The sequence below is a fragment of the Phoenix dactylifera genome, chromosome 3 (assembly GCF_009389715.1).
Source record: "Phoenix dactylifera cultivar Barhee BC4 chromosome 3, palm_55x_up_171113_PBpolish2nd_filt_p, whole genome shotgun sequence".
NCBI classification, from domain to species: domain Eukaryota; kingdom Viridiplantae; phylum Streptophyta; class Magnoliopsida; order Arecales; family Arecaceae; genus Phoenix; species Phoenix dactylifera.
In genome coordinates this window covers 9,886,259-9,958,347 of record NC_052394.1, presented here as the reverse complement: position 1 = coordinate 9,958,347, position 72,089 = coordinate 9,886,259, and the positions used below count along the sequence as shown (strand labels likewise).

Sequence of the window (72,089 nt, the reverse complement as noted above, 5' to 3'; positions counted from 1 at the left end):
GCTGAACTTTTGCCATCTATCGGTGACAATAGCATACTTCCCTTTCTGCACACCAGAGACGAGCTAAAAACTGACACATGCAACAGCTAAAGGTATTCATTCTGGGAAAAAGGGCTACCATTAAGCCTACTCATAACTAGTTGTTTATAGTGGAAGTATTTCTTCTAAAAGACATGCTATTTAGCCCTCTCATAACAGGTATTAGGAGCGTGACAAGAATATAAAACAATAAATAGACAAAAAAAGATCAATTTCTATGAGCTACTCCTCATGAGTGCTGCAGATCAATTGCAAAGAAAAATGACAATTTTCGAATCATGAACACAATAACCAGACTGTCTTGTCAGTACTGAAAAGACTAATTGATGCATTATCAGAAGGAAATACAAATAGCAACCTAATTCACCAGTCAGATGACACATTTCATACATAATTAGTGTTACGAGTCTCTTTACTATTTTTCCTGATTTACTCTGTGTTTTTTGTTCTTAATTATTTTAGCCAAAGAATCAATTTTGCTTCAGAAAGTGTCCATTTAGTTAAAGCATAAACCATACTCGAAGGGTAACTTCGGTAAATAGATGGAACTTGGTTGAAAAACAATACATCATTTAATTTTGGGGTCTATGTAACAAGAAACCATCAAAGATGATATTTTGATTCTATGAACACCTACAATCAACCTCATTAATAGAAGCTCCAAATGGAGAATGATGCATATGCAATGATAAAGCAAGCAAATGATGGTGCATGGATGTGACTGTTGGAGGCATGGTCAATCAGAGCAGAAGAAATTGACAAGACAAAAAAGAGGATTGACTCCTGATCATGAAATCTCAGAGTTTAGAGGCCCCCATCTGTGCCTTTATACTTGAACATATGGTGCCACATCCAACAAGAAAGATAAGAAACAAAATTACTTAAAAACCTTGCACAAGTCAAGTTCTAGATGCAACTGATAGACCACACAGCTTGCTATTAAATTTATACCACCAAGTTCAAATGATTCAATGCATGCAAAAAAGTGGGCAATAGGTAACAAAGGGTTAAAATCCATTACCAATATCATGCGCCAAATGTAAATCTTGTACATTACCTTGTTTCTACAACTAAGATCCAAGATGAGCCTTTGCTTTCCAATCATATGAACAAGATGTTTAAGCCGTTCAAGGTCCATTTGTCCATCACTGAAAACATACTGCAACATAAGACGATGTCATATTAAGATATTTCAAAAAGACCATCCAGCCTGATGTCAAAACAAATTATTAAATGATACATCAACTCATGATATGTGGATGAACAATGGAAATCACTACAAAAATTAAGGAACATATCCTTCCATTATCAACAGGCTTTATATTCTAATTCATTTGCTAGGAATCAGGGTCTCAAGATTGATTTTTCCGACTTTGTTTAATTTTGATCAGTATATATGTTACACAACAGATAAAGATTCGAACACAAATAAGGTTTTTCTTTTCCTTTAATGTGATTAAACTATATGACAAGAATATAAATTGATGAGGTGTTGTTTCTATTAGCCCTAGGATGACACAATCTTTAAGCAATTAAGCTTGATACTCTCATAAAGACCAAAAAAAAGAGAGAGATACAAAAGATGAGACTAATATCATTGTACATGAAAATGATGACTATGATGTCAAAGTTACATAAACCATATACCGATGTTACAATCACATGACTAGCCCCTTCTTCGAGATAACTCATGGCATTCTCCGAGTTGATCCCACCCCCGACTTGCAAACCACCTGAAGTTACAATACCTCACAGTGAGAACGAAAATGATAGAGTACAATATGTAAGTTCAAAAGTATTACAGACACATACTAAACCCAGCAACAGTATACATTCACGTTTTAATAGAAACTAGAGATAAACATATATACATGAGAAATTGCCATTAATGGCTCCCCTGAGCAATTAGTTCTATTTTCTGGATTCAGTAGCTATAGCTCATCGCAAGAGGACATAAACCATCAATTTTATCTCGAATTCCCTGTTAACTTGAAGATAGGAAAGAACGAATAAAGACCACAATCAGAGAGTGATGACAATCTCTACAACACTTAACAGAAGATCAACATTTAATCGGATTAAGCTGTGTTGCTACAAGGGTCCATGGATCAATTTGACACTATTTAACGAATAAGGTGTATAACCAAACAACAGATATTAATCTTGTAAGAAGTGAGACATTCTACTAACACAAAGCGATCCCTTGCAATCGATGCAAGAAGAAAAAAAAAGAAAGAAGAAGCTGGCTAAACAAATGGAACATGAGGAAGAAAACATCTCAACTTTAAGAGCAAGTTACCGGGATAAGCTCGCAATGCTTGTCTGGCTGCAGATTGGCTTGCAGCATCGGCGCCGAGCATTATGACATGACCGCCCGTCAGCCCGTCCTGCTTGTACAAGCTTGCGAATTCCTCCGGTGACTTGTCGGATTCGAAATTGGTAATCAAAGAGGCATCCTCCGTCGAGTCTCGGAGTGTGGAGCCAACTATCTGCTTCACCTTCCCCTGATGACAAGTCCAGCCTTATAGTTACAATAAGCAGGTCAAAGACGTTCAGTAGGACAAGCAGCGAAAGCAGATGAGAAAAACCTTGTGGATGTCGATGCAGGGGCGGAAGCGGACAGCACAACTGATAGGAGGAAGACGTCCTGCGAGTGCAAAGACTCATAAATATTTCAAATGCCGTCACACATACATACACACACAAAGAGAGAACCGGGGGGGGGGGGGGGGTGTACTTGGAGGCCTTGTTGAGGAGGGGAATGGAGAGATCCTCCACCGATCGTTTCTGAGAGGGGATGGCGCCGGTGGAGGAGGAGAGGGGAGGGGTGATCTGAGGTTGGGAAGCGCGCGGGTTCCCATGAGGAAACTAATCCGGAGCTCTGAATCGCGAAAGAGAAATTTGGAATCCAACCAGAGCACGAGCTCAGCAGGAGATGGATGGGGAGAGGGCCGGGGAGAGGAATCGAGGAGCCTGCCTTCTGAAGGACCGACTCCAAGCGGGTCGGTTTAGGGTGTGGATCCCGAAGTCTCGGTAGGATTCGAACGTCCGACCCGATCGATGGCTAGCATCTTTCAGGTTTGGGTTCGGATGGTGGTGCCGTCGTCGATGGTGGCTTCATGCGATGGGCTACAGGATGCTCCAAACGTACTCTTATTTCAGAATTTGCGGAGGGAGCAGTATCGTAACACTCTAGAGTTCGCATTATAACTTGGAATTATGATTTTAAAGATGACAATAGACCATATCAACCAATTATATAATAACTTTGTAGTTATACAAAGTATACTGATAAGATTGCTAAACTATAATCTAGGTCTGACTTGATCATTCAATTGGATAATTGGGTTTAAAAGATTTATTACCATATCTAGCCTAATTTAGTCAAGTTCAGGTTATGCAACGAAGCACCATAATAAGCCCCAGATCCTCTTTTCTCAAGACAGCAGAAAAGGCCCGCTTTATTTTTACACCTCAAGCATGAACATAAATCTAAAAAAAGGCCGAAGTCTCACCATGAGAAATTAGTCAGTATTATCGTTGATAAAAAGGCATGAACCAATTAATTCTGAAGGCTTCAAAATGGAATATACTTTTTGCTACCAAAACAGAATAGCATGTGAAAATAAAGTGTTACAGTTCTCTTGAAGAAAGTAAATGTGTCTTCTATCCCAAGAGAAATATTCAGTCACTTCTGGAGAGATACACTACAGCTGCCATTGGCTAGACGAATTGATGTGCCTCTGAACATTTAAAAAAAACAAAAAAACAAAAAAGAAAGGATCACTTCTAACAATTTTTCTTTGGAGAACTTATCGTACAATTAGTATGATATGACAGTTTGAATTTGTTATGCCACAATTTTGTCAAACGTGCAACAACACCCATGAAATTGTAAACTTGCATGTCATAGCTGGAATATTTCAAAACCATTTGATGTAATTTATATATCGTCAGATATTTTCTCCATGGTAACTACAAGGCAGCACTCTGCAAGTCCATGGAGCGCCATTTTATCGCTTTTTTCAACTTTGAACTCAATCAAGGATTACCTGGTATTAATTGTTAAGTGCCACAAGCAAAAAAGTGATGCTTATTACCTACAAAAAGATCATGAAATTTAATCACTTCCCAATGAAATGTTTTAGAAAAGGGCTTATTACAAGAAGAAAATATTTTGCAGAACCTCCCAATAGTTTCTAAACTAAAAAGTATGAATAAAGGGAAAAATTAAGAAAAGAAAAGAAAAGTAACTGTCTTATTTGATCTTACAACTACAATGAACATTTTCATGTAATCAAAATTTCATCATTGAGCCTGTCCCAGCACATGCATCTTCTATACCGGCTCTCTTGGTCCTATCACGTCGTTGGCTTGGTCTTCGATGGAATCGGTGTTAGGTGTTAGGCAACTAAACATGGAGGCTCAAACTTGGGTTCAGCTTCAGTGTGTCTGAGAAACAAACTACAGAAACTCCTTGAACTTTAATACATCCTTCTTGTCTAGATCATATTCCTTGCAGATGCTGGAGATTGTGCAACAACTGACACCATCCTCAGGATCTCTCTGAACAAGTCTCTCGAGGTCATCAGAAGGCTTTAAAACCTTTTGCAAAGAAGAACATATTTAATCAAAACAGGGAGACAGATAAGAGCTAACAGACTTACACTCTCATGTCAAAATAAACGAACCAAAGTAAAATCAACAATAAAATTCAATATTGTGTTTTTTCAGAAATCTACATCAAGGAGACAGCACAAATGCCAGGTAACTTTATATGTGTGTTGTTTCCATATTTCATATGTTCTTTCAAAATGAAGTGCATTCAACAAAGCTATAAAGCTTTAGATTCTAAAACACTGGCTATTTTATATGCATGCATGTGTGTTTTAACAGAAATTAGGTGCATTGCAAAATTGCACATAAAGATCAAGATGCTTTGATCCCCAAAAAAAAAAACCTCATAAAATTTTGTTAACTGAGAATTCTTAATAAAGCTAAAGAAATTCTTCGGAATCTTTAAATATTACGGACTCCTTATTTAAATACACGATGTTGCTTGCCCGCTTCAGTCGAATTGGATAGTCCAGCCCCTTCTTTTCTCCCTTTTCCGCTCTGTGGAACTAGTTATGCCAATGCTTTTTCCCAGGTTGTTGATGGAACCTGGCTTTAATCTTTTGATAGCAGGAAGGAGAGGAAGTCCAATCAGTCAAATAGGAAGGAAAACGGAAAGTCGTCGAAAAGCAGGGGTGGGTGGCCAATCAGCCAGGGCCCTAAAAAGAATTAATAAAAGATAACTGAATAACATTTTTAGAAGGGAATCATAAGGAAAAGGTCCAACCTAGTTTTGATTTTGTAGATTTAGCTCACTTCTCTTTAGGACATGTTTGGTTATGTAAGCGAAGCAAAAGTGACTTTTAGGCACTTGCTACTTTCCGAAAGTACACTTTGAAAAAGTGGGCACTTTTGCTGTTTAGTTTGTCGACAAAGTGACGATTACTGAACTGCACTTATCACTTTGGGTATTGGTTATCTGATAAAAAAAATCACTTCTAGCACATATAGAATATTTTTATTTTGTTATGATTTATTTTATAGATATTTAAATAATATTATTTAATATATCACATATGAATGTAATCATGTGCTGATTGAATAAAACAAGGGTTTTTGCGTACATACCCTCCTAAATATTGAAATTTGCGTGAATACCCTCCCAAAATTGATATTTGCATGTATATCTTCATCAAATACTTATTTTGTATGTATACTCTTCTTTTTTTTATGTGTGTATGTACTGATACCATCTAACGCCGTTAAGAAGTTAGCGATTTAAAATTGAGATGACTAAAATACCATTAATAAGTAAACATACAAAAAGAAATATTTATAAGGGTATACATGCAAATGGCAAGTTTGGAGAATATTCATGCAATTTTATATATTTAGGAAAGTATACACACAAAAAAATCTTTAGATTTTTGCATAAATAGCCTTCTAAATATTGAAATTTGTATGAATACCCTCTAAATTGATATTTACGTGCATGCCCTCACAAATACAATCTTTGTATGAATACCTTTGACATAGCGACTCAGCTAACGTAATCAGCCCAAATCATATTTATTTAAATTAAAAATTAATTAAAATTATGAAAGTTTTTTTTTAACTCTGAAGCGGGTAACAGGTTAACAGGTCTCACTGAAAACTAATATCCATGGTCTGCCGTACCGGTCCGTACCGGCCAGTACTGGCCAGTATGTACTGGTCCAGCCTGGGACCGGTACCGGATCAACGTGAAATTCGGTACCGATAGTTTATTGTTGAAGAACCAGTTCGGGACCGGTTCAGACCGGTACGCCACCGGTATGGACCGGTATGGGACCGGTTTCATACCGGTCCGGGCCGCCACCGGTACCGGTACGGCGGACCTTGCTAATATCCCTAACTCCTTTGAGAAATTTTTCAATCTCTCTCGACCCTCTCTTTCACTTCTCTGTCCGGAATCAAACCATTCCCTCGACTCCCTTCTCCACCATAGACAACCCTTCATTGTATCTTTTTTACACAAAGATGGTCATGTCCTACTTTTAGTTTTGTGAATTATTTAAAGAAAAGGGCAAACAATACATGAATCTATTTTATTTTGAAAGTAGAAATAGGAATAGAATTATCTTGGACTAAAATCTTTAATCTTGGAGTTGACGGATGACCTAAACGATTATGCCAAAGACTCAACAGTGTACAATAAGCTGTAGAAGTAGGAAAAACTGAACCCTTGTAGTAGTAAAGATCATCCTTTTCTTTACCCAGACCAATTAGCTTCCTCATTTACAGGTCCTGAAAATCACAAAAGTTAGAAAAAAAAGATGACAACACAATTATGTATTTTTAGTAACCTTACTGACGGATAGTAAATTTAAATTTAAAGTGGGTATGAAAAGAAGATTTTTTAACTCAAGAGAAGGAGACATTTTGATAGTCCCTTTTTGGGTTATTTGAACGGCATCTCCAATAGGTAGTTTAATGAATTAACGAGTTGGCCATTATGTTGCAACGTTGCCATGCATCAAGTGTTGCTGAACTTTTATCAGGCTTCTCAAGCGAGCCATCAATAAAGCCAATTTTATTTTTAGCTAAGAGAGCAATGTTTATGGCACACCTCCATAAAGAATAATTGTCACTAGTGAGAACTTGAGAGACTATGATCATGCCTGGGTTATTTGAGTGGTGGAGAAAGAACAGTGACATTATATCAACACTAGGATTGGAAATAACAGTAGAAGAGGCCATGATTATCAAATAAAGTATAGAGAGCCAAGGAAAACAAACTCCAAGAGAATGATAGGAGAATAAGAAAGAGGGATTGACTGATTAAAAAAAACCCCGCTCTGATACCATGAGAAATTTGTATTGGAAATATGATTTGAATTGCTTGTGTTGTTCATAGCACTGATGTGCTTTATATACAAGTTGAGCCCACATATATGGTAGAATACAACAATAAAATTCCATAATTATGAAAAAGATATTGAGGACGAGATATAGTATAATACAATTGCAAAATTATATAATTTGATATAAATACTAAATGAATATTAAAATTAGATCCAATGATTTTTGGAGATTGATCTGGGCTGATATATCAAGATTGCATATTCAATATATGGCAGCTATGATATCCAATATCGTATATACTATAATAGGTAAGATTGTGCATGATTTTGAGTTGTAGTACCTGTAGTGATGGAGATATGCCTTGAAACAGCTCTAGTAAAATGGTGGTGAAGGATGCAATGAGCGAAGCATTTGAAATTAGTAGGGTAATACCAAACTCTCCGTAGCACAGGGGAGTAAGAATTCTTTTTATGTCCGCTGTAAAGGCTTCTCACATGTTAAATTTAACCCACAAGAGAAGGCACGGGCACCAGACCGGAAATGCGAGGAGCCGAAGAAGGGCCTTTACGTTTCGCTTTCCGGGATAAGGAAATTAGCCTCCACCAGTCTCGTCACCTTTGGGGTCAAAAAAGCCGCCATTGGGAAAACCAAGTCATTGGGAAAACCAAGTCAATATCTTAAGAGGACTAATTGGTTTCTTATTTATGTATAGAATCGCAGTCTCTATCAAGGATTCTTAAACAACGGCGAACTGGTCCGAGTCGTTGCCGCGTAGAAATTGGCCTCTTGAAACTTGGCAAAACAAGTCTATACTTCAACTTTGAACATTGGGAGCAGACAATTGCTTGCTGAGGATCTTTTGCACCCTTCAATTCATTTGCCAGGAAACTGGTTGAAGCTATTCTGAGAGAAACTAAGCCACGTAAGTGTCCAAAAAGCTTTCATCAAGCAAAGTAGATTTGTCTTTCCTTTTCCTGTTTTGAAATTTTTAATAAGTCCAGACTTTTCTTTTTCTTGAAATTCTTGTCTTTTAATACTCTCTGACTATTCGTTTTTAATCCTTATTTTGTCTCACTGTTATCATGTGAGACTATTGAACACAGATGCTACGTACAAGGTCCCATTAAATATAATAGGAGATGAAATGACGTCGTATCTAGTGGAATGCCAAGTTCTATATTTATGAAGATTAACATGTCGATCTCCAGTTTTATTTGAACAACATCAAGAAGTCTTCCAACATGAGATCGCCTGCGGGGTCAGATGAGACCATGCTTGATGATTATGGCTGCGATATATTGCATCATCTTTGCTTTCATGTTAAATGTAAGTGTGAGTAGAGAAACATCAGAAAAGGGGGTATATATATTATTTATATTTGTGTACACACTTGCATTATAGGTATACGAACTTGGACTTTGTCGAATGCCTAGAGAAATTGGATTTTAGTCAAGTAAGGTCAAGGCATGAAAAATCCATCAGCCTTGAAGCATGGCTTGGGTATATTATTAATTGGATAAAACCTTATTTAATAAGAATTTAAAGTGAAAAAAAGGGAGAAATGGTAGAAGAAAGACTTGAGACATACAACAATCGAGGCTATCCTTGAAAAATTGATTGTAGGAATTCAAGTTTCTCATTATGGTTAACATACTCTCCTCGTCATATAAATTTGTCTCAAGCTCTTATTTTTTAGCTATATATACATTAAATCATATCTAACCACCAGCTATATATAAGTTATCTCATCTCCAAATAAGAAGTTTTAGGTGACTTAGGTAGCTTTTTTTCGTTACATAAAAAAAAGGTTTGCGGTCATCAGCTCTCTTGGCTGTATGATAGGTTTTCATTTATGAAGTATGCCATTAAATGAAACAAAGTGATTGGTGGAAAATACCTAAACGACTTTTTCGAGTGATTTTTCTAAGTAGGCATAGAATTACTCTTTGTGTAAATATATTTATTAAATATATTCATGATAACCTCATGCCACATCACTTATAAGAACATGCTAATCACTATTATTGGTGTTGGATCCGATCTTAAAGATACTTGGAGAGGGTAAGCATAATATTTCTATTACTCCAATTTGCATTTTCCAAAGTTTAGGCATTGTGTCTTTCTAAGTTAACCTATGAGGCTATGACCCTACCTCAAACTCGAATCCAATCACTTGGAAGAATGCTTGAACTCTTCATTCCAACACCTACTAGTGGATACGCTTGGGAACTTTGGCTATTCTTCCGCCAGTCATGGCTTGCTTCCGCGCCGGGGTCACAATTGGCGACATTAGAGTTCGAAATCCGAGCACGACAAAAGTGCCGTCGAAAGATGGGATGTTGTGTTTATATAAAAATATTTGGCGCAAGAAAACATGGTCATGTTTGGCGTAAGATGTTACGTGTAACGGAAGTTGGACAACGTTGGACCGAAGAACACGGCGACGGTCGCAAGGTTGTAGAGCCGTGAGATGCGGAGCCAAAGAAGACCCGTCTATGATCGACTCTCCAGGCTTTATTAAAGAATTTGCCTCGTTACCGTTTATTTGGTTATTCGACATGATATGGAAAAGAAATGAAAAAGTAACAAAAAATTGAATTTGGAATTTTTTCTATGTTATTTTGATTTTTTTACTAAACGCATATCTGAAAGAACTCAATTTCTGAAATGCTTTTCCAGACGATCAAAGTTGACCAAGAAAACCGTCAAAGAGATAGTCTAGATCTAATGCTTTGTTATTTACATAAATTTCTATTTACATAAAGTGCTGGCGTTTGGCATCAATTTTCTGACTTAGAGAAGAGAAAGATTCGCCGAGGCAATGGGATCTAAACTGCATGCTCCATCATCCATTTAGTTGTATATTGCAGTCGTAATATGTTGTAACCTACACTGCTTTCCACATTAAGGTGGAGAAAAAGAAAGAAGAGCAAGGTCTTCTTTTTTCGGCGGCAACAATTTTAACCCTGCAAAAAGAGTAATGTTGTGGGTTTCCATTATGCAACTGTTGATTTGGCGGTAGCTCGAACGACCCTGAGGTCTGCTGGAAATGAAGCTGAGCAGGCTGACCGAGGTGTGGAGGGTGATTCTCCTCCGTGTGTGGCCTATAAAAAGTTCGCTTGCCAAAGAGTTTCCGACGAGGGACCCTCCAATGGCTAAGTTGAAATCGAAAGGCAACAATATGGAAGAAAAAGAATTTTAATAGAGTGTAGGCTTTATGAGTAATATTGCATGCATACTCAAGGTCTCCTGAGCTGCCCCTTTATATAGAAGAGCTCATTTTGACGTTAGCTTGACGTGGCATGCAAATGATGGTTAGGTGATGGTCAGGTAATGGTCGATGAGTCAACTAACTTTTTAAGGTCGAAAATGGCCTGAGTAGGAGAACCGGCCGCCGCATCGAAGGCTCAACAAGTCAATCAACTTCTTCAGGTCGAAAATAGCCCGAGCAAGAGAACTTGCCGCTGCACCGAACGCTCGACCTCTTCAGATTGAGAATGGCCCAAGCAGGAGAACCTGCCACCGCGCCGAAGGTTCGATGAGTCAACCGACTTCTTCCGGCCGGGAATGGCACGAGTAGGAAAATAGGTCGCCGTGCCGAAAGCTTGGCATGCCAACCGATCCTTTTAGGTCGAAAATGGCCCAAGCGAAACATCGAACTTACTTGAATTTTCTCTAGTAGGCAATCCTAGAGATGCTTCCGGGAGCATACTCCGGAGATGAATGAAGGTGCCGACCTCCGAAGACCGAGCCCACTTGAATTTCCTTTGGTATGCAACCCTAGAGATGCCTCTGGGAGAATACTTTGGAGATGAATGAATGTGTCGACCTCCTGAAGATTGGGCCTACTCAAATTTTCTCTAGTAGCCAACCCCAAAGATGTCTCTCAGAGCATACTCCAGAGATGAACGGAGGTGTCGACCTCCTCAAAACTCCAAAAAAAATCGATCAAGGAGCCCAAGACAGGTCGAAGTCAGAAACCGAGCCAAAAAGGACTACAACAAAAGGTTGAAGCTCGAGCAACGACCTAAACTTAAGCAAAAGTAAACAAGAAGGATGAAAACTGAAGTCAGGTACTTCCAAAAAATTCTTTATTTTCATTGCCTTTTTGCATATACATTGACCTTGGCAAAAATCAAGTAAAAAAAGCTACAACAAAAGGTCAAAGCTTGGGGCGACGACCTGGACTCAAACAAAAAGCAAACAGTAAGAATAAAAACTGAAGCTAGGTACTTAGAAAATTCTTTATTTTCATTAAGTTGTGAACCTTTACACTGACAACAAAAAGTACACTGAGCCCGATTTACTCGAGCAAAAAGAAAAACAACTTCATCCTTCGTTACCGTCTCCATCGTCTCCTTCGTCACCGATGCATTCAAGGCTCCTTGATAAAAGCTCCGTCCTTGATCGAGATGATGACATGACTTTCGCCGCCCGAATTAGAATATAGTTCGACCTTAGAAGTCGGGGACAAGTAATCTCGACCATGGACTAGATATTCTCTTTGACCTCAGATGTAAGCCAAAGAGAACAACCTCAGCCCCAGCCGAGCAACGGACCAACCGAAGTGAGTTACCTCGGCCCCAGCCGAGGAGCTAATTAGCACGAGTCAACAAGAATTGGCTGCCCTAACAATTGACATCCTTGGTAGCCTGCCGTCGGGGCAACACCACGCTTGCTTCAGATCTGTGCCGCACGTCGCCTACACAGATTGGTGCCCACGCCTCGGTCGTGCGACTGGCTATTTTCTGGCCATCATTGCATTCCACGTCGGCCTAGGTAACATCAAAGTTAACTCCCCTATACAAGAGGAACAACCCGAGGACTTGAGGTAAGCAATACGCACGCAACTTTTGTCATAGAGCCCTTACTCTGCTAAATTTTCTCCCTTCCATATTATGGCTTCTCGATTCTGACTTAGGCATCCAAGGGTCATCCGCCGAAAACTCTCCAACAAGTAGACATTTTGCAGGCCACACAAGAAAGAGATCCACCCCCCACGCCTCATTCCGCCTGCTCAACTTGTCTCTAGTTGATTCCCTAAGTCGTTAGAGCTATGCTCTGTCCTCAGTCCAATTTCAGCGGTAGCAGGTGGCAAGCTGATGACTTCTAATGTTGAAGCAATTGATGGGAGCATGACAGCTTCTCCACCTTCTTTATTTAAAAAGCAAAGATTAACAATGACTAGGACTAACCAGAGGGAGCCAAAAGGGAGATGCTTTCTTATAGGTTTGAATAGAAACAGCATCAGCATCAGCAACATCAACACGAGTTAGGCATTGATCAGGGTAAGAGAAGGTTATCGTAATATATGGAGAAGTGATGCATCATGCATTTATTATATATGCCCCTCACATTGCAGATTTATTAAATGAATCGATTTGGCCAAAGCTAGCTCAGTTTGAATTTTCGTGGTCAAATTTTAACTTTTGTTTATTTGCAGAAGAGTCCTTTTGACTGTGGTTTCCCTTTTTTTATTTCCAAAATAATGATGGGACCACTTATTTTAAAAAAGTTAATAAAACAATTGCTTATATGAAACATCAAAAAGAAAAATACCTCCATCTAATTCAATCATCCAACGTCCACATCATAATTCAAAAATTATGATGTGCCAGGAGTGACAGAAAATGAGGATGGTTTGAGGTATATCATTTTTTGGTTGCCCTTGTTACGGCATGGCCACACACACATCCTTGTTATGGTTCATATTGATAGATCGTTCTTGCTGCAATGTTGCAGGAGGTGCCGGTGATGCAACGTGTTGTGGTTCAAATCTAGCCCGAGGGTGACCACGCTGGTGGAGCCGAGAGAGCTGCCGATACTGAAAAGGGGAAGACGGAAGACACCTCCTGCGCGACGGCCGTGGACCTGCACAAAGCCTCACCGGTGTTTCCGATGAGGACCCTCCGACGATCAAGATAGAGTGGATAAATTTAGTTTAGCCAAAGGTTCTTTAGAAATTACCTGACTGAGCTATTTATAGTCTCGGTGGAGTGGTCTAGGTGGCGGAGGTACTGTCAGCCCTCGTCGTGAAGGGGCGTAACTCTGAGCCGGATGGCGCGCAGCTCAGGCTGGCTGGTAACGTGCGGTACGGCCCATTCTTGAGAACGGTAGGATGTTGACAGTCACGGCAGGGTATGACCGGAGTAATCAAGATACCGTCTGACTGCTGTTGGCTGGTTATGGAGACATGACATGATAGTGTGATGCAGTACGACCACGTAGGTGGGTGTAGGCCCGCACATGGGTGTGGTCGTTGGCGAGGCCAAACTCATTAAGCAGTCGCATCATACGTTTGACGAGGTCGGCTTGGCGGATGCTGGAAGTAGCTTAGCCTCCCGGATTTCGAGATGTGATCGATGAAGCGGCACAAGCTCGAGAGTCGGAGCGTATCGCTGGGATCAGCGCCCCAAGCCTTATCGAGACGGATCAACGATTGTCTGGAGATACCCCGAGCTTTCGGTGGAGTTCGAGAACGAGCTGATTTTGAGCCGAAGTGAAGATTCAGTCGTCCGTCATTGGTATTTACTGGGTCGAAACTGGGCGGCCTTTTAATTGTGGACTGGACGATCCATTTTTTCCTCTATCACAACGTATGCATCATTGAAAGTTACCAATAAGAACTAATGAATTGAAGCAATGAAATGAAGAAAATCTGTATGCACCACCATCTATAGGGAAGCAACGTCCAATGCCTTTAAATCCATCTTCAAAGGCTTGATTACGGAAAAAAGAGGATTAAGTGAATGCATCCCCAATTTTTGCACTTAGCCTGCCCAATGGGTTAAATCCTACAATTACAATGCTTCGACTTGGAGCTCTGCCTCGCCTTTTACCATCCCTAGTTTCCAGTTTCTTTTTTGTACCATATCAATTTGTTATTTTGCATCCTATTGCCTTATAAATAGATTGAAACGAACACATATTTTCGAGAAGATTGCAGGAAATTACTGCAAAGCATGATACAAGAGATAATTAAGAATGGATCTACACATAAATGGATCAATCAAAAATTTAAAATTTGATCCAAAAAAAAAACATTAATTTTCTACAGCATAATACTGAGGAGCTAGTTCTGGTAACCACAGGGGATCTACTCTTGTTAAGTTACGAACATAGTTTTGATTTGTTCGAACCAACTCATTGAAGATGATACACTCTGACTTTGTCCGGAACAGAACTGAAGAAGGATGTATCTGTACAGTTTGACTGCTCCACATAGCCCTGTCAAAGAATAACAAGATTAGAAATGATTTGGTGCGTAAGAGGTCATGTTCTTTGCTCTAGAAACAAAAGGGTTGATATGACACAATGCAGAAGATTTAGCATCATATCTTTTGTCATAAAAATAATTAGTAGCAAATTTGTTTAACAACAGAAATTCCGAGTCTGAAGCTATTTGAATTAGTAGACAACAGGCATAATTACAACTCATTGAATGATTGATCTTCCTAGGACAGCTAGATTGATTGAATAATGGTAGTTCGGGGGACAAGAAGAATAGCATTTATAACAAAGGAACTTGATATCTAAAATAATCAAGTAGCTAATTATTTTTTTCCTGATTAATTTTTGAGTAAGTGTAGATAGATAGATGTTGCCTTCTTGAAGGTACCAATGGGCAAGAATTATAATTCACCAAATGATACTTGGGCAGGCCTGGATTCATTCAAGAGTTCTTAATGTCGCAATTCTGCCCTAGGTGCCCCTTGCCCTCGGTTCTTGGTCATGAAACCGTCAAAAATATCAGAAAAAAAAAAGACAACACATTGTTCCTGGTGTTGCATCCTTTTTTTTTTTCTTTTGGAATCAATTGCAGCGTAGCTAAAGTACAGTATGATTCTAAACCTGTATGATCCATCTGGTTGCTTCAGTGCTGCATTGAGGAAGAATGAGGCTGTAAGGCATCTGCGGAACTGAAGCATGTCATCTCCACATGATGATAGAGATAGACCCATTTGCTGGATATGCCCTTGAATTTGACTGCAAGAATGAAAATTGGTAAATTATGAGAAGGTACATTAGTCCAAATGCTACAATTTTTTTTCCTACCAGGAGTAGAAAATTCTCAAAAATATCGCTTTCACAAACTTGTTGTGATGATATCAAAACGTATATCACTTGCATAAAAATGCAAATTATTTTAAGAAATACAACAGTTCGCACATCTGAACTATTAAACAGTATACATATATTGGCTATCGGAATGAAATTGCAACTTCATAATCTAAGGGGCTATCATTTCAAATTGTAAAGAGGTTGCACATCAGCTTTGTTATGTATCAAAAATAAGAACTCAAAATATTAATATGTGAATGAGGTAAGTACAGCTAACCTGTGAACATCTTGTGCATGTCTTAGAGACCGGTAATTGATGAAGTTCTCCCTGCACCATTTCCTTAGAGCTTTTTCAAATTTTTTTTCTTTACTATTTGCTGTTCTGCTCTTCTCTAAGCATTCTGCAGAAGCCCGATATACATTCACCAGGGATATATGGTCCCCTTCAGGGCTTGAAAATTTCTTCCTTGCAGCTTTTGCCTAAACAGAAAACCAAGACAATGGGCGATACTTAGCATGGTTACCTCAGAGAAGATTGCATGAAATAGCAGTAATTAACCAGTTATTTAGTCTCTTTCCTTCAGTTATCTAACACGATTTGCACTTACCATGTGGAAAGAGAAGTGAAGAGAATAATAATTTATCTGCAGTTTATCAGATATAAGGGTTTTAATATAAAATATAATTTGATCTTTTAATATTAAAATTGAGCATCTTACATTTGCATTAAAGTTTATGAGGATGTATCTGGGTGCCATCAAATATGAAACATTACAAACTATCATCTGTGAGGGTCTGTTATGCAAAAAAGGGTGAGACATGATGTGGTATATGGATACGAGGGGAATATTGTTTTCCATAACAGAATAGATAATGCAATGAAAGTTTATTAGGATGGAGAAGAAAATTGTTGACATAAACATTTTCAATGTACAATACTAATTTACATGTTTTATCAGATTTTCTCTATGCTAGATTTACTTACCGCCAGAGTAGCGCGATACTTCCATAGTTGACATAATATGGATTTTCATTTTTTACAAACATAGGACAATTGAATTACGGACCTATGTAGTCACAGAGAACGGAATAAATAGATATAATCACCTTCACGAACAGGTGCAGTCCAAAAGTAATGGCTAGAAGTATTACGCCTTGGTAATGGCTCCTGTGCTAGTACTTTACCAGTAGGGTACAGCATCGTAACCGCATATGGTAAAGCTACCAAGTTGGCACCCATATCAAGTTGGCATCCATATCAACTCGGTACCCATATCATGTATGGACACAATACTGCATCGAGCTCCTATATTATATTGGTTCCCTACCAGAACAGGAGGGTGCATCCACTATGGGGAGCTACAGTTCGGTACATAAAGCCATATATAATGTGCATGGTGTGAACAAGCTTTCATGAAACAGTAAGCTGATAACTGTAACCAAGCTAAACACGTAGGCTTGGAAAAGTTATAGGTTGGTCAGTTAGCATTTGGGGATTAAAATACATGCAGCAATATAATTGGGTTTTTTCTCTTGTTGAGCCAGGGTGACTTTTGGTTTGTCCATGACATACTCCAGTTGTTAGTATAAAATGCCAAAGTTAATGCATAACAAACCACCAAGCCTAATTGACCACTAGGCACACCCCTTTTCCATATAAATTGTCTACATAAAATCTTGAAATGAAAGATATTTAATAACTAAGAAATTTGAATTCGTATACACCCCCTGAATTATACATATTTTATTTTATATAATTTAAGTTATGATTTCTTACAAGGTTTTATAAAATCAAGACCAGGATCTATTGTACCATCCGTATGTAACATTTTGTGTTTTATGTAACTAAAAAAGGAAAATGGAGAAAAGCAGAACTTTTATACAACAAGAAATTTTAACATCCTGTTTTATATAAAAATTCAAAAAAATGCATGATGTTATACACTATATCAAGCAAATCTTTTGATAAATTGCAAAATGCAAGAAATGCCAAATGCATACCTCTTCCATCTTCTCACGAGGAAAATAAAAAATAGATTCCACTGAAAGCATCGCAACCACTATCAGCATTTCTTCCATGCACTTGAATTGACTAGCCAAGATCAGCGCCTTCGAATACATAGGGTCCAATGGTAGCCGAGCCATCTGATGACCAATTGGATCTGATAGTCTATAATCATCAGTTAAAGCCCCTAGGAGGAGTAATTGCTCCAAAGATTTCACAATAGCCATCCTGTCAACAGTCATGAAAGTCATGTATATATTTTTGTTGAGGGAAAATGAAAGTCATTACTAAAATAAATAAAAGGCCGATTTCAGTCAATCAGACAATGAAATCTTGATAGTTAAAACACGATGCTAATAATTTTGAAGAAAGCAGTACATATAAAATTATCTACACATTAAATGATTTCCAGTGTAACGGAGAAATGAAACAAACCAAAATTCTGATATCCAATTGAGACTCAAAAAACAGTCTAAATAAGTAAAAACTTTGAAACTAATTCCACTACCATGTGTCCTCAAAAATTACTTGACTTTTATAAGTCCATCAATTTAGTTGCAAGCAATGGTTGAATAGACTATTGGTAATTGTTAGGATTTGAGTTCCATACCAATAAAGAAACAAATGTAATGAAAGATACAAAGACAAGCTTTTTTCTGAACGGACCAAGGATTTAAGTATCATATGCAGGCGGCATGCTGGACTGGCATTGGTCTGGTGCATACTGTTCGATGCCAATGCTTGGCATGCACGAGTACAAACAGCATGGCAAGCCCCAGCAGGCAGCCCGTACTGTGCTAGTGCTGCATGCCAGTGAGGCACTGGCTCGCTGTGAACCATGCATGTAAAGCTATGCCATGCCATGTGGACCAACACTCAAGTCCATGGAACAAATACCGTATCTCCACATTCGGAAGAAAGGCCAAAATCCTTTTAAAGTCTGGAATTGTTCGTCAATTATTATTAGCAAACTGAATGTGCTCTCACCGGGTGAAGGCACATGTCCTGTTTGCATAGAGATTACTAGGCAAGCTTACTAGAATCTAGTTATATTTTCTATATTTCAAAACCATGCCTTAAGAAACATGTAATATCAAAGAAGAATATCAGATTTTACCTTGAAGGCTTTTCCATGAAATCAAACCCTATAATATCATCAACACCTAGGGCTTTCAGTTGTAGCACAACATTTGAGAGGTTGCACCTCTTTATCTCTGGAACAGTCGAATCCATAAGTTTACCAAATTCACTTTCTGGGTACAATCGGAAGCATTTCCCTGGGCCCTCTCGTCCAGCGCGACCACTGCGTTTGACATGGATAAAGTCTTGTTATAACAAATCAGGAAAAATTATAATTTACACCAAAACTACATTGAACTGCAGTTAGAAACGATGTACAACATAGGCATACAAACATGCGATTCAATGGGATACTAACTTTCATCAAAGGCAAAGAATTATTCAAGTTGCTATACTTGTCATTCAAATCATATGGTATGTATCATAAATAAAAAAAGATGTACTAAAGAAATCAGATTAATAAAGAAAAATATAGCTTTTTGTTGTTTTCAGCACCAAAAGGTACTATAAAAAAACTGCATGTTCTTTCTTTACAGTTTTCTTTATAAAATGTCCAAATACATAAGACTGGTCATATCTTCACGAAGAAAAGAAAACTACTATGGATGCAATGTTGATACGTACCAACATCAAGTTTTAAGTCAATGGAAATTTGTTAGAAAAATGGTACAATCGCAGGCCACTTAAGTAATCTGTGATATCAAGTCGTAAGCCAAGTGGGATTCATAATGATTCATCAACTAGCAGAGTCAAGATTCAAATTAAGATAGAGATATTTGATAGTTATGGAAGGGAGAAAAAAAAAGATTCAAGTACTTGAACAACAAAATAGGCCAAAATACAGCAACACTCCTTTAACTTCGAGCGAGAAACATTTTGATCCCAAAAGTTTAAAAACTTTCAATTAACCCCCAAGAGTTTTTATTTTTGTGTCAATGTGATCCAACCGTTCATTCTGGCCCCTAACATCGTTAATGGACTAGTTCAAAAGATGAAAATCCTCTTATTGTTAATCACTATAATGCCAGAATTTATTCAACTTATTCCCATCACCGAGAATTCTGCCAGCCTGACCCTCTCCTCCCATGCCTTGACCTCGATTATTTTTTCGTGGAGCTGCAATGGCTGACCATTAGCTCTTAAAGGGAAATGAGGTGTTCCAGGCCCTGAGGCAATCTCATCAGCTTGGGCAGCATGAGATCACTAATGTTTCCAATGATGTAAGGTCTCCCAGCCATTCTAGCAGGTTGGCCAAATTGGTGCAGGCTACTCTCTTCAATGATCAAAGTGAAGTTAGGTGTTTGCATGCTCTCTGGTACATTAATCAGCTCATCACAAGATTCAATTAACAAGTCCTCAAGTTTGGTATGGTATTGCAGCTCCTTCCATCAGATGATACGCCATAGTACTTACCACAGTCTCCTAAGAAGCAAAGATTATGACACCAAGGATGATGGGCACATTTGCCATCTCAATGACAACATCTCACTGCTATCGCACACCCACATGTCCACAATGGATATCGGCATACATGGCTTTTAGTTTCAGCTTGGGACATCCAGATCTGTCAAAGTATTAAGAGAAGTTAGCATGATTACTTCATGTCTTTCCCCACCATTATCCACCATAACTATAGTTGGCTACTCCTCTAAATCGGGAATATTCTCAAAACGGAGTTCCTTCAATGAAGGGTATGTTGTCAATCTGTTGCAACTAACATTACATTTGGTATCCATGTACATGACTCTGCTCATGTATCTTAGCTCAAGAGACTGAACAGCTACTAGCCGTCTGACTGGTGGAAGATAATCACATACATGAATATTGCTTAATATTAAGTGAACCAGATATGGGAGCCATGATTCTATCTTGTTCGTCATCCAGTTAGAAATCTTGGTGCCCATGTAACCATCTATGTCCAAGACCTCCAAATTCTGAGGGGTTACAAGACCCTCCAGTAAGCTTCCACCACCTCTAAATGATAACTCTTCCATGACAAGGTTAGAGACCATAGGTTTTTCTTCTCCTTTAACTTTGCTTTGTGGGCATCTGTTACTAGATTCTTTTCCTTCATGGGACACCAGATTCCGATGTTAGTTTAGGTGTCCTAGCTCTGCAATGCCGCTAAATCTGCTATTGCCTTGCTCATCCATGATGGATAAGGGCAATGTCTGAAACTTACAAGCTATTAGGTATAGAACCTGCAAGTTATGAAGCCTCCCTAGGAATTCGCGAAGCATCTGAAGATAAAAACACTTAGGTATAAACACAGCAAGTTATGAAGGTTGCTCATTGACTCAGGCAGTGTTTCAATCCAGGTTGATGAAATGTCGAGATACCTTAGAAGTTTCATTTTTTTAATCGAATTGGGTAGCTTGTTCATCTGGTTGCCATGTAAATCTCATCCTCATCCTCGACCTTCGCCCTCCTGATTCTCCTCTACATGTTCCTCCTGTCCATTTCCACCTTAGAAGTTTCATTTTCTTAATCGAATTGGGCAGCTCTTCCATCTGGTTGCCATGTAAATCTTGTCCTCATTCTTCACCCTTCTTGATTATTCTCTCCACATTCCTCCCCATCCTCTTCCCTTTTAATTCTCATCTCTCTCTCTCATCCCTCTTCTTCTATTCTCGACGATCGATGATAACCCCCTCAGATCCATGCAATCATGCAATAGACGAATTTGAGCTTAAAGGAGAGGGGGCAGTGTTGGGGCTTCTGGACCCTCTAGAGAGGAGCGGGGAGGGATTCATGGGGGAGCATGCTGGGGTCGGAGATGGTTAGCCCCGATCCAAAAGATATTGTAGGTGATGGAGGCAGTGGGCACGATCCTATTGGCTACAGGGGATGGGTGAAAAGGCCAAGGAAGCGGTCTGAGCCAAGGGACCACTGGTGGCACAAGCTGTCCATGGAAAGGGCGGTGGCGGCCACATGCATCACTAGCATAGTGGGCACCGGATGATCGCAGCAACAATCATGGCATTCCACAGAGAGAGGAGTGAATGGAAAGGGGTGGAGGAAGAGAGGAAGGGGAGGAGGATTTTTTCGAAAATAGCGTATTTTAAAATTATCACATGATGACCATGTGTGATAACTAATACATGACACTTCTTAATGGAGATGGACGGCAAGACCACATTGACACAAAAAATAACTTTTAGGGGTTAATTAAAAAATTTTAAACTTTTGGTGTCGAAGTGTTTCTCACCCAAAGTTGAAGGGTGTCACTATATTTTTTCCCTAATTAATATGTTCTTTTTGTCTTTAAGAATATAGCAACTATTCTCTATGCTTATCCTAGTTCAGAGCATTTGTCAAGTCACAGGTTGTGATCTTGATCAAATTTATCCTATATAGAGTTATCAGCTAAAAGACATGGATATCGACATTTATGAGGTAACAGTCACCATAATTATTACAAAAACATGTGTCATCATGCTCATTTAATAAATAAATGACTTCCAAGAAATAACTTATCGAATGAAACAAACAGTAGGCATAACAGTCTGGAACCAAAGGCATAAAGATTAGTCAAAGTTATCTAATAAAAATTCTGACAACCAACACAGATCAGTAAGCATACCAATATTCTTACCTCCTTTGAAGAGCCTGTGCTTTTGAGGTTGGAATGATGATCAATGACTCCATCCCTGTTACTGGGTTGTATGAACGAGCTTTCACCAGTCCTGGGTCTATAACATACTTGATGCCGGGTATTGTAACAGAAGTCTCCGCAATATTTGTTGCTAGTATGACCTACATAATCCATTGAGAAAAAGACCTATCAGCACCAGGATAGGTGCATGATAATTCAATATACGTAGATACCATTTTAAGTTAGAAAGTAATCAAGTTAAAGGTCCACTGGAAAAATCACAACTTCAAACAAGATATAGTAAATTAATTTTGACTCAAGTTACTGAAACAGGCTAAATTTACAATTCTTTGCCTCTTCCAAAATCACATAACGCATGTAATGCATTCTCACTGGATGCAGAAGTAACATATAACATTATTAACTGCTGCCATCAATGCACAACCAATAGACTTGTGGCATGTTTAGTGATGAGGAATGATTCACAGTATGAAAACAAGACACTAAACCTACTACTTATATACACAGTCACTATACTACAATAAACTGACAATGAATCATTCAATCCTGCCTCTTGCACCAGAGAGTTGATTCACAGAAGCTACCATGCATGGTTTTTGCAATAAGTTAGATTAAATGCATCGAGTTGTTAGGAGCCAAGCAAGAACAAGTGTGGGAAAAAGATAATGCTGTAAGGTTAACAATAAAATTTTATAATTTTGAGTAGTCAATAATCAATTTGTCATCATTTTACAGAGTGATAAATAAGTAAACAGATTGATGAACACCATACATTTTTTTGGATCAATAAGGATGAAAAATATCAGGTTTACCTTGCGACAACCATAAGGGGCTGGCTTGAAGGCATTCATTTGCAGATCTGAAGGAAGAGATGAGTACATAAGTACAGTTATGAGTTTTTTGACTGCCTTTAGGTAGCTGGTGAAATGCGCTCATGAACAAGCCTCTCTACTGCTTCAATCTCCTCTTGCCCAGTCAAAAACGCAAGAATATCTCCAGGACCCTCCTCTAGATGGATCTGCAAATAAAAAAGATATTATCCTGGACTCAATAAGGATGCAAAGCCAAACTGAGTGAATGAAGCGGCTCAGTTTTTACATATAATCAAAGTATAGCATGAAGTATTAAAACATGTCATCTCCCAATTAGAGAAACCTTTTCCGTGGTTTTTTTTTGTTGTCCTCTTGGGAGGCAAGATCTAAAAAAGAATTTAATCACTGATAAAGCTATAAATAAACCAACATCCGAAAACCCTACAAAACCCAACCAATATTGGAGACACCTCAACCAATTTCATATTCCTTGTAACAATTCAAAGTCCTAGATATTGATTATATGTAGGACGCCAATGATGGTCTAATTCGAGAAAGAAACATGATGATATGGCTAAATGTAAATTAATTACCCTGAAAAATAGTAATTAGGGTGGCATCTATATAATCTGGCTCAGGTTGATATGTATACAGTATATCCACAGGGTACTGCCTTCCTTGAATGTGTACAGCTTTTGCACCGCCAAAGTATTCAGAAAAACCCCTTGCGTCCAAACTAGCAGACATTATTATCAACTTTAGGGAGGTGAATTTTGCACCCTGACATGCTCTTAAAGTACTGAAGCATTGAGTCTTATCTTCTTTATTAGACACCTCAGATTTGTTGTCAAAATTATGCTGCTTGATAGTAGAACGTGATCTTACAAACTGCACATTTTTTAACAACCCCAATAACACATCAGTATGGACTGTTCTTTCATGAGCTTCGTCGACAATGATGACACTATATCTAGATAGATATGGATCCAGCAGTGCTTCCCTGTTGATAAATGACCCAAATATTAGCTGACAGAATCATTATATATATATATATATATATATATATATAAATTAGAAAAAGGGGAACTATCATGTTAATAAATTGATGTACGCATCCAAGAAAAACGTAAAAAATTGATGCACACAGGAAATGAAATATAATCCTTAGATAAAAATGGAAAACATGTCATGAGCAACCAAGTCAAATAAGTCAAATTTGCCAGCTGTTTTGGCAAAAAAAAAGTAAGAAAAAGTTCAAAATATTAACATGAAAACCTGGAACTTGTCCAAATCACCATATAAAAAAATGACTCAAAATATGTCAAACCAGATCCAAATATTCTTTATAGAAGACAAATTAATTAACTCATAGGAATAATCTAGCAGATCAATTAGTGAAATGGGCCAGTTTTAACACCCACAAAAGAAAGATGGCTAAATCGTTAAATAAGTTGATGTACTTACTGCATCCAAAATGAAAACAAATTAGATCATGCTTGATGGAGCCACAGTTATCTTGTTTCAGGTTAAGCAGAAAGCTAAAAATATGAGCACCTAGCAGTGAGCTGTGTGCCAGTTCAGCACAGAAGGGCTTTTGAACATCTGTTTTGGTACCCTTGCAGAGGCAGTTGTTAGGTAGTTAAGTTTGTAAATATGATGACTACCTTCTGGAACAGCTTGTGATGCACCATCTGGTAGTCTATTGGGCACATCACTAGACAGCTGATTGTAAAAACTATCATTAGAATTGTTACATATATTCACTCACTAACATGAAATGGAGACTTACTGTTAGATTAGACAACAAATATTATGTGTTTGCTGATTATGGCGGCACTATAACAACTGATAAAATTTAGAGCTAGATTAGACAAGTTCAGGTTTGATGTTCAAATATTTCACGAATTCACATTTCACCAGTATCTTCTCACGATAATTTATCTAATATCTTTCCATTCTGAACTGCTGAAAAAATTTAATTCGACAAAAAATTCAAAATCAAAATAATGGCGTCTCTTTCCCTTTTAAAGAAATAATATCTTTAACATTGTCAAATTGAAATGATTGCAATGAGGCTTGCCCATCACCAACATACAGATTTTGTTAAATCCCATAGAATACATTTCCTTGTCCTTCAATTATCTTAAAAGTCTTTCCAATAGGATAGGATGGGGTATTTGCAAAGCAAGTTTCCCCAGAAAATGAATTTATTAGATCATTGTATGTTGAAATGTTATTGCTGGGACTTAGTCGCCAGAATTGGGAGCAAGGTCAGGAGCATAAATGAGTGTGGGTGCTGGGTATGCTAAAAACACTTGGAGAAAGAAATTGCTTAGGAAGTGCTGCAGGTTTGAAATTCTGAGAAAATTATGAAGAATGAAATTTTGTTCTAGGTAGAAGATTCCTGCTATAATCAATTACAATTAAGCTAAACTATCTCGAACTTTCTGAGAGTAAGTTGTCAAATATGCATAGTTTATCTGTGAATATGAATTATCTATAAAAGAGAAAGGATCATGCCTCAAAAAATTAAAGAAAAAAGAGCTAGACATTCCAACATTGCTCAACTGAAGGTACTTAATATCAACAAAACAATACCCCAATTTCTGCACTTTCTAAGTATAGGTTGTACGTTGACACGTGAAAAACCAATCTGCCCATGAAAGAAAAGCTCAAATCCCAGGGGAGGATCAGATGACTAATCCTAAACTAGTTTTTTATCAACCAAGAAAACAAAGTATTATTAGGAAGGAACAATTCTTTTCCATCTTTATTCATTTTATTATATCTTGTTTCATCCGGAATGCAGGTTTTCTGTGGCAACTGAAGTGATTGGACCGACATCATAAACCCAGGTTGCAAAACGTATCATCCTAAAATGGGATTAAACAATTTCGTTACATTCCTCATCAAAGAAACTTCCCACCATCTACCCAGAATTAGAAGCCACACTAGCTAAGGAATGACTTGGATAAAGTTTTCTTTTTCAATAGAAAGTGTACTTTAATACTCATTACTTTTACTGAGACGAGGAACATGCCTTATAGACAGTTGAATAAAAACAGTAGCAAGAACTAATTTATAGCGAACTATCAAGTCTAAAAGGTCATGCACACATCTATATTAAAAGGTTCAACAAGCATGATTACCTTAATAGGCAATCCATCTGTCATGTACTTAATCCTTGTAGAGCTGGATGTGACATCTTCAAATCTAATTGAATACCCAACCTTGTGTCCTAATTCAACATTACATTCTTCCGCCACAACGTTTAGCAACAGTGACAGCTGCAACCCGCCGTGGTTGAGAGTGATGCCAATAACTTTTCCATCTTTGCAAAATCCAGGCATTATATAAAAACTGTGGCAATTCTGCAATAATTATGGAAGCAAGCATGAACTTCTACAATTTCATGTTCAATACCATGTTATGTCAGAGATGGTCACGATGCAAATTGGAAAGTACAACCTAACTAATAGGTGTGATCATATAGTGATGCAAAATGTGTGGGGTTATAACATTAGCATAGAGACAGCCTCAGCTTCTTCTCAGATGGCTTACAATTTTCATTCCTCATCAGGACACTAGATGTAGCTCACCATGTCTGTAGATAATATGTTTTGCAAAGAAATTGTGTAGTCTTTAGTCTTGCAAACGCTGAAAAAATGCCACATATGATAAAAGAAAATTAGCATGTGAACTGTAAAAAGACAAAAATATGTACTATAGCAATGAGAAGGATAAGACAAAACAAAACTCACGGGTGGTCTTTCCGCTTCCAGTTTCCCCCACAATTATTAAGTGTTCATTCTTCTTCACTTCATCCACGATCCTCTCTCAACTGAAACAACCAACAATTAGAACAAAATTATTAGCAAAGTCAATTAGCTAAAAGAAGCAAAATCCCAAGTGAATGAATCCCCCAACAAAAAAAAAGCTCCCTTTTTCCTCTTGTGTTAATTTCAAGACAAGAAGATACCTGAATGCAATAGGCAATGATTTTCTCTGCTCTAAAATCCGTTGTCTCCTGAAGTGGAAACCGAATGTGTCCATTAAACAACAGCCTCATAGCACAAGAAATGAATTTTTTCTTTTTTTTTCATTTATACTATAATAAACAAAGACGAGGTAAGAAGGAAAGTTCTTTCAACAGATTCAAGACTTATACAATATAAAAGAAATTTCATCCTCGCTAGAGCTTGCCCTAGTCTTTGTGGTCTCCCTAGCGAGCTTTCTGCCGCTCTTCTGGCTCTGAGAGGAGACATCGTTAGGAAATGATGGCATCTCCTCTTGGACAAGTTAGCAAAAAGACGACGAGGAGACCAAACCTAAATCGCTTCCTCCTCGAATTCGAGTTTCGAATCCGGCGAGGCGATGAGGTGATAGGGGAAGGGAAGAGGGGCACTTGCCGGCGGTGGCGCGTGGAAAAGCGACGCTCACCGGCAGTGGGGATATTGGCCGGAGGGGAAGCAGAGGAGGCCGCCCGGCGAGCGCGAAGGGGAAGCAATCGAGCAAATCACCGTGGGGTGGGTCTTACTAGGAACCACTGAGTTTGAATCTTGGAATGATTAGGTTTTTTAGGCTGGTGTTTATTCGAAGATCCGTACCCGACCTCATGATATCTTGACCTAATTTGTTTAGATCTGGATTGATATCGGGTGTTTTTTCAAATTAGAATCCGACTCTGTAATTATTAATCTAATAAATTCTATAATTTTATTTTGCTAGACTTAGATTATCGACGGGAGATAATCTGGACATGTGATGAATAAGTAACAGATGTTATCCATTGTTATTTTGCTATAATAACTATTTTATGGCAAGAATGATGCTTATTATATGAGGTATGCATGAATAGAGAAATGATATTGTTGGGGGAATAAGATTTTTCCCCCAAATGACACGAATGCCCCTAAGAAGCCGCACAATCGCCGACCCTGGATAGCCGGAGTCGGCGTCCGACCTCGGAGCGTCCGACCTCAAGACATCCTACCTCGATACCTCCGACCAGGAAATCCTGATGCTCAAGGTCTACCCTTGTCAGCCACCTACTACGGCCGTACTCCTCCGAGATCCTACGAGGACCATACCTGATGCCCCTGGCATTTATTGCGCATGGCCACTGAAACCTCCAGTTCACTCCACAATTAATGCGGATCTCCGGCTTACTCCACATTAATGCGGATCTCCGGCTTACTCCACATTAATGCGGATCTCCGGCTTACTCCACATTAATGCGGATCTCCGGCTTACTCCACAATTAATGCGGATCTCCGGCTTACTCCACATTTGCATGCTCCTGTCATCTACGGACTCTCAGCTCTCCACGGCAAGTTAGCCCAGCAGAGTCTGGTCAATGATAAGTCTCTGATCTCGGCCATACCTCCGACACCAATGCAATGATTCGCCTGGTAGCGTACTGGTTCGGGTCGTACGACGCCCTCACCGCCGACATCAGCAATGATTCGCCTGACCGTGCGCCGACCTGAGCCACATGCCGAGCCGTACTATGGCCTCGCCCTGTTACATCACAGGTAAACCGACCCCCTATAAAAGGGAGCCTTGGCTTCTCAGGAGGGGGTTGGAAATTCCGCCCTACAAGCACTGTATTCTCCTCCTTACACTATTGCCCCCTCCCTGACTTGAGCGTCGGAGGGCCGGCGCCGGAAAACCCGGCCACCGGTTTCTGCAGGCACCCAGACGGAGGACGCCGCCCGCTGACGGATCGCCGCCCCCCGTGAGGACCCCTGCTCCCTCTCTCCGGCCACCCCAGACGGAGGACGCCGCCCGCCGACTGGTCGCCGCCCCGCCGTGGTGACCCGCAGCTCCCTCTCCCTCGACCGAAGATTGCCCCCGGGTCCAATTTCCAGCAACAGTTGGCGCTAGAGGAAGGGCCCGAGTAGCAGTCATGAAGTTGAGAAGTAAGGGAGCCTCCAACGTCTCCCGGCGTCCCCCGCAAAGTCCTGGACGCTCCGTCCAGAATTCTCCAACTCCGGCTGACCCAGTTCCTCAGGTCCAGCCGGAACAGTTCAACGCCTTAGTACAGCAAGTCCAGGCCCTGGCCGCCGCCGTTCAGGGCCTGCGACGCGAGGAAGCTTTACCAACGCTTCCCCCGCGGGCCCAGGTCCCGCCGGAATTTCTCCCAACGGCCCGGTTCTCCCCGGCCAGAATTTACATGGCTCCTCCAGAGCCAATAACGAAGAACGGACTTCCCCCAGAGAGAGCTACCGGGGGAAGATCTCAACAGAAGACTCCAGCCTTCTGAGGCTGAGTCAGCCCCGGACCGCCGTGAGCCGGCGCAAACCACGGCACAATCCGCGGGGGGGAGCTCGACAGAAAGTTGAGCACTGGAGCGCCAAATTGCGCGCTCCACAGCAAGAAGGCGAGGCAAGGGAGACTTTGAGTTCACTACCAAGTCCCCCTTCTCCTGCCAGATCGAGGATGAGCCGGTTCCCGCAGGTTCAAAATGCCTCAGGTGGAGCCCTACAGCGGAATCACCGACCCTCTCGACCACTTGGAGAGCTATCGGGCCCTCATGGCCCTACAAGGGTCCTCGAAGGCCATACTTTGCAAAGCCTTCCCAGCAACCCTCCGAGGGACCGCTCGGCTTTGGTTTTCTGGACTGAAGCCGAACACGGTGTCCTCTTTTGAGCAACTCGGCAGGCAGTTCGCCACCAACTTTGCTGCCAGCCGGCGCCAGCGACGGACGTCAGACTCCCTCCTCGACATCAAACAGAAAGAGGGGGAGTCCCTCAAGGAATACCTGGACCGCTTCACCGCCGCCACATGGGAGGTTCGCGAGCTAGACCAGTCGATAGCCATGTCGGCTCTGAAGACTGGGGTTCGCTCCTACCGATTCCTCTTCTCCATCGAGAAGAGCTTCCCGGCCGACTTCACCGAAATGTTGGCCCGGGCCCGGAAGTATGCCAAGGCCGAGGAGGCAGTCGCCTCTAGGCGGGGAGCAATTGAGCCCGCCTCTAAGAAGCAGAAGAAGCGCCGCGAGGAGCGCGGCCGACAAAGGAGCCGATCCCCATGAGAAGAATCTCCCCAGACTGAGGAGCCCGCCCGTCAGCAGAGGGCGACCTCAGCAGAGGACCCCTCCTCGACCGAGGTCCCCACGGCCTCGGACGTACCCGGGAGTACGAGAACTATACACCCGTCAACGCCCCGGGCCGAGATCCTGATGGAAATCGAGGGTCGGGACTTCTTCCGACCCCCGCGCCTATGCGAGACACGGGATTTCCCCGTAATCCCAGGAAGTACTGTCGCTTCCACCGAGACCGTGGGCACGACACGGAGGACTGCTTCCAGCTCCGGGACGAGATAGAAGCACTCATCCGTCGAGGAGTACTCAACCGGTTCGTGAGAAACCGGCGAGGAAAGGAGGCCGGCGGAGAACACCAACCGAAAATCCGGACGACAACAGGCCCATTGCCGGCACCATCAACATGATTGGAAGGGCCTCGCAGGAGCAGCCGCCCCGGGAGCACCCCCGAAACGCCCACGCACTGATGAAGTCATCTCGTTCTCGGACGAGGACTTAGAAGGGGTCGAGACCCCTCACGATGACGCTGTGGTCATCTCAATGATTGTAAATAAGTTTGATGTAAAGCGTGTCCTAGTTGACAATGGAAGCTCAGCCAACATTTTGTATTATCATGCCTACCAAAAAATGGGGTTGACAGAAGGACATCTCCGGAGGATCAAGCCCCGCTGGTCGGGTTCACCGGAGATTCGGTCCCGGTCGAAGGTGAGACCAGCTTCCTTGTCACAGTTGGCCTCGCCCCCGGGAGAGCACTGTGAGGACGGACTTCCTGGTGGTCCGACTGCCCGGTCTACAACGCCATCCTTGGGCGGCCAGGGCTGAATGCCCTTCGAGCCGTAGTTTCAACCCACCTGCTCATGCGGTTCCCCACCGGCCAAGGAGTAGGCGAGGTCCGGAGACCAGCTGGTCGCCAAGCAATGCTACACGGCGGCCCACGGAGTAAAGCAACCGACCGAGGCGACAATTCAGCCAACGGGCCCTTCATTGCCCATAGAAACCCTCGATGCGAGGGACACCCTCTGGAAGAAGCAAGTAGAGCCCGGTGAGCTTCTTGTTCAAGTTCCACTAAAAGAAAATTTTCCGAGCTAACCGTGCAGGTCGGCTCCGGCCTCGGCGCCCGCGAGAGGGATCGCCTCGTCAGCTTCCTGCGGGACAATGCTGACGTCTTCGCCTGGTCGCCTGCGGACGTGCCGGGAATTGACCCTGAGGTCATGGTTCACCGACTCCAGGTGAGGCCAACCAGCAGGCCTGTAAAGCAGAAGAAAAGGGGCTCCGCCCCGGAACGGCAACGTGCTGCGGCCGAGGAGGTGGACAAACTCCTCGGAGCCGGCTTCATCCGGGAGGTCTCCTACCCGGACTGGCTCGCCAACGTAGTCCTCGTAAAGAAGGCCAACGGGAAATGGCGTATGTGCGTGGACTACACCGACCTGAACAAGGCCTGCCCGAAAGACAGCTTCCCCTCCAAGCATCGACCAGCTCGTCGACTCTACTTCAGGGCACCAACTGCTAACTTTTATGGACGCCTTTTCAGGGTACAATCAAATCCGAATGGCGCCAGAAGACGAGGAGAAGACGGCCTTCATCACCGACAAGGGCACCTACTGCTACAAGGTGATGCCCTTTGGCCTGAAAAACGCTGGGGCCACCTATCAGAGACTGGTCAGCCAAATTTTCAAAGACCAGATCGGCCGAAATATGGAAGTCTACGTGGACGACATGCTGGTGAAAAGCCGAGCGGCGGAACACCACATAGCCGATCTCGACGAGACATTCGCCAAGCTCAGAAGATACAAAATGAAGCTCAACCCGGCGAAATGTGCGTTCGGGGTCACCTCGGGCAAGTTCCTGGGTTTCATAGTGACCCAGCGCGGAATTGAAGCCAACCCGGAGAAAATCCGGGCACTGCAAGAGATGTCGCCTCCGAAGACAGTTAAGGAGGTGCAGCGGCTCGCAGGGCGAGTTGCCGCCTTGGGAAGGTTCGTCTCTCGGTCAGCCGAGCGCTGCCTCCCTTTCTTCAAAAGCCTCAAACGGCCGAAAGACTTCCGGTGGTCAGAAGAATGCCAGCGAGCCTTTGAAGAGCTCCGGAGCCTTCTGGCCTCTCCCCCGCTGCTCACCAAGCCCCAGAAGGGCGAGGTCTTTATCTATACCTGGCCGTCTCCCCGCCGCAGTGAGCTCAGTCCTCGTCCGGGAAGAGGACAAGCTCCAAAAGCCGGTCTATTACACCAGCCGGGTTCTCAGGGATGCTGAGACCCGATATTCTAAACTTGAGAAGACCATCTTCGCTCTCATCATCTCGGCTCGGAGACTCAGGCCTTACTTCCAAGCCCACACAATAGCTATATTGACCGACCAGCCTATGAAGCAAATATTGCAAAGGTCGGATCGTGCGGGGAGGATCGCCAAATGGGCGGTTGAGCTCGGGGAATTTGACCTCGAGTATCGGCCCAGGCCGGCTATCAAGGCCCAAATACTCGCCGACTTCATCGTGGAGTGTACCCTGCCGGACGACCCCGAGTTGCCACCCGTATCCGCGGAGGAAGCCCCGAGGCAGCCATGGGTCCTGCACTCGGACGGGTCTTCAACCTCGGGGGGTAGCGGAGCCGGACTCATCCTCACCAGTCCAGACGGAGTGGTGGCCGAGCAAGCCTTGCGCCTCGAATTCCCGGCCTCGAACAACGAGGCCGAGTATGAGGCTCTCATCGCCGGGCTCAAGCTGGCGAAAGAACTGAAAGTGGAAGACCTGACGGCCTTCAGCGACTCCCAGCTGGTAGTGAACCAGATCCAAGGAGACTTTGAAGCTAAAGAGCCATCCATGCAAAAGTATCTCCAAAAGGTGCGGGAACTTACGTCTGCCCTGAATTCTTTCAATATTCAGTACATTCCAGAGCGGAAAACTTCAGGGCAGACCAGCTGTCCAAATTGGCAACCTCCCGCATGAGCGAGCTTCCCAAGGGAACAACGCTCGAGTATCTTCAGATCCCCAGCACGGAGGAACCCGAGCCCACCATGTGCATCGACTCCGAGCCAAGCTGGATCGATGGGCTCGTCTGCTACCTCCAAGACGGGACCTTACCTCTCAGACGAGACGGAGGCTCGCCGAATCAAGCGCCAAGCCCCCGGTATGTCTTGTACGAGAATAGACTTTATCGGATCATTTACTTCTCCCCTTCTCAGATGCCTCCGCCCCTCCGAGGCGGACTATGCCCTCCGAGAGGTCCATGAAGGGATCTGCGGAAATCACATGGGGGTCGGGCACTGGCCCATAAGATCCTGCGGCAAGGATATTACTGGCCCACACTCCAGAAGGATGCGACGGATTTCGTCCGGAAATGCGATCGGTGCCAGCGAAACGCCAATATCCAGCGCCGACCTTCGGCCCTGCTGACTTCTATCATCGCCCCCTGGCCGTTTGCCCAATGGGGGATCGACATCCTGGGGCCCTTTCCCCTGCCTCCGGACAAAGAAAGTTCCTGGTCGTCTCCATCGACTACTTCACCAAATGGGTCGAGGCCGAACCCGTCGCCCGGATCACCGAGCAAAAGATGCGGGACTTCGTGTGGAAGTCCATAATCTGCAGATTCGGACTACCCCGTATCCTTATATCCGACAATGGTCGACAATTTGACAATGTTCATTTCAGGAATTTTGCTCTGAGCTCGGCATTGATCACCGCTTCACCTCGGTTGCTCACCCCAGACAAACGGGGAAACTGAGGTAACTAACCGCACTATTTTGCAGGGACTCAAGGCTAGGCTTGATCGGTCCAAAGGACAGTGGGTCGAGGACTTGTACAATGTCCTTTGGGCGTACCGGACCACGTTCCGACTGCCCACGGAGAGAGACCCCCTTCAACCTAGCATACGGCACTGAGGCCGTCATCCCGTTGGAGATCGGCCTGCCTTCTCCAAGGGTGGAGCATTACGACCCCGACACCAATTCCTCCCAGCTCAGGAGCAACTTGGACCTCGTCGAAGAGACACGAGAGGTCGCCCGGGTCCGCATGGCAAGATACCAACAGCGAACGGCCCAATACTACAACTCCAGAGTCAAGCCCAAGCTCTTCAAAGTAGGGGACCTCGTCCTCAGGAGAGCCGAGGCTTCTCAACCGACCGAGCAAGGAAAGCTCGCCCCAAATTGGGAAGGGCCGTATCAAATCGCCCGGGTACAACGACCAGGGGCGTACAAATTGAAGTCCCTGGAGGGGACTCTGATCCCGCGAAGCTGGAACTCCGAGAATCTACGAATGTACTACCAATGAAACCCCTAGGGGTTCAAGACAATCAGGACAATGGACTCAGTTCCTTTTTGCAAATAATTCTCTCATTTGATGACTGTAATTCTCTTCTAATGTTGGGTCGTCTGTGATCCTCAGATTCCCGGCCAAAATCGGGATGCCTCGAGGCTCGACCGTAGAGTCCCAAACTCCCTCGACCTCGAGAAGTATCGCAGGACGATGAAACATCGGCTTGGCGCAAGATCCCTCGACTAAGGTCGGGATGCCCCGAGGGTCGACCGTAGAGAACCAGACTCCCTCGACCCCGGGAAGCGTCGCAGGTCGGTAGAGCGTGCCCAGACCCGCCGACCTGACGAACGATCCCTCGACTAAGGTCGGGATGCCCCGAGGGTCGACCGTAGAGAACCAGACTCCCTCGACCTCGGGAAGAAGCCGTGAGGGGTGGAAAGGGTGGTTCCACCCGGGGCGCCACAAGTGGACCCCGGGAGCGGTCGACGATCCCCGATCCCGAGCGGACAATACTTTCTGGACAAGCCGTGAGGGGTGGAAAGGGTGTTCCACCTGGGGCGCCATAAAGTGGACCCCCGGGAGCGGTTCGACCGATCCCCGAAGCGGACAATACTTTCTGGACAAAGCCGTGAGGGGTGGAAAGGGTGGTTCCACCCGGGGCGCCACAAAGTGGACCCCCGGGAGCGGTCGACGATCCCCGATCCCCGAAGCGACAATACTTTCTGGACGAAGCCGTGAGGGGTGTAAAGGGTGGTTCCACCGGGGCGCCACAAAGTGGACCCCGGGAGCGGTCGACGATCCCCGATCCCCGATCCCTCGACTAAGGTCGGGATGCCCCGAGGGTCGACCGTAGAGAACCAGACTCCCTCGACCTCGGAGAAGAAGCCCTGAGGGGTGGAAAGGGTGTTCCACCGGGGCGCCACAAAGTGTACCCCGGGAGCGGTCGACGATCCCCGATCCCCGATCCCTCGACTAAGGTCGGGATGCCCCGAGGGTCGACCGTAGAGAACCAGACTCCCTCGACCTCGGAAAGAAGCCGTGAGGGGTGGAAAGGGTGGTTCCACCCGGGGCGCCACAAAGTGGACCCCCGGGAGCGGTCGACGATCCCCGAAGCGGACAATACTTTCTGAACGAAAGCGTGAGGGGTGGAAAGGGTGGTTCCACCCGGGGCGCCACAAAAGTGAACCTCCGAGAGCGGTCGACGATCCCCGATCCCCGATCCTCGACTAAGGTCGGGATGCCCCGAGGGTCGACCGTAGAGAACCAGACTCCCTCGACCTCGGGAAAGAAGCCGTGAGGGGTGGAAAGGGTGGTTCACCCGGGCCGGCGCCACAAAGTGGACCCCCCGGGAGCGGTCGACGATCCCCCGATCCCCGATCCCTCGACTAAGGTCCGGGATGCCCCGAGGGTCGACCGCAGAGAACCAGACTCCCTCGACCTCGGGAAGAAGCCGTGAGGGGTGGAAAGGGTGGTTCCACCCGGGGCGCCACAAAGTGGACCCCCGAGAAGCGTCGACGATCCCCGATCCCCGAAGCGGACAATACTTTCTGGACAAAGCCGTGAGGGGTGGAAAGGGTGGTTCCACCCGGGGCGCCACAAAGTGGACCCCCGGGAGCGGTCGACGATCCCCGATCCCCGAAGCGGACAATACTTTCTGGACAAAGCCGTGAGGGTGGAAAGGGTGGTTCCACCCGGGGCGCACACAAGTGGACCCTCGGGAGCGGTCGACGATCCCCGATCCCCGAAGCGGACAATACTTTCTGGAGCAGAGCTCTGCCACTGAGCTACGCGCGCACCCTACTTCGGTAGAGCGCCCACAGACCCGCCAACCTGACGCAAGATCCTCGACCAAGATTGGGGCGCCCCGAGGTCCGACCGTAGGGTCTCAAGCTCCCTCGACCTCGAAAAGAGCTACAAATCAATAAAGCCTCCCCAGATCCTCTCAACTCCGGCGGGTGTCGTCGGGTCCGTGAGAAGCCCGAGCCCCCTTACAAGTCAAAAATGACTCCGGAGGTCCGACGAGGAAGGGAAGCCAGCCTACTCCGCCATGTGAAGCACAACTCTTGAGAATGCAAGAGGTACATCTAACTCGACGCCCTCCTTGTCAAATTTTATCTACATATTGCTAAGCGGAATCTCATCCAACGTTGGAGTCTTATCTCGCCCCAAAGCCGGGCTACTCCAACAGGTCGGCTTAAGACCGATCTCTGAACTACATTGTGCATGCTCCACTCGCCAAGTTTCAACTTGTACAAAGCCTTCATAAATTAGGGCCCAATTCGGCCCCCATACGTAGACTCCGATGTTTAGCTGAGAAAGTGGTCCCAGCCGCGAGTGTACCAGCTAAACACAGACACCAAGGCAATCTTTAAAAATCCCAGCCTTGCTCACCGAAATCTCAGCAGAGTCCCGAGAACGATAAGTGAAAACCTTCGGCGATAATTCGACTATTAGCCCGGCGCTCCCTACGAGGGGTCCGGAGTTGAGTTCGGAAACCCGACTAGACTCCCCGAATAGCGGCACGTACAGACCTAAGTCCGGTCCTACTTGAAGGGCTAAGGCCCGACCTCGATGCCTTTGGGATTTCCCTAAAGGCCAAACGTGACGACTCCCGCGACTCTAAGATCCGAGTTATAGGACTTAGAGAAATTTTCTAGAAACCTAAGCTCGGAGCTCCCTTTGGTCGAAATGACTGGAATCCGAGAAGGCCAAGATATAGTCCGGGAAAAAGGGCGACTTCGTTAAGCAGCCCGAAAACTAAAATACAAAGTTAGAGGTCGTCGAGGCGGTTAGCTAAGGCTATAGCCTCATTCACGACAAGAAAAGAAAAGACGACCACAGAATGACAAAATTATTTTTTTCATTGACAAAGGGCCGGAAGGCCAATTACAAAATTGGAGGTCGGCCATTCAAGAGCCGACCTCGGATACAATGGAAAAGAAAAAATATATATATAGACACCAAGTCTTAGGCGGCGGCAGCAACATCCGGGGGGTCGTCTGGCACAGTGATGACCTCGGGATCTTAGCCGGCACAGGCTCGGGGTCGGGGGCAGGGGCCTCGGCGAGCGCCTCCGGGACGCCGTCCGTCTCGGGCTCGCCGGAGCCGCCTCCGGGACGGCCGTCCGCATCGCCCGCCCTCGTCGAAGGCTCGGCGGGGTCTTGTTCGTACATCCTGCCTCGGATGTCAAAATGGCAGAATGTCCTTCCCGTGTCGGACCCGTAGCCCAGGTTCATCCTCGGACGGACCGTCGAAAGTCGTACTGGGCGGCAAGTACCGGCCGGTCACCTGCAGCCGGAAGTTCTCAAAACCCCGGAGGAACCCGTCGACCGTCTCCTCCTCTAACATGTCGCGGACTCTTTGCGACTCCTTGAAGAGTCCACGGCATGTTCAGCTCGCTCGAGTGCCCTCCTCTCTCGGCCTCAAGCTGCTCGATTCGGAGGCGGAAAACCCCGTCCTCATATTTGAGAGCCGCGACCTCGGACTGGATCTCCCTCAAGCGCGCCTCTGAACCGCGCATGGCCGACCGGGTCAGGGCGTGAGCAGCCCTTTCCTCCTCAAGCGCCCCCGCCATAGCAAGGCGCTCGGCCTCGGTGGCCTCTCGCCGAGCCTCGGCCAACGCCGCCTCCAGCTCGGCGACTCTCTTCTTGGCCGGCTCCAACTGCCGGCCGAGCCGCCAGGCCTCCTCTTGACACCCTTGGGCGATAAACACCAAGGCGTCGAGCTCGTGAATATGCTGCAAAGAAAGAAACAGAGATGATCGTAAGTCGAAAAGCACGCAAGTTCGCTAATAACTCAAGGAAATTAAGAAGAAAGCTTACCCGGGCGGTGTTGCAGTAAGCACTGTCAACGACCTCCTCCAGTGAAATGTTCCGGAACTCGGCCCGGTCCGCTGGAAGCATCGCACGCCGAAGCACGGAGCGTGCGACCTCGGCGTCGTGAAAGGCCGAGCTCCCCCTCGGAAATAGGGGAGTCCGGCTCGACTGACTCCTCCCGGAAAGCCCGGAAGGGCCCCCGGCATGCCCGAGCCCGAGGTCCGGAGCCGCTCGCCTCGGGGCCCTCGGGTCAGCTCGGGCCCGGGCGCTGCGGCCGATCATGGACGACCTCCCCCGCTGGGCAAAGGGGGCAGGGCAAGGAGGGCCGATGGGCCCGCGTCACTGACGACCCGCGCCCGCCTCGGGTCGGCTGTAGAGGCCCCGCTCGGGGCCACTCGTTCCCGGCCGACGTGGAAGCGCCGGCCGACCTCGCCCTCTTCCGAGGCTGGGGCCTAGCTCCTCCTGGGCCCTCGGCCTCTCGCCTCCTCAGGCGGAAAAAAAGTGATGTGTTGCTGGTCGGCATACGGAGAATATCTGAAACAAAAATTTCACCAAGTGTCCAGACCAGTGGCAGTAAAAATGAAGGACAAGGAAAGGAAGTAATATAACTACCCTTACCCCTCAGGGGCGCGCCGAGCTCAGACCCACGCTCGCCAGGGGCGTCCTCCCGTAGGAGCTCGGTCAGGTCGTTGCCCCTCCCGAGGGCTCGCAAAGAGTCCAAGGTCCTCAGCTCTCTCCCCGAGGGCTCGGAGAGCCTGTTTGAGGGCCTTTCAGCCGAGGGTGTCCCCACCTCGGGTCGAACCCCCAAGGCACCTCGGACGCCAGGAAGAAAAACTTCCCTTCCACTCATGAATCGAGGAAGGGGCGCCCTGGAAGAGTGACATAACCGCCCCCGAAAGGCGAAGTATAGCCACCCTGCGTCCGCCGGGTTCTTCTTCAACAGAAAACACCGGCGGAAAAGACCTACTGAGACCGGGATCCCGTGCCCGAGGCACAGGGACAAGAACCCGATTATGGTCCCTCCACGAAGCTCGGAGCCAACTGCGCCGGGACAAGCTGGTACTCTCGGCCAGCAGGTTGTTCACGAACTCATTGAACGGGAAACCGCAGGCCAGCCCAGAGCGTCTCGCGGTAGACCGCGATCCGAACCTGGGGGCGACTGAGTCACCCTGTCTTCCGGCCCCGCCAGTTTCGAGACGAAACCCGGGCTGGAAGAAGAAACGGGAGCGGATCAACTCCAACTCCTCCTCTGACAGACTCGACCCTACCTCCTCCGGACCGAGACCCATCTCACGGGAGAGCGAAATAAAATTAAAAGCAAGAGGATGAAAACTGGGAGGAAACAGAGAAGAGGAACCCTAGCAATCACAGGGTAGGGACCTACTGGACATCGCCGGAATCCGCTCCCGGGCGCCGACGGCGAGGTTCGGTTGAGGAAGGAAGCAAAGGAAAAGACAACAAAATAAGAGGCAGCCAAATAACACCTTTAGGGCAAACTCGAGGGGTTTATATAGACCCCCTGACGGCCCGGATCACAGGGTCGGTTCCCATCTCCCGACCGGATGGCGCCACGTGGCGACCTCGGAGGCCGAGGCACCGCATTCACTCCGGATCAATAAAATCGGGTACGAAATCGAAGCGTTGTCCATCGGATCTCGGGGCCTCATCATGGGTCCGCAGAATCAAATCGTCTTGAAGAACGAGCGGGCCGCCACCCCCGCTCCCCTTATTTAATAAGATCTGGGACACGTGGAGCCCTGATATAGCCTCCACCTCCCCAGATCTATGATCCAGTAATACGAGATCGAAAGCGTCCGACCTTAGGTCATGCCGCGTGTCTGTTTTGAAGCCCGTAACGGCACACTCATTAATGAGCGGGGAGTCTCGATTACGGGGTCGAGGCGCCGCCTCGTTGAGCCCGAGGACCCTCATCATGGGTCCGCCGCACGAAGCGATCTTGGCGATCCAAGAGACGCCACCCCCGTTACATCCGCTCCGAGAAACGTAAGGATACGAGCTCCACCATAAGTTCGCTGAATAAAGCAACCTCGAAACGCCCAAGGGCGCAGATCTCGCCATAAAAACTCCGAGAAACGCGAGGGCGCGGACGAGATTCGCCCCCCCAACTTCAATGATAGACTTTACTTCCTACGTCCGAGCCCACAAGCCACTCGAACTCGGAAGTCGGGGGGTAGTGTTGGGGGAATAAGATTTTTCCCCCCAAATGACACGAATGCCCCTAAGAAGCCGCACAATCGCCGACCCTGGATAGCCGGAGTCGGCGTTCGACCTCGGAGCGTCCGACCTCAAGACATCCGACCTCGATACCTCCGACCCAGGAAAATCCTGATGCTCAAGGTCTACCCTTGTCAGCCACCTACTACGGCCGTACTCCTCCGAGGTCCTACCGAGGACCATACCCTGACGCCCCTCCGGCATTTATTGCGCATGGCCACTGAAAACCTCCAGTTCACTCCACAATTAATGCGGATCTCCGGCTTACTCCACATTTTATGCGGATCTCCGGCTTACTCCACATTTAATGCGGATCTCCGGCTTACTCCACAATTAATGCGGATCTCCAGCCTACTCTACAATTAATGCGGATCTCCGGCTTACTCCACATTTAATGCGTATGGCTCCTGTCATCTACGGACTCTCAGCTCTCCACGGCAAATCAGCCCAGCAGAGTCTAGTCGACTATGATAAGTCTCTGATCTCGGCCATACCTCCGACACCAATGCAATAATTCGCCTGGTAGCGTGCTAGTTCGGGTCGTACGACGCCCTCACCGCCGACATCAGTGCAATGATTCGCCTGACCATGCGCCGACCTGAACAACATGCCGAGCCGTACTACGGCTTCGCCCCGTTACATCACAGGTAAACCGACCCCCGCCTATAAAAGGGAGCCTTGGCCTCTCAGGAGGGGGTTGGAAAATTTACGCACTCTACAGACATTATTTACCTCCTCTTTACACTATTTGCCCCCTCCCTGACTTGAGCGTCGGAGGGCCGGCGCCGGAAAACCCGGCCACCGGTTTGTCTGCAGGCGCCCAGACGGAGGACGCCGCCCGCTGACGGATCGCCGCCCCACCGTGAGGACCTCCTGCTCCCTCTCTCCGGCCACCCCAGACGGAGGACGCCGCCCGCCGACCGGTCGCCGCCCCGCCGTGGTGACCCGCTGCTCCCTCTCCCTCGACCGAAGATTGCCCCCGGGTCTAATTTCCAGCAACAGATATTTATATGAATTCAAACTTTTATATCACCTAAAAGAATGGTGCCTATTATTTGATATTCGCATGAGTAGAACAAATTTATTTAAATTCAAATTTTTATATCAACTAAAAGTATTAACTTTGTTTGTGGTGAACAATAATGTGAACAATTAAATAGTTATTTTTTTATTATACAATTATTTTAGGCTTTTTCAGAAAAGGGAGGTAGGCCCACTCATGTTATTCTATTTTTTGGTCAAAAGAGTCAAACTAGCTCCAAACCTAGTAAATCCGTTCCTTTGTAAATCTTCTTCACTATCTTAAAATTTCAGCTCAATGGAAATTTTGCACCCTAAACTTGACCAATTGATAAGTTTATCTGAGCCTCCAAGTGCAACCAAATTTTGTTCCAATTATAGAATTCATAAATCCAGCCAGGTCCTCCTTTTAAATTTGAATTCAACCATTGGATTAAGGTGTGTTTTCTTAGAACTAATCTAAACCATCCTTTACAACAATCCATGTTAGCATCTTGGAGCCTATCTTATCATGATACTTGATATCATTTTAAACCCTATGATTATTAGAACTCTCCAGAATCTTAATCTCTAACCATCCATTCAAATTCTCTGCCACCATCCATTCAAATTCACGGCACCCACAAGTACATCCCCCCCCCCCCACACACACACACAAAGGAGAGGGATTTGGATTTTGGTTTTTGACTAAATCATCCTTTTGGCCATCTCTTTGATCTCCTACCCTTTCTTAAGTCTACGCTAGAAAGTTTAGGGAAAAATGGAAAATGGTTACCATGGATTTTCTGAGCATCTAGTCTCCCAGTATGCATTGGTTTCCTAGAGTGAAACTTAGTAGTTGAGATGGATATTGTTCTACTTCCGCTCTCCATATGTCCCCAGTTTCTCCCAAAAAAAAATCCAGACCTCAGGTTGCTAACCATTGGGGCAAGCCCGCAGTTCACATTAACATCATGTTTCTTTGAAAAATCAGAGAAGAAAGTCTCTAAGAAACAAAAAGAAAAGCATTCAATGCATCCGCACTCAGAATCCAACCGAAGCACATGGTGGTGTTGCTTGGGGGATGAGTCATCTCGTGAGACCATTATATATAGTATATTTTACTCTCTTTATTTAAATAAATAAAGATGAATAATTAATGGCTCATCTAAATTACTCTCTTTCCAATTGACATATGCATATATTCGCTAGATTTTTTATCTATCTTGAGATATTCATAAAAAATAGATGCATCCAATGTTGAACAAAAATAAGAAAAATTTAAATAGTATAGTCTCAAGTCTCAACTTTATTCAACAGCATGAGCATCTATAATGTTAGAAGATGCGAGTTCAAGGCAGCAATGTCCATCCTAAGAAGGTTCCTTCAGGTTAGTTGGAGCAATACTAGTGATAATCAAACTTCCACAAATATATAAATATCAAGCACCTACAATCTGTGCATCCTAATTTTTGGGAAAATTTTTGAAATCAGTGCAATACAAGGACTTCTTAGGGAGTCGGCCATCCATCCTGGTATTACTCCACCCAAGTACGTGCCCGAATGCAGAGTTCTGATCGCACTCATATCAAGTTGTTTATGATATTTAAATCCAAAAATTAAAGAAGGACAAGTTAATCCCCCCAATTTAAGTCCTGCAATGTGCAAGCTGTGAAGGCTAGACAACAACATAGTTGCGATCATATAGGAGTTAGACCTAAACAAACTAGCAAGACCCAAAAAGTATCACAAAGTTATCTCTAGATATTACATGATCATAAACAAGATTTTTATCTGCAAATTAACTTAGTCTAATATTTAAAATATATGGTCTCCATCACTAACGAGTGTAAGGACATCACAGAAGTAGGTAACATTATAACCACCATCAGGCACCATTACCACGTGATGCATCAATTTCAACCTTCTAAACTTTACTCCAATCTAAAAAATGGTGCCATAAAATACCAACTGCTAATTGCACATGAATTATGGCAGGAAAAACTTCCCTCGCAGTGTTGAAACCAAAAGCCTCCAACTCAACTTTTGAAAAAGCTGATGTATCAAATTATCCTTTAAACAAATCTCCACAGCATGTCCCTTATTAAGAAAAAAGCCTAAGTAGCTTCAAAATTTGAACACCCTAAACACAAAACAGAACAAACAAAAGAATGGAAAAAACATAAGTTACATAATTTTAATAGTTTAAGTCTTTAGCTTCTTTCCAATTTTCCACTTTGTATGCTGAAATATCCTCTTTTTAAAATCTTATTGTGGTTCTATGTATTGTCTTGGCACTTCTTTTGAACAGCACAACCGTATCATAGTAGAATACTTTTCTTTCTTTTTGTTTCTGTTTGCGATTTATTCCTGCCTTGTCGCATTATCAAAATATGTCTGCAAATCTACATAATTGACTTCTACTACAATCACCTCCTGTTTATCATCCAACCTTTTATGTGGATTTAATTAAGTGAATCATTGCTAGAATCTTCCTCTTAAATAACTTGCTTCCCCTTTAAGACATCAAAATCACCATGTGCAACTCCAAAGAAAATTCCATATATGGGGACCAAGATTCAGCACCAAGCTCTGGAAAAGAAGGACAATATTTCCTAGACTAGAGAGCGCGTCCCTCCTGTAATGCCAAAGATTGCGTCCTCTTCCACACATGTGGGGCTCATTACGGCCTCTGTAAGTGAGAGGAAATGAGATTATCTGTTTCGATGGGCAAGTGATTTTTTTTTTAAATTTCTTGTGGAGAATCCAACTAAAAATAGTCAAATAATAATATATTACAGACAGATATAAAGGATTAATAATGTTCCTCAACTAAAACTAGCTATAAATAAATTGGGTAAACAATTCTCCAGTAAGTGCTAAGGAGCTATCAAGTGAACAAATCTATAGCCTTACCCTACACGCATGCCTTCCTCAATATCAGTTGGAGAGACTTTGTCACCCAAGCCAACCACAAACTGTACACAGTGAAGAAATCAACTTCAGTCTTCTCAATTGAGGTTCTATAGAATAAATCAGACCTATGCAATCAAGAATTTCAATTAAAATCAGAGAATATACCTTGGCAATTTGCTTTACATTTATCACATATTTAGCATCTTTTGTGTTTGGATTTACAATCTCCGTGCACCTAGCGGCCTTTCAAGAGATGAAAATCTAACTTAGAATTTGAATAATCTGAAAGAGCAAACATCAAGCTAAAAATTCACATGTATCAGTGTGTGCATGCCAGCATCTCTCTCGCTATGCGTGCATGTGTGTGTGTGTATGTGATGCACAAACACATATCTTCAGATATCTGTTTAATAAAAGATTAAAAAGATATACCTCTAGAGGTTGCTCTTCTTGCATCATTTGCTTATCAGAAACTAAATCCCACTGGCTTGGTGCAGCTAAACCAGTGTCAGACTCTTTGATTCCTGACATTTGATTGAAGAAAACAGGCATTAGAGACCTAAAAATAGGGATATTTTCTCATATATGATGGTGCACGATTCTGAAAAGCCCATTTAAATGAATTCATCCCTTTCACACTCTTACAAATAGAAAAAAATAGTTGTTTCTTTAAACACCGGCCATGCAAAAATCCAGCCATTTAATTTTAAATTTAATTTTCACTAAAAAGCCTAGAACAAGCAGCATTTAGCAATAACAACTGCATTTCACTCCACTTACCTTATTCAAATTCTATCAAGTTTTACATCTAATGATCCATGTTCTACACAATATGTCTATAATGACAAAACCCACTTTAAGTCTTGGCTCTTAATTTCAGCCTAGGTGACAATTACCTTTGCGGTCATACTTTTCATTTCAAATGATAACTTTAACCTAGGAATTTCTCCAAGAAAATGGGGATATGTTTCCAATATGGAAGGTTCAATTGCCAAAGTTGCTTCTTAGAATCAATATGATCTAGTCATTTTTTTGTTTGATTAAGTTAGAACTCCGGAGAATAGGATAGTTGATGTAACAACTCAGGATCTCACCCAAAATGGCTAGTCGGAAGGTATTATTTGGGTTCCTTGATCCTGTATAAGTACCCAAGATCTACCTAGCGAATAACCGATGTGGGACTAAACACACGCCCGCACGGGTCCTCACATACTCCCCCCGTTCAAACCCTGACGTCCTCGTCAGGCTAAGGGTTCATATCTATTCAAATCTAATCACAAACACCACGATTGGCCCGTAGTCAGCCCCAATAGATCCGTGCTGCAGTGTCCCCTAGTCCACATAGGTTATGGGCCGGGTCCGCTCTGATACCATTTGTAACAACTCAGGATCTCACCCAAAATGGCTAGTCGGAAGGTATTATTTGGGTTCCTTGATCCTGTATAAGTACCCAAGATCTACCTAGCGAATAACCGATGTGGGACTAAACACACGCCCGCACGGGTCCTCACAGTTGACCACATGGTTTAAGGTTTTGATCAAAACTCCAAAAACAAATATGGAATGCTTCAGTTTGGTTGGAATTAGTCCAGTACCAGAAATGGTTTTGGGATTTTATGCTAAAACTAACATACAAAGCCATATTAAGTCTACAAAATTATCTATGCTAATTGTCTTATATTTCTATATTTTTGCAAATGCCAGACAACATTTTCTTTACATTAAACTTAGACTTTATGAGGTTTGAGAAGATTTATAAGCATAGCAATGGTACATTGGAAGATATTTAAAAAAAAGTAAAACCTTTTTACATGAGTTTGCTATCCTATCACTTAAACTTCATAGGCATTTCATATATTAAAGTACCAACAAGTAGTAGTATGATATATTACACTCTCGCATGGTTTTAATATTACATCATGCAGAAGAATTCCTTAAAATGATTACCATTTTATTTTCTTGACTTAATTTATCTGCTATTTATTTATTATCTTTATTAATTCTATTTTACAGTTCTCCATCTTCCATCAGTTTCAATCAAAATAATCGGAACAAGAGCCAAAATAACAAGATTGCCAAATGTTTGGCTAAAACGAAAATTGGGACCCAGCTTTGAACCTTGGTTTTAGAAGCAATGGTTGATACATGAGGTTAGGTTTTTAAGGGTTTTTGCAATGCCTTCATATATAGGTACACGAGGATGGAAAACATTGGCAATATAGATTAAATTACCTCAATTTTAATATTTATGAAGGGCTTCCACCATATATCTTCTGATTGTACTGCTACACGCTCCTTATGTTTATTAGTTTCTTCTTCCCTTTTTTTGAACTGTGTTGTTTCTTTACATGCTCATCACTCTTGTACATGATCAAGTATGCATGCAGTTATGCATCCCCTTTTTCTACATGTTTCTGGATCTTGTTTTAGAGAGGCAACAGAGGTTTAAATCATTTTAAATGCTTAGTTGTACCAAAAAAACTGTCAAGAAGGAAAAGAGGAAGATTCGCTGAAAGAAACTTGGGAACAGAAACAGCCCAATGGGGAAATTTTCAGAAAGGACGATGGAATGACCAATACTTGGGCCTGTTAAAGGTAAGAAAATCTAGGAACCCATTATTACATAAAGAATTTTGTAATAATGAGTTATCATATACAAAATCCTTGGCAGGAAAGAAGAAAGAGCCTGGTGAAACTTTCAACTAGCCTTACTATCACATTTTGTAAGTGATGGGTATTATATGAGTTATCATATACAAAATAGTTTTGCTAAAAGAATTTGGATCTCGTCCGTATTTAGAAAGTGAGAATATGAGATTTATCCAGCAAAGTTCTTGCAAAATAGTTGGCGGCTATAGCTTTGATAACAGGGACAATTCCCTTAGGCATGCTGGATCTTCATGTTTTTCTTGTAGTTATATATTTGGCTCTGCAACTTGAGAATTGACACTTTTACTGTTTATGGACTTGATTTGTATCTCTTTATACCTTTATTTTCTTCAAATTTGGTCAAATAATTACAACCCAATCACTTTCTGATCCTATATTCAAGAATGACAGCCATCAAAGTATTGATAAACAAGAAGAATATTTTCTAAAACTAGTTCAATAATCAGGTTAGCGGCAATTTAGAAAACTATGAGAGCATTGCTAGGGATTTACAGTCTGATACAATCAGTAGAAACATTAGCAGCTTAAATAAATTACTCTGGACTTCGACATGTTGTGTCTTGTTCAACCAAAAGGAATTATCATATTTAAAGGTAAAAGAGGTGCATGTTTATAGTTTTAAAAAATAATACAAATAAAGCATCCATCCTAGAAGATTTGCATGGCTTCCAAAACAAAACAAACAATCTAGACATTGAAAACCTTGGTCTGATAATTACTATTCTAAGTATTGCCAATCAAAGATTAGGGACTAGGGTTGTTGCACAATATCTATATTTCCTTCAACGTACTCTAATGTGTATGATCTCCAAAATTATGGAACTAAAGCTAAAAAATAATATAAGAAAGCATGCTCTAACATATATATCACCACCATCTACCACAAAGATCATTGACTTTCTTCGTCATCTCCTTAATTTCCTTCTCTACTTTCCTGATACTAGCTGAATAAGGTCCTAGACCCTGTCATCAAAGAACAACACAACAATTCAATTTTCAATTGATGATATTGCAGATCCATGAAATATATTCAACCCATATCCCAACAACAAAATCCGTGCAACAAAGGGGAACAAAAGATTCAAAAAATAGGATAGCAAATCGAACCGAACTTAGACCAAAATCAGTAAAGATTTGAGCAGCCAGAGGCATTATAAGCAAGAATTGAAAAGGAAATACCGGAAAAATTATACGCAACAGATAAAGTTTCAATTTTTACAGGATTTCCAAACAAATGCTCGATTTCTACCTCTATAGAACAATACTAGGAAAATTAAAAAGGACAAAAAGAAAAAAAAATCTAGGGTTCCAGGCCGACTGATTTGGATCTGAAGACGACGATTCGAGGGGAGACTGGAGGGGGTGGGGCAGGCGTGTGTAGGCTTTGAGAAGGGCGATATTGCCCTCGTCGAGCGGGCGAGGGTTCCTCTCATTCGTCTCCTCTTCAAGTTATGGAGCCATGGCGGCAAAAAGCAATGGCGGCGAGACCTCTTTCCCTCGGCTTGTGTTCATAGCCTATTTGCTATATTCCATATTTCAGGCCTTGGTCCACAAGAAACCAAACCAGCCCAGAAGTCGGAAGACTGGTTTTAAAATTATTATTTACCCCTTTTTTAACTCGTGAGGTTCGGAGCCTGGCGCATTTTAATTCCTCTTAATTTTTCTGCTATTTGTCTAAACTCTTTTTTCACGGAAAAGTCTCTCCTTTTTTTCCTTTTTTTCTTTTTTTTTTTTTGTGTGTGAGGGAATGAGGACTCTCTCCTACAGTGGAACATCACAGCATCGGACTCTTTCTAAACTCCGAATCAAATAGATGGATGACCACACACAGAATCCTTTGATGCCGACACCTAAGCAAACCCCATTCTGGCATTTATCGTTTTGGGACACCATCGGCTTTCCTTTAATGTATTGTATAGATTATTATTATTATTATTGTTTTACACATGAGATGATTAGTTGTCCACCTAGTGAATTATGGGGTCTTTTGGAGCTAACTTTATATATTCAATATATAAATACAAACCATTTCATGCACATATTTTTATTAAAATAATAAATTAATAAATATTAGAAACTATTATTTATATCTTTAAATAACAGAAATATGGGACAGCTAATGTGGCTTGATGAGTTGTCAATTAATAATTAAGCGATCTTCTTGAAATTAATTAATTGAGGGTGTTCTCAATATATATCAGAAAAAAAAAAGAAAAGCCCTACTTCCACTTTTTAATTCAACAGAAAAGAAAATTCCATCTTCATCGAACACTCCATGATCCTATCTCTTTTTGAAAAGCCATGCAATATCTTCATGAGCAATTGAACATAGTAGAATTCTTAGTTAGGATAATTTTTTGAAAAAAATTAAGGTAAAAGCTCTGGTTTCCATTCTCTGGTCCCTCCCCTTGCTCTTTCTTCTTGTAAAGAGTTCTCACTCTTAAACTTCAAAGCAGTTTTATCATAACAAAAAAAAAAAAAAAACATTCTTGCCCAAGTACAGAAATGGAAATCCCATATTCCAATCTCCACCATATACCTATCAACTCTATTTTTCAAAAAGAAAAAACTAATCTCATATATTTGGGAGATAAAACGAAACTTTCTTCTGTAACTCTCATTTCCTTCCTCTCTTCCATTCAAAACAAAGGGCCATCTGTATTTGATTTTCAACTCTCTAATTCTATAATAGATCTCTCTGCTAATTCTTTAAATAATTAAAAAAAATATATCTAAAACAAAAAATATCACAAGTTATTATTGCTCAGGGTGACATGATGATGGAATTTTTGTTGCCTATGACCATGACTAAGGGTGGCAATGGGTCGGGTTGGATCCTTGACCATGCTCAATCCAATTCGACTTCCAGTTGAGACCTCTTGACCCTTTTGATCATGGTATACAATACCGGTCGATACCAGTCGGTATCGGGCGTACCGTACCAGTATCGGTGGGTACCGGTACCGGTACGCCAGTGTCAGTATGCCTGACATACTGCATACCATACTGTACCGACATTCGGTACGTCTATAGTAATGCGGTACCGGTATGGGGTCCGATATCGGTACGGCGAATCTTGCTTTTGATCAAGAATTTTTGATCTATACCTGCACATAGGTCTTTTCAGGCCACCAATTTGATCCTAAATATATTTTTTAAGAGTCAATACCTCTTAAATTCATGTTGATTATCAAATTTAGTATTTACAATTCTTACTAGTTATTTTGCAAAATGATTTAATCAACTAGTATCAAGAAAAGACTAATTACTCAAAAATTGTTATCAAGAACTTAACTCGGCCAACCTAAATTACTTTGACTCTCCACCCTCATGATCCAAGTCAGGTTAAAGTTTTAACCCATACTCGATTCTAACTAATAAAATCTTGACTCAAATCTAATGCAAATATTATCACGCTCTGAACCTAGCACCCGGGTCAAACATGTGACACACCGCACACTTCCTGGAACAATGCCTAGAGAATATGCTAGGCCTGAAAATTTTATCATAATAACCTCAGTTCATATTAAATAACCAAACTGATCGGAATGGATGCAGCCCCGGCAGTCGGCGGCTGGCGGCGGCCCGATGTCTGGCCTCCGGCGATAACCACGATGGCATCAACACCCACGTCGGCCGGCGGTGGAGAAAAAGAAGAGAAAAACCGACACTAGGTCGGCCCAAAATAAGGAGAGTTAGGTATTCCGGCTCACCGGCCGTTGATCGAAGCTCGGCTATGGTAGTAGAGCTTCCCAGAAGCTCGTTCGAAGCTCCAGAAAGGAGCACGGCCTCGAACCACCGTGAAGGAGATGGAAGCAAAAAAAATAGAACAAGGGAGACGAAAACAGAGCATTAGGTCTTCATCCGAATACGGCGACCCGCCGACGAAAATCACGTCGATGAATTCATTGATGACGGCCGAGGAAGTCTAGAATAAATACAAAAAAGAGGCGGGGTTGATTACCTTGTGCCGACGATGCAAATCGAAGGTGGTTTGTTGAGAAATCTCGACAGAAATCAGGGAAACTTCGTGCTTATCTCCAGAGATTGATCGAGAATCAGAAGTGGGATTATGAGAGGGAAGAGAACTCCTCTTCCGTCGGATTTGGGAAGAAGAGGGGAACTCCCTTCGAGAGTCCTCTTGCATCTAAATTCTTTTTTGTTCGTTTGGGCTTTATCGACGCTTTAAAGCGTCGGTAAAGCTGTTTTTGCCGACGCTTTAAGGCGTCGGCGAAAACGCAAAACTAGATTGGGCTTTATCGACGCTTTAAAGCGTCGGTAAAGCCGTTTTTGCCGACGCTTTCATTAGCGTCGGCAAATCCCCGTTTTTGCCGACGCTTTCTCTTAGCGTCGGCAAAAATCCGACCCACGCCCACCTGCCCGACGTCTGACCCACGCTTTGCGGTGCGTGGGCTGGAAATTCGCCGACGCTTAAAAGCGTCGGTAGAGACCTCAAAAAGCGTCGGGATATATCCTTTCTTTTGTAGTGAATATTGAAAGGTCCAACGTATCCAATTTGAAAAATATGGTTAAAAATATAAATTATATTTTAATTAATAATATTATAATTATTCTCCAAAAAATTCCATATCACAAATAAATAGAGAATAATAGGTATTGCATGGGCAAACTTGACCAAGACTACAAAATCTCACCTTTTTTACTACTTATCCTCGAATTTCATCCGTACGTCTATCATTTTCCATCCTCAAAATGAAATGAAGAAACAATAAAAATATAATAATTATATGGGATATAAAACATAAATCCTAGACAAAAAAAAGAAAGAGACAACCCACACTAAATCTACACAAATTTAGCCCTACTAAATATAAAACCTATATGTCCGCGAATAACTCGGAGGTAATAAAAAAATAATGTCCGAGTATTGTAAAAGAAATGGGCTTATTTCATAAGATAAGGTTTTTTGGTATTTGGTCAGAGAAATAAGCTGGCGGGATATTACGGTAAGGGAGGGAATAGAGGGTTATCATAAGAACCACATCGCCCTTCTATTGTGCTGTCTATTTAAGAATGAATAAGAAAAGTGGAGGGATAACATGGTAAGGGAGGGAATAGAGGGTTATCCCCTTGCTTATTCCCCTTGATGTCTATCATGGCTTGGGAACTAGCTAAAATCCAAACAAATTTTAAAAAAGAGAAGGCTTCGAACTTGGAGTATACTTGCAGTTGTCGACTATAAAGACATTTAAATTATTCATGGAGGAGAAGTCAAGCCATGCCTAAAATATAACATTTTAACCACTTGATACCAATAATTAGATATTCTTTCGGTGGGAATATTTGATTTATTTAATCCTTGTGCATCTCCTCATTCTTTTTGAAGCGGACAGGAGCATCTGAGAATACCAGAAAGATTGGTTTGGCAATTTGGGCATCACCTTCAGCTCGCTTCCTACTTGACCAACTTTGAGACTGATTTGGATACCTCAAAGAAATATCCAAGAAGTGCACCTGGAATGTGGTATCCATGCATATAAATATGCTTAATATACCGTAACAGTGCAGGCTGCAGCACATTCAGGTTTATTGTAGCAAAGCTTCCAAGTTGCATCACAGAAAACTAAGCAGGGACACCATGGAGTCTAATTTCTAGCATTACTTTAGTAGAGCATTGGAGATTCAATTCCAAAAGATTCAATATTGTAGGATGTAAGATTGATGATAACAAAACGATGGTTTTTACTCTCCAATCAAATATTGACACATCATTTGAGATAGAGAAGAATATATTCTCATAAGGGGAGAAAGAAATCAATGTCCAAGCATCCACAAGTTAACAATCTAGAAATGGTTGTGCGTATCATTTCTTTAGATGTGGTTTATATAATCCTATCTCCACTTAGCCCACCCATTGGTCTGCTCTAAAGATTGATTCTAACTCAGCATGCCCACCCGGCCACCCCACAACAACTTGCTTTAAATCGATGCAGAAAATTGTTAACATCGGGGTATAATTTTCGATAATAGCTAGTTTATCTTTTGCAAGCAAAGTATAGCAATAGTTTAACCCGCACATTATCACGTATAAGTTACGACAACGAGAACCATTCATAATGATCACACACGTTTCATGCAGATAACTGCTATCACTACACTACTATCTGTTGAGATTCAATATATTTATAGAGAAGCTAACGATGCTATATAGGATTCCTCAACTATGCAATTTTTTAATATTTTATTTTTTGATTTTGACGGATGTATCGATTTTTGTTGAATTTAAATCATTCTATCTACCATTACGAACAAATAAAAATAATAAAAAAAAGTGGAGAGTGAGGCAACCATTATTCAACCAAGGTTGTCAGCAGGAACATTAAATTGGAATGTTGAGTGCCTAGATATCATGCCCTCTCCTCTCGGTAAGATTGTAATAGCCATCTGCCAACATCATTTACAAGGCATTGAAACAGGTCGAGAAGTTTCTTTTATGGAATGTTTTAAAAAAATCTAGCTTCGAAAGATCATAATGTCTATTCTTCAAAAGATCGCAAAAATCAGGCTCTGAGGAATTTCTACGTACAACATATTTTAGTCTGATTCGCATGTATGAAACACATAGTTTGGATCAACATAATGTGCAGTGCATTGAAGGATACAAATCTAAGATAGTGGCTCCTGAATTTAAAGGCTTGCTAATTATCTCCTTTTTAAGCCTTGTTTTGCTTGGGATATGTCAGATTACAGAATAATATGATGATTATCGAAAATCATTTATTTAGAAAAATGATTGCAGAAAAAAATAAATTTTACCACGTTTAGTTTGTAGAAAAATTACTCTAAAAAATACCATTGGAAAAAAATTACTATATTTTTTTAGAGCTAACATTATATGAAAATTTTGCCAAATTCTCAAAATATCTTTCTAATTCAAATAATAACATATTTTTTCATTCCATTTGTTGGCTATTTCGAATATTGAAATATATTCACATGAGTTAATAAATATTTTTAAATTAATTAGATATATATTAACAAAATATATTTCTTGTTATAAATAAATTTTAGTATGTTTTGGTATATAAATAAATATGCTAATTATTAATAAGTCCTATTTTAGATTTTTGATAATTAATAAATATTTGTTAATTATTTATTAATAAATAATATTTAGTAATAAACTTATTAACATATTAAATATGTTATTAATTAATATATTAATATACTTATAATATATTAGTATAGTATTCTAATATTAATTATATTATATAAATAATATAATTAATAAATTATTAATATAATATAAACGAGTGCATTTTCATTAAGATATGATATTTTAAGATTCTCTCCACTCAATAGTCTGGCATGAAAAAATAAACTTGCAATCTATCACTTAGTTTATCATCTTTCTTGTTCATTTTTTACACTAAATATGGTAATCTGATATAGAATTTATTTTTCATACCAGATTAGCGCCAACTAAATATATTTTTAATATTTTTTGTGATAATTTTATTTTCAAAATAACTAGCTATTTATGGCAGTTACTTCCCGTGGGAGGTGGTTATTTGCTTTTGAAACCTCGACTATTTGGTTCCTTTATCCAAGAGGCACCTTGCTTCACTCCCAATATATACCAAATTAGCAATGCACTCTCGCGAGGACGCATCACTTTTTCCTTCTCTCCGTTATTTTATTCAATCATTTACTCTCGTACTCTCTCTTCCAAATTAACACACACTCTCTCTTCCAAATTAACACACACTCTCTCTTCCGTACTATATAATCAAAACACAGTACACTCTTATTATTATTATTATTATTATTATTATTTACTTTATAATTATTTTTTGTTGGAAAAATGGGCGGCATGGATGTGCTGTACTTTTAGGATTTAGTTTAAAGTGCAGAGAATATATGAGCTTTATATCCTGAAGAAAATTATTTCCATGCATAAAATTCATCTATACGGTAAAGAAATAATTATTTTTTAAAAAAATATCGTAAATGGTATACCTAGCTCAAATTTATTTGTATTTTTTGGTTTTCTTTGATTATTGTATAAGAAGTCGCCATTAGCATTACTATCTCCTAGTCTAATACTACAATAGGTACTACATAGGCCAACTACCATGCATTGCACCAAAATGTACAAATCTATTATTGTATCTTCTAAGTATAAATGCATATTTTCCATAACGATTTTAGACATTATTCAGCCTTTTACTGAATCCAATCCAATAAAGTTTTGAGTCTAACTTGAAGACCTGGTTCAAATTCAATAGCTTGCTGAGTTTATTTTTCATAGTCAAATCCTTGTTTGGTTTTGGTTAGTTCCCTGAACTTCATACAGCTCTTAGGATAATCTTATTAATTAATTCTCTCTTAGAATAATATTTAATAATTAATTCTAAGTTCTCGTATAAAGTTTTAATGAAATTTTTATCTGACTTAGATCTCAAGCAGGATGTGATCAATTTGTATTTGTTGTGGCAATTAATAACCAGCATGATGTGACATATAAGAATTTACCAACTCACAGTCTATTCGGCAATCCCAACACACCCAGGTCTCTTACGAGGCATCCCAGCCCAGCTTTCCGAGGTACAAACGAACAACAGGCCGAGCAGAACAGAAGCATCTGACCTCCAAGACCGGTGCTTTCTCGCTCGACTTTGTCATGATAAATGGAGCGCCTCTGTAGAGAAAGCAGCTGGCCTCCCACCGCTTCAAAGGCATGCCTAACTCTGCCATATCTAGGTTGTTACAACACATCTCCAAGGTTGTTGCATCATGTCAGTAGTTTATTGCAATATGACCCTGAGTGTTAAGATGCAATCTTAGAAAATTTGGGACTCTAGCTATAAATAGATCCAAATATCCTCAGCAAAAAGAGGTGAATAATTTGAACCTAGAGGAGACCCTATTCCTTCGTTCTTTCCATCTATTTTTTTCTTCCATTGTTTCCTATCAAAGAAACTTTTATTGACTTAAGCTGTTAAGCATGGGATAGCCTCGTCAGAGCCAATCCAGCGAGCCTTCAGCCTTTGTTTGTTATCTCTCAGGGTCACAAGGTGATCCACATCAGCTTTCTAGGATCTGGTGGCAACAGTATTATTATCAAACACCACTAATATGATAATTACTTGAGATACCAACAATTAATATAAGCCAAACTATTTTTTAATATAATTTAATAAATTTAAAATCTTAATTATTAAATGATATAATTAATATTTTTGATAGGCGTCTTTTTCTGAGTTTTTTTCAGCAGTAGGCAATCCGTTATATAGTGACTTGGTTTCTTGCATTCGTAGCATATTAGCGATTGGTCTTTATCTTTCTCTTTTCTCGGCTCCCCCTTAAACAAAGGTCTTCTTCATTGCCATTTTCTTCTTATAAACCTTCTAAACTTCCTCGTTATCAAAGCCATCTCCTCATTTTCTTCTATACTGTCAAATTCCTTGCTCTCATCTTCTTCTTGAGTATTTGATTTGAGACCGATAGTCCTTCTTTTCTTTGATTCCTCTCCTTCAAGGTTTCGCTTCATAGATAGCTCGTGAGTCATTAGCGAACACAATAGTTCTTCTAGAGAAAGGGTGTTGAGATCTTTTGCTTCTTGGATGGCTGTGATTTTGGCCTTCCATGTTCTTGGCAATGACTTGAGAATCTTTCTCACCAAATTACTATTAGAATATGATTTACGAAGACTTTCAAGGCTATTAATGATATTTGTAAAATAAGTAAACATATCAGAAATAGACTTACTAGACTCTATTTTAAATAACTCATAATTATGTACAAGCATATTGATTTTAGACTCTTTAACTTGGTTAGCACTTTCATGAGTTACTTCGAGCCTATCTCAGATTTTTTTAGCAGAAGAGCAAGTAGATATGCGATTGAATTCACTAACATCTAAAGAACAGTAAAGAACATTCATGGCCTTAGTGTTTAGCTGTGTCATCTTTTTATTTAATTTATCCAATTCTCTTTCAGGTTTGGAAAAAGACACACTATCAATAATCTTTGTGGGTATGTTTGGTATATTAACTATGATATTCCATATGTCATAATCTAGTGCTTGAATAAAAATGAGGATGCATGTTTTCCAAAAAGTATAGTTGGTGCTATTAAATAGAGAAGCTTTATTTGTGGACCGACCCTCGGCAAGGGAAGTACCAATAGGGGCTGCCATAGATATTTAATTCATTGACAGTTAGGTCAATGAGAGACTTGAGTACTAGGCTCTAATACCACTTGTTGTCCAGCTATGCAACCTAAGGGGGGATGAATTGGGTTTTTCAATGCAGCAAAATTGAATGCTTGATAAAAGAATATAAATTTTAGCAAATGAACAATAAGTAAATAAGCTAAAAATAAATACAAGTTAAGCAATCAGCGCAAACATAAAAAATTTATATTGGTTCGGTGCCAACCCTGCACCTACGTCCACTCTCCAAGATTTTTTTTCTTAAAAACTTTATTATAATTATAATCCAAATTACAGCACAGTTATTTTTGCCAACCTAGTTGATTTTTCTAGAAAATCAACCAAAACCTTCACCAATTATTTTTCGAGTTACAATCAATCGAGTTAATTTTTTAGGCAATCAATCAAAACTTTTACAATCCAATTTCAGGTTTGGACGAACCTTTCCCCCAAGTTTTAATCCTTGAAACTTGTTATAGCAATGTATAAAAGAATTTAAGCACAGTAAAGTGCAACTCCTAAACAATAAATACAAAATAATAAATGAAGCTAGACTCTGTTGGTTAACTTGATTGCTCTTAAAGATGTTTCACCAATTTTCTGATGTTGAAGATGTGATTTTTCAGCTCGCAATAAAAGTTCTTGAATGTTATTCTCTTTGAAGCTCTCTCTTTTGCTTTCTCTTTCTTGCTATGATGGACTTTTCTTTGTAGTGCTTGAGCTCTTCTTTTTTTTTGGTATTTCCATGCATTTACACTCCTTTAAGATGGTTGAAACACTTTTCTAGCCATTAGATAGATAATAGAGCGGTTGTGAGATAAAAACAACCATTCTGATTCACAGAAAAACTAGTCATTACTGTTGTCAGGCATAGAGGGGTCGACTCGCGATTTTTTGGGGTCCACTTGAGATTTTCAGAAGTCGACTTATGAACTTCATGAGTTGTCTCAAACTTGCTTCTATTTTTGTCGCACTCTGTCTTTCGTCTGTGGCACTTGTAAAGTCAGCTCTCTCAGTTCAAGAGTCGACTCGTCAGATGACCGGGATCGACTCATCAGATGATTGGGGTCGACTCATTGCTTTCAAGGGTCGACTCTTCAACGGACTAAGTTTTACGGCTTTCTGTCTTTCCACTATGGCCGTTTTGGGGTCGACTTGTCTGTTTCTAGAGTCGACTTTAGTTTGACTAAAGTTGACTCATAATTTTCATGGGTCGACTAGCCGATACAAATTTTTTTCAGCTTTCTTTCTTTTCTCTGTGGCTAATTAGGGGTTGACTTGCTTTTCTCTGCGGTTGACTTTTGCTAGATCGAAGTTGGCTCATGTACTTCATAAGTCGACTCGTCAATATGATGACTTTCTTAGCTTTCTGTCTGTCCTCTGAGACTGTTCTGGGGTTGACTCGCGATCTGTTGGAGTAGGCTCATGAAGGCGTATCAGTTAGTGATAGGGTGTTGGGGACGACTCATTGCAAGCTGGGGTTAACTCTTGAGGTAGCTCAGGTTGAAATTTTTTATGCTTGTATTTGAGCTTCCAAGATATATTTTCATATTCTTTTGGAGTCAACTTCTTAATGTGGAGTTTCAGATAGATGATCATCACTTAAGAGTAACTGAAGACTTTTTTCTTTGATTTTTGATATTAATCAATTAAACTCAAAATAATAAATTAGTCAACTTTTGACTCAACTATTTTGCATCTTCAAAATCAACACTTTATATTCAACAAAATCATCTAAGTCGGACCTTGTATGACTAAGTTATGGCCTCCAAAAGTTTGGTCTGCGACGCGACTTTCTGGTATAGTGAATTTTGCTCCTGGCCCCTATCCAGCCCTATTCGTAGTGGCCAAAGTGATCCACATCGAATTTGGGGATCTTCCTAGATCACTCTACGACCCCTATCTTTTCTTTTGCCTTCTCATACGAACATTCAATGGCTTCATGCCCTAGCAAGCAAAACAATAGACATGTATCCCTTCATATGTGAATGGTTGACAGATTGGATCTTCTCCCTCAGCTTGCATATCAACTCCCAGAACAAGAGGCTCATTAAGATCTAGAAAAACACAAACCCTTGAGTTACTTCGTAACTTCAAACTCTATATCCAATTGTTAAGCCAAAGAGGTTTACTAGTGTCACGACCCCCGCCCCGTTCCCGGCGGGCCGCCGCGACGGTCCTAGGGTGCGGGTAGGCATAAGGCCACCAGCCACCACGTAGAACCCTACTACCTATTAATCATCAATAAATTCTGAAAATTTTGGCATGATGCATGCACAAAATGATCACCTTTCCTATGGTGACCTGTCAGGATTATCTCATTACATACAACAACGCTACCTGTCAGAGCAGCAATCACATAACCTGTCACATAACGAACCTGGACAATATATATCAATACATCATCACAGGCATATAACTCAACTGTATAAAAATCTGGTTCCCATTCTATCCATGGTCAAACCCATATCCACAACAGGATCTATGACTGTAACTATACACTAAATACAACAGAAGGTTTATAATACACCAAAAGGGAATAAACCTCTATCTACATTATACTATACTATGGAGCGGCACAGCTAGCAGGCAATCTCTAACCCTGCTCCTCTCTATACAATACCTGCCCTGCAATCAAAAATATCAAACTGGGGAGTGAGTATATGAATACTCAGTGAGTGGAGTAGAGAGTACTATGCACATGAGACAGAATATAATCATGGCTCGAGATGAAATCTCAAGATCAATAACAAGATGAACATGAACTCAACATAGAGAATATGGAGTAAGTCATCAATATCACCACAATCAATATCAACTCATCTGAAGCATATATGAAATAATCAAGTAAACATATATGCTACTCATGAATATGCTCAATAGATCATAATGCTGGAACATACAAATCAGGTGTCAATATGCTGAAATCATCACTAGACAGCTGTCGGGAGGTGGGTTTTACGCCCCAGACGAACCAGCAACGACTCCCTACTGTCCCATGCATATGCAGGATAAGACACCATATCGATAATGTAAATGCTAGACAGCTGTCAGGAGGTGGGTTTTACGCCCCAGGCGAACCAGCAACAACTCCCTACTGTCACATGTATATGCAGGATAAGACACCACACTAATCATGTAAATGCTGGCCAGTATCCAGAACAGAAATCCATCTCACATCTACATACTAAACGGCACCTCGCGGGAATTCTACATCCGCGGAAAGTCATACTGCACCTCGCGGGGTCTTACTATGCCCGGCGGCAAGCAGAATATAAGTCGTAGGACCGGCCGATCCTACGCCTAGGGCCGTGTCCCCCCCTAGGAAGGGACTGGGCTCCGCCCACCCAGAAGGCTACTATGTGCACAAAGGCCGATGTTCAACCCCATCGACTATAGGTGTCCTGCAGATACTGCCAAGCCATGCATGAATGCCATAATGCACCCTCCCAATGCTCTACTAAAAGGAGCATAATTAAGACTACCACTCACTCGACTCCGACCCAATCATAAACTAACATCAGGGTTGGGAGTGAGGGGTCAAGGATGTGCAATGCAACTCAATATACCACTGAAATGGGCTCTACAAATCTTTGAAATAGAGGAAATGAAATCAATTTACAAAAGAAGTCATTTCACAATTCAGATCCAATTTAATTACTCATAAAGGAGTATAATCAAGGCTACCACTTACAAGTCTTTGAAATAGAGGAAATGAAATCAATTTACAAAAAAAATCATTTCACAATTCAGATCCAATTTAACTACTCATAAAAGAGTATAATCAAGGCTACCACTCACAAGTCTTTGAAATAGAGGAAATGAAATCAGTTTACAAAAGAAATCATTTCACAATTCGGAATCAATTTGATTACTCATCAACCCCTCGTAATTCCTCTCAATGTTCCCTCAAATGCATGTACAGAATAATCAAGCATGGAGAACAAAACATAGAGGAATCTACCACAATATCAATCAATATGCACAAGTGGAATCAATTCACACTTGGCGGTATTCATGAAAATGAATTAAGGATGCTCATGGTGCAAAGTACATGACTCCCACTCACCTGTCAATCCGGCACAACCCTGATACGCCTCCAAAAATCTACAGCAGGCAGTGGGGAACTTCTTCCTCTTGTTCCCTAGCTTCTTGCCCAACTGTGACATGCATTTATAATACATTTAGTCCTGTATCAAGGGTCATAATCTACGTGCCAATTATAACATGGAGAAATTTAATTGATTCAACTCTCCCGTTCCCTAAATCTTTTCTTTTCTTTCTTCTTTTTCTTTTTAATTAATTAACTCACCATTTATGTGTATTAGGGACTCCCTTGCACGAGTACAAGGTCTCCCTTAGCCTAATCTAGGCTTAATACCCTATTATGGCATGAAATCCCTTATTTTCCACCCGGATGAACAGTAACCCGAACTGATAGTGGGTTACTTCATCCCGGTTTTGATCCACTTCCAGGACTCCAAATTTGATGAAATTTTTACCTAACATTCTACACTCATAGAGGATTCCAAAGAGATAACATGCATCATCATCGGAGGCCGTTTGACCCCCTAAATAATTCGCCGAAGTTGAGACTTCGACACAGTTTTTCCGTAGTGCCGGAAAAATTTGTTAAAATCCGATTCTTCCTCTTTTAACCACCTCTACAACCCTTATCCGACCCCTCTAGACTATATCCACCCTTTGTATAGCCTAATGTCATCAAAAGACTAGATAGAGACGGATATTTACCTTTTTCTTCTTGTGAAACTTGAGTCCTTGCGTAGAAGGGAAGGAGATCTACACTTTTTCCTTCAGCTGGCAGCGCAACCGGAGCTTCCTTGCACCTCGAATCCCCTCCCTCTTTCTTCTTCTTCTTCTTCTTTTTCTTCTTCTTCTCTTTTTCCCTCTCTCTGTGTTTCCACGCCTGAGACCTCCTCTCCCTCTCTGTCTCAATTCCCTCTTCTCAGCCAACCCACCGCCAGACAACCCCCATTTAAGTCAAATCAAAGCACTATTCACCTTTGTTTAATATTATTAAATTCCCATTTTGCCCCTAACACTTCAACATATCTACAACTATGCCATTATCTTTTGATTCCTTCCAATTTTACCCCTCATATCAATTTTAAATGACTATTCTATCCTTTTTTATATAAAAAAAAATATTTTGGGGTTATTACATCCTCCCCCCCTTATATAAAATTCGTCCTCGAATTTAAAAGAGTAAATTACCTGATTACTCAAAGAGGTGAGGGTATTTGCTCTTCATACTTTGCTCCGACTCCCAAGTGCATTCTTCAACATTGTGCCGGTGCCATTGGACCTTTACCATACATATTTCCTTATTTCTCAGCTTCCTGATCTGAGTATCAAGAATAGCGACAGGAAGTTCTTCATAAGAAAGATCTTCTTCTACTGTAACTTCCTGCACTGATAGCACATGAGATGGATCCGGCACATACTTCCGGAGCATAGATATGTGGAATACTGGATGCACATGGCTGAGGTTTGGAGGCAGTGCTAATCTGTAAGATACATTGCCAACTTTATCTAATATTTCAAAGGGGCCAATGTATCTGGGACTAAGCTTGCCCCTCTTTCCAAACCTCATTACCCCTTTCATAGGAGAGATCTTTAGGAACACGTGATCCCCCGTGCCAAACTGCACATCTCTCCTTCTGACATCTGAGTAGCTCTTCTGCCTACTGAACACTGTCCTCAACTTTTCCTGTATCATTGGCACTTTTTCTGATGTCTCTCTGATCAAATCTGGTCCTTCTAGGTGCTTCTCTCCAATCTCAGACCAGCACAAGGGAGATCTACATTTCCTCCCATAAAGTGCCTCGTAAGGTGCCATACCAATAGTGGAGTGATAGCTATTATTATATGCAAACTCTACTAAAGGTAAGTATCTGTCCCAGCTACCTCTGAAATCCAGTACACACATTCTGAGCATATCCTCGAGGGTCTGAATGGTCCTCTCCGATTGCCCATCTGTTTGAGGGTGAAATGCTGTACTGAAATCAAGCTGAGTTCCTAATGCCTCATGGAGTTTCTGCCAAAATCTAGAGGTAAACTGTGAACCTCTATCTGATATAATAGAAACTGGCACTCCATGCAGAGATACTATTTTATTCACATATATTTCGGCATACTGAGCTACTGAATATGTGGTTTTCACCGGTAGAAAATGGGCTGATTTTGTCAATCTATCCACAATCACCCAGATGGAATCATATCCTTTTTGTGTTCTGGGCAGCCCGACCACAAAATCCATAGTTATTCTTTCCCATTTCCACTCGGGCAAAGGTAACTCTTGCAAAAGCCCTGTTGGCTTCTGATGTTCAAATTTTACTTGTTGACAAGTCAAACAAGAAGCCACATATTTGGCCACATCCCTTTTTAATCCGTTCCACCAATATATGCCTTTGATATCATGATACATTTTGGTGGAACCAGGATGAATGCTATAGGGAGTATTGTGTGCTTCATGCATAATCCTCTGTCTCAGATTTTCCACATTTGGCACACATAGCCTACTGCCACACCTCAACATTCCATCTACAATCTGAAACCTTTCTGACTGTCCTGATTGCACTTCTCCTTTCAGTTTCACAAGGATTGGATCTAAATCCTGTGAAACTTTGATTTCATCTATCAACCTCGGTTTACCTGAAACTGTGCAATCAAAGGACGAACCTCTAATACCTCAAAAGATAGTCCCTGAGCAAATAAATCTGCCAGATCTCTGACTATCTCTCTCCTCTGGCCGGAGATGTGAGATAAACTGCCCATTGATTTCCGGCTCAATGCATCTGCTACAACATTAGCCTTGCCCGGATAATACAGGATTTGGCAGTCATAATCCTTCAACAGTTCTATCCATCTTCTCTGTCTGAGATTCAAATCTCTTTGCTGCTGAATGTACTGGAGGCTTTTATGATCAGTATATATTTCACATTTCTCACCATATAAATAATGCCTCCATATCTTTAATGCAAATATGACAGCAGCCATTTCCAAGTCATGAGTGGGATAGTTTACTTCATGCTTTCTTAGCTGTCTGGATGCATATGCAATCACCTTGCCATTCTGCATCAACACACATCCCAATCCCACTTTAGAAGCATCACAGTAGACTACAAACCCGCCTGTATCTGTGGGTAGAGTCAAAACTGGAGCTGATGTGAGGCAATCTTTCAGCTTCTGAAAGCTCTGTTCACAAGAATCTGTCCAAGTGAACTTAACCTGCTTCCGAGTCAGCTTTGTTAATGGGGTAGCTATTTTTGAAAAGTCCTTTACAAACTTCCTATAGTGCCCAGCCAGACCCAGAAAACTCCTGATTTCTGTTACATTTGTTGGTCTCGGCCAATCCATAACTGCCTCAATCTTCTTGGGATCCACCCTGATTCCTTCCTTACATATTATGTGTCCCAAGAATCCAACTTCTTGTAGCCAGAACTCACATTTGGTAAGTTTGGCATACAGTTCATGTTCTCTCAAGGTTTGTAGTGCTATCCTCAAATGCTCTACATGATCAGCCTGACTCTTAGAATATATGAGGATATCATCTATAAAGACTATCACAAATCTGTCAAGATAGGGTTTAAAGACCCTATTCATCAAATCCATGAATGCTGCTGGGGCATTTGTCAGCCCAAATGGAAGCACTAGAAACTCATAGTGCCCATATCTCGTTCTGAATGCAGTCTTCAATATATCTTCCTTCCTGATTTTTAACTGATGATACTCAGACTGCAGATCAATCTTCGAGAAGTACTCAGCCCCTTGTAATTGATCAAACAGGTCATCTATCCTGGGGAGTGGGTATCTATTTTTGATGGTCACTTTATTCAGCTGTCTATAATCTATACATAATCTCAGCGACCCATCCTTCTTCTTCACAAACAGAACTGGGGCACCCCATGGTGATGTACTGGGCCTAACAAACCCCTTGTCTAGCAGATCCTGCAACTGCACCTTCAACTCCCTCAGCTCTGTAGGTGCCATACGATAGGGAGCAATCGATATAGGGTTTGTACCAGGAAGAAGTTCAATACTGAACTCAATTTCTCTATCAAGTGGCAATCCTGGTAATTCCCTTGGAAATACATCAGGATACTCCCTAACAACTGGAATCTGCTGCAGATCCACAGACTCTATCTGGGTGTCCATCACATAAGCTAGATAGCCTTGATACCCCTTTCTCAGCAGCCTCTTTGCTTTTACTGCAGACACCAAATTCATTGGGATCTCACTCCTGTCCCCTTGATATGTAAATTCCCCCTTATCTAAAGGTCTGAAGATAACACTCTTTTCTTGGCAGTTAATGGTGGCACGATTGTCTGATAACCAATCCATGCCCAGTATGACATCAAAGTCTAACACTGCCAACTCAATCAAATCGACTGGAAGTGTCTTACCTTCTACCTCTACCACACAGGTAGGATACACATATCTCACTTCTATACTATCCCCTACAGGTGTGCTAATAACTAAGGGAATATGCATCAATATCTTATCCTTAGCTAACTTTTTAGCAAAATAAGGGGACACAAATGAATGGGTAGCTCCAGAATCAAATAACACTCTAGCTTTAATCTTATCAATGAGGAGCATACCTGTCACAGCTGCATTCGATGCCTGTGCCTCTTGTGGATTTACCGTAAACACCCTTCCTTGCCCTCTGCCTGCTGGGGCTAATGGCTGAGATGGTCCGGCACTCTGCTGTGACGCTGGTGTCTGACCTCTGCCTCTGCCTACAGGCCCCCTACTACTAGGCCTGTCCATCTGCACAGAAGGGTAGGATGTTAAAGGCACAAACTGCTGGGTGGCACCCTGCGGGCATTCTCTGACAAAATAACCCGGCTGTCCACATCTGTAGCACACTCCCTGACCCATTCTGCATATGCCAGGGTGCTGCTTCCCACATATGCCACACACTGGCCATGATTGGAATTTGGATTCAGTTCTGGCCATAGTGACCGGAGGACGAGGTGCTGATGGTAGAGAAGCATCCTGTGACTGACCTCTTCTCCTCCACTTCCTCTTACGTGGGGCAGGTGGAGCTGAGCGTACAGACTGCTCCGTCGGGCCCTCCGGGAGACTTGCTCCCTCAGATCTACCTCGGCTGCTTTGCCCTTTTCCCCTTACTTATTTTCCTCTGTTCTCTTTCAGCTCTTTCCTCTTTGTTTCTGATCTCCCACTGTTTTGCTTTATCAATCAGCCTAGACAAGGTGGGGACCTCTACTGCCAGTACTGCATTATAAAGCGGGGAAATCAGACCCCGTCTGAATCTTTCTATCCTGGCAGCTTCAGTGGGGATGATGTAAGAAGCATACTTCCCCAATCTAGTGAACTCACGAGCGTACTCAGATACGCTCATTCCGGGCATCTGCTTCAGCCTCTCGAACTGAAGAGCCCGATTCTGCCTCTCAGCCGGAGACAAAAACTCATCCATCACTGCTTGCCTGAACTCTTCCCAGGTTGGAGGATTCCTACTGTACAATCTGTCCTCCACGTGCCTCTGGTACCAGCCCCAGGCATCTTCTTTCATTGTGAGCCCTACAAGTTCTATTGCCTTGCATCAGAACAGGGCAGTCTCCGTATCATCTTTTCAGTCTCCTCCAGGAATCTCTGAGGATCTTCACCTTCTTCCCCCTTAAACTCTGGGGTTCTGAGCCTCAGAAATTCCTGTACAGTAATCCCCTCATCATCTAGAGCCCGCCTGGCCAAACTTCTTGGCACAGCTACAGGAGGTGGGATGGATACTACTGACGGGGCAGGAGATTTCCCCCGAGCAATCTGCTCCCTCAGAGCCTGATTCTCCGCCAGTAACTGTTCCATCAATGCATCTCTACTTCCTACCTCTCCTTGATCATCAACCCTCCGTCTATCAGCAGGAGGAGATTTTTCTATTTGGGGCTCGACATGTGCAGAACCCGCATCCAATGCTATATCTGGCTCCATTTTCCTTGGAAGTATTCTTTATATGTCTCTAAAAGAGTCAAAAAGAGAGGGCAGTCGTTACACAGAGCCATAATATATTTTACTGAATTGTAAATGACTCATAAATTAATATACAGAAAAATCCTATGCTCCATAGTATAATCCTATACTTAATCCTGACTCACCCTATTGCTCTGACAGGACTCTTTTTAACCTTTGCTCTGATACCAAACTTTGTCACGACCCCCGCCCCGTTCCCGGCGGGCCGCCGCGACGGTCCTAGGGTGAGGGTAGGCATAAGGCCACCAGCCACCACGTAGAACCCTACTACCTATTAATCATCAATAAATTCTGAAAAATTTGGCATGATGCATGCACAAAATGATCACCTTTCCTATGGTGACCTGTCAGGATTATCTCATTACATACAACAACGCTACCTGTCAGAGCAGCAATCACATAACCTGTCACATAACGAACCTGGACAATATATATCAATACATCATCACAGGCATATAACTCAACTGTATAAAAATCTGGTTCCCATTCTATCCATGGTCAAACCCATATCCACAACAGGATCTATGACTGTAACTATACACTAAATACAACAGAAGGTTTATAATACACCAAAAGGGAATAAACCTCTATCTACATTATACTATACTATGGAGCGGCACAGCTAGCAGGCAATCTCTAACCCTGCTCCTCTCTATACAATACCTGCCCTGCAATCAAAAATATCAAACTGGGGAGTGAGTATATGAATACTCAGTGAGTGGAGTAGAGAGTACTATGCACATGAGACAGAATATAATCATGGCTCGAGATGAAATCTCAAGATCAATAACAAGATGAACATGAACTCAACATAGAGAATATGGAGTAAGTCATCAATATCACCACAATCAATATCAACTCATCTGAAGCATATATGAAATAATCAAGTAAACATATATGCTACTCATGAATATGCTCAATAGATCATAATGCTGGAACATACAAATCAGGTGTCAATATGCTGAAATCATCACTAGACAGCTGTCGGGAGGTGGGTTTTACGCCCCAGACGAACCAGCAACGACTCCCTACTGTCCCATGCATATGCAGGATAAGACACCATATCGATAATGTAAATGCTAGACAGCTGTCAGGAGGTGGGTTTTACGCCCCAGGCGAACCAGCAACAACTCCCTACTGTCACATGTATATGCAGGATAAGACACCACACTAATCATGTAAATGCTGGCCAGTATCCAGAACAGAAATCCATCTCACATCTACATACTAAACGGCACCTCGCGGGAATTCTACATCCGCGGAAAGCCATACTGCACCTCGCAGGGTCTTACTATGCCCGGCGGCAAGCAGAATATAAGTCGTAGGACCGGCCGATCCTACGCCTAGGGCCGTGTCCCCCCCTAGGAAGGGACTGGGCTCCGCCCACCCAGAAGGCTACTATGTGCACAAAGGCCGATGTTCAACCCCATCGACTATAGGTGTCCTGCAGATACTGCCAAGCCATGCATGAATGCCATAATGCAACCTCCCAATGCTCTACTAAAAGGAGCATAATTAAGACTACCACTCACTCGACTCCGACCCAATCATAAACTAACATCAGGGTTGGGAGTGAGGGGTCAAGGATGTGCAATGCAACTCAATATACCACTGAAATGGGCTCTACAAATCTTTGAAATAGAGGAAATGAAATCAATTTACAAAAGAAGTCATTTCACAATTCAGATCCAATTTAATTACTCATAAAGGAGTATAATCAAGGCTACCACTTACAAGTCTTTGAAATAGAGGAAATGAAATCAATTTACGAAAGAAATCATTTCACAATTCAGATCCAATTTAACTACTCATAAAAGAGTATAATCAAGGCTACCACTCACAAGTCTTTGAAATAGAGGAAATGAAATCAGTTTACAAAAGAAATCATTTCACAATTCGGAATCAATTTGATTACTCATCAACCCCTCGTAATTCCTCTCAATGTTCCCTCAAATGCATGTACAGAATAATCAAGCATGGAGAACAAAACATAGAGGAATCTACCACAATATCAATCAATATGCACAAGTGGAATCAATTCACACTTGGCGGTATTCATGAAAATGAATTAAGGATGCTCATGGTGCAAAGTACATGACTCCCACTCACCTGTCAATCCGGCACAACCCTGATACGCCTCCAAAAATCTACAGCAGGCAGTGGGGAACTTCTTCCTCTTGTTCCCTAGCTTCTTGCCCAACTGTGACATGCATTTATAATACATTTAGTCCTGTATCAAGGGTCATAATCTACGTGCCAATTATAACATGGAGAAATTTAATTGATTCAACTCTCCCGTTCCCTAAATCTTTTCTTTTCTTTCTTCTTTTTCTTTTTAATTAATTAACTCACCATTTATGTGTATTAGGGACTCCCTTGCACGAGTACAAGGTCTCCCTTAGCCTAATCTAGGCTTAATACCCTATTATGGCATGAAATCCCTTATTTTCCACCCGGATGAACAGTAACCCGAACTGATAGTGGGTTACTTCATCCCGGTTTTGATCCACTTCCAGGACTCCAAATTTGATGAAATTTTTACCTAACATTCTACACTCATAGAGGATTCCAAAGAGATAACATGCATCATCATCGGAGGCCGTTTGACCCCCTAAATAATTCGCCGAAGTTGGGACTTCGACACAGTTTTTCCGTAGTGCCGGAAAAATTTGTTAAAATCCGATTCTTCCTCTTTTAACCACCTCTACAACCCTTATCCGACCCCTCTAGACTATATCCACCCTTTGTATAGCCTAATGTCATCAAAAGACTAGATAGAGACGGATATTTACCTTTTTCTTCTTGTGAAACTTGAGTCCTTGCGTAGAAGGGAAGGAGATCTACACTTTTCCCTTCAGCTGGCAGCGCAACCGGAGCTTCCTTGCACCTCGAATCCCCTCCCTCTTTCTTCTTCTTCTTCTTCTTTTTCTTCTTCTTCTCTTTTTCCCTCTCTCTGTGTTTCCACGCCTGAGACCTCCTCTCCCTCTCTGTCTCAATTCCCTCTTCTCAGCCAACCCACCGCCAGACAACCCCCATTTAAGTCAAATCAAAGCACTATTCACCTTTGTTTAATATTATTAAATTCCCATTTTGCCCCTAACACTTCAACATATCTACAACTATGCCATTATCTTTTGATTCCTTCCAATTTTACCCCTCATATCAATTTTAAATGACTATTCTATCCTTTTTTATATAAAAAAAAATATTTTGGGGTTATTACAACTAGTCATTGCAACTATCTCCAAAATTTCATCGTTTTTCCACAATTCCATGGGCAATCCTCCATTTGCATCCATATTGAAGCTTTGGTTATTGGATTCCTAGAAGCTCTAAAATTTGGTCTACATAGTTCCAATGCTAGGACCTGGTCCCCAACAATCCATGACTTTTTGTTGTGACCCTAAATAAATCCTCCTCCAATTGAAATATGAAGATAAAATGATCCATTCCAATTAGAAATGCCTCCAAAACCCTAGCCAACTTCCAACGTTCTCTAAAAGAAGCAATCAAAAAGTTGATACCAAGCCATCTTCCCATTGTTCTTCCAATGCTCTCAAATTGTCACGCCCCGAACCCAGCACCCGGGTCCGGTACGCGACCGGCCGCATGAGCCCTAGAGCAGTGCCCTAAAGATCATGCAAGGCCTATGATTAACAAAAATTCCAATAAATCCACAACTAATTTAATAATTCAAATAGACAAATCCGACATGTCCAAATAAACAAATTGGTTCAATTACAAAGTCTTCAAATGTTCATCGGCATCAAAGAAGGATAAACAAACTAACTAACTAATAACTCTGGTACTCGCACTCTGCGCCCATCCCATCCAAATCTATGCATCCTGCAACTCTGATAAAGAAAAAGAAGAAAAAGGGGGTGAGCTTTACAGCCCAGTAAGAATCCCTACACATCCATACCAACACAATAATAATATGAATTTGAAAGCCACGACAAATCGATGCACATTTCATGAAATCATAAACCGGCTATCAAAGCTCAAATAATCGATACAAGTATGTACGTCAAATATCAATGAAAGTCCAACCACGCAAGAATGATATAGCATACGATAGCTCATAAATCTTCATTAATGTTTTCAATGCTTTTTCTTTCCATTCTATATTAACTTGATCCGGATCAATTATCTTTCCGACTTTGGGCCAAATCCCGGTCACGTTTCCAGCCCGTGACAGGGCAAACCAATAGTGTCACACTTAGAGCCTGTGACGGGCAAACTTTGTCACACTTAGAGCCTGTGACGGGCAAACCCATAATAACGAGACGGCCCAAAGTCAATGTTCATTTAATCCATTTCACATCCACACATCCATTCCAAACCGACCGGTATTAGTGAAGGCGCAACTCTATTTCCTTAAACCCCACCAAAGACAGCGCCACGAGTCGACTCCGACCAAGGCCTCGCCCAACCCCGGACTCTGACCTGGCCTCGCCATGGGTTCAGGGACCCTCGGTATGACCCACCTACTAACCAGGCCATCGCCGTTGGCAGGCGGCAGGACATGCTGACAGTGACCCTCCCTGTGCTGCTCAGGGACCCCGCGGGTATGGCCCGCACAGCGGCCGAGTATGTCCAACATTCCTCCCCCCCAACGCAATGCCTGGGTTTCGAACTCGAGACCTCTGGCTCTGATACCAATTGTCAGGATCAAGCGCTACCATTACACCAAAACCGACCGGTGTTAGTCCATACCACCACATCCATAAATTCAATTATGCAGGTATAAGTTATACACATACAAGCATCCATCACACTACCAAACACAAGCCAACACGATCAAAATATAATTAAATATAAAACTATTTTGCTTTGTCTGTATCATAGCATATCAAACATATATAGTGCAAAAATATGTATATCATGTAGGATTGGCGTACAAGGATTCTTACCGAAATTGTAGACTGACTCAACACGGTCCGAATCACAACCTACGCGTTGGGGTG

General features: G+C 42.2%; 3 protein-coding genes across 4 annotated transcripts in view; all 3 read right to left on the bottom strand.

Moving 5' to 3' along the window:
* Positions 1-3,119, bottom strand: part of LOC103697718 (1-(5-phosphoribosyl)-5-[(5-phosphoribosylamino)methylideneamino] imidazole-4-carboxamide isomerase, chloroplastic) — a 7,799-nt gene extending 4,680 nt beyond the window's left edge. Inside the window, exons 1-6 of one of the 2 annotated variants that reach the window (XM_039124583.1) lie at positions 2,777-3,119; positions 2,628-2,686; positions 2,339-2,543; positions 1,687-1,772; positions 1,097-1,198; positions 1-45 (exon numbers count right to left, since the gene is read on the bottom strand). The exon at positions 1-45 is cut by the window's left edge and continues 89 nt beyond it. In XM_039124583.1, the coding sequence (XP_038980511.1) occupies positions 1-45; positions 1,097-1,198; positions 1,687-1,772; positions 2,339-2,543; positions 2,628-2,686; positions 2,777-2,900 (621 nt within the window). In that variant the 5' untranslated portion in view covers positions 2,901-3,119. The remainder of the gene's footprint in view (positions 46-1,096; positions 1,199-1,686; positions 1,773-2,338; positions 2,544-2,627; positions 2,687-2,776) is intronic. The other variant, XM_039124582.1, reaches the window with a different exon arrangement.
* Positions 3,120-14,345: 11,226 nt separating this feature from the next.
* On the bottom strand, positions 14,346-24,026 carry LOC103698678 (pre-mRNA-splicing factor ATP-dependent RNA helicase DEAH10-like). The gene is given in 9 exon segments (XM_039124581.1): positions 14,346-14,664; positions 15,289-15,423; positions 15,776-15,978; positions 17,500-17,731; positions 18,621-18,806; positions 22,179-22,339; positions 23,012-23,122; positions 23,125-23,217; positions 23,606-24,026. Coding segments are annotated over 9 exon segments (1,458 nt in total). The 5' UTR covers positions 23,759-24,026; the 3' UTR covers positions 14,346-14,480.
* Positions 24,027-26,848: 2,822 nt separating this feature from the next.
* On the bottom strand, positions 26,849-48,973 carry LOC120110072 (26S proteasome regulatory subunit 7-like). The gene is made up of 6 exons (XM_039124018.1): positions 47,816-48,973; positions 44,697-44,788; positions 44,430-44,507; positions 44,265-44,326; positions 26,991-27,038; positions 26,849-26,852 (listed from the first exon to the last, which is right to left on the bottom strand). The coding sequence occupies exons 1-6, from the start codon at positions 47,841-47,843 to the stop codon at positions 26,849-26,851; spliced, it is 312 nt and encodes a 103-aa protein (XP_038979946.1). The 5' UTR covers positions 47,844-48,973.
* Between the last annotated feature and the right edge of the window lie 23,116 nt (positions 48,974-72,089).

Bases quoted from the DNA above. Each gene is read 5' to 3' on its own strand.
- LOC120110072 (XM_039124018.1), bottom strand. From the start codon at position 47,843: ATGACGAAGAAAGTCAATGATCTTTGTG. The intron at 44,508-44,696 runs GTATATCTTTTT...ATCTCTTGAAAG, and splicing joins AAGAAGAGCAACCTCTAGAG to GCCGCTAGGTGCACGGAGAT. The intron at 44,327-44,429 runs GTATATTCTCTG...CACTGTGTACAG, and splicing joins ATGTAAAGCAAATTGCCAAG to TTTGTGGTTGGCTTGGGTGA.